The sequence below is a fragment of the Eutrigla gurnardus genome, assembly GCF_963514095.1.
Source record: "Eutrigla gurnardus genome assembly, chromosome: 21".
Taxonomy (NCBI): Eukaryota; Metazoa; Chordata; class Actinopteri; order Perciformes; family Triglidae; genus Eutrigla; species Eutrigla gurnardus.
The window spans coordinates 20180470-20252558 of NC_139932.1; the positions used below are offsets into that span (position 1 = coordinate 20180470).

General features: G+C 44.1%; 2 protein-coding genes across 2 annotated transcripts; one reads left to right on the forward strand and one right to left on the reverse strand.

Annotated features, from left to right (window-relative positions):
* Nucleotides 1-3785: 3785 nt before the first annotated feature.
* LOC311031885 (monocarboxylate transporter 2) lies at nt 3786-23159 on the reverse strand. The gene is made up of 5 exons (XM_084038439.1): nt 22862-23159; nt 15092-15327; nt 9735-9878; nt 8267-9070; nt 3786-8024 (listed from the first exon to the last, which is right to left on the reverse strand). Exons 2-5 carry the CDS (start codon nt 15300-15302, stop codon nt 7744-7746), a joined length of 1440 nt encoding a protein of 479 aa, XP_083894565.1. The 5' UTR covers nt 15303-15327; nt 22862-23159; the 3' UTR covers nt 3786-7743.
* A 14187-nt stretch (nt 23160-37346) lies between these two features.
* lrig3 (leucine-rich repeats and immunoglobulin-like domains 3) lies at nt 37347-55642 on the forward strand. Its single transcript, XM_084038930.1, has 19 exons — nt 37347-37805; nt 41332-41403; nt 41523-41597; nt 46558-46692; nt 47046-47189; nt 47369-47512; nt 48084-48227; nt 49076-49219; nt 51140-51220; nt 51328-51399; nt 51909-51980; nt 52378-52541; nt 52874-53209; nt 53294-53575; nt 53658-54134; nt 54213-54371; nt 54460-54600; nt 54690-54944; nt 55034-55642. The coding sequence occupies exons 1-19, from the start codon at nt 37609-37611 to the stop codon at nt 55276-55278; spliced, it is 3339 nt and encodes a 1112-aa protein (XP_083895056.1). The 5' UTR covers nt 37347-37608; the 3' UTR covers nt 55279-55642.
* The last annotated feature ends 16447 nt before the right edge of the window (nt 55643-72089 follow it).

The window sequence follows — 72089 nt, forward strand, 5'->3', positions numbered from 1 at the left end:
GTAACCCCGAAACAAAGCGCTCCATTTGAAGACTTGTTTGGTTAATAAGTCCATTACTGAGCTATAAAAACTGCAATTAGACGGGAAAGCTAGAGTCGCTGATTTTCTCCAGAAGTATGAATTAACAGTCATAACAGGCTTCATGGCCACATTAACACTCAGGCATGTATATGAATGCACGTGAAGTAGCTTGCATGTTTAAGCTTAAAGCAGTTTGTTATATTTGTACAACAAGAAAATTAATAATTTAAAGCAGAAATGCAGCAAAAAAACAACAAAAAAACAGCATTATTTTTAAAAACACAGTGAAGCAAACGGAGGTCAAATTCTTCCAAAGCTATAAAACATGAATTATCTTGGGCATTTTCTGAAATTGTCACTTAAAAAAATGACATCGCTGACTTTTCTTGATGTCTTGTAAAGCTAAATAACCGGATAAAAGCACTGTTTCGCTGCTAGCTCCTCAGGCTTGAAATGGAAACAGTGCAGCTGTCTAAAATATATAAATATTTAATAAACAAGCAACAATCGAAGTTAAAACAAAAAGATATTCTTAGAGTTTGACATCCACAAACCCAGATTTGAATGACAATCCCGATTGGTTGACAAGTCCAACGAAGCTTCACCCTACTACAGAAATATCATAAAAAAATAAAATGAAATACAAAACTTTTATTTTGGAAAATAACAACAATTTTCTGATTTTAGCAACAAAAAAGTGTGTTCGTGCAGCAAATTACTTTGTTTGGCAAAGGAAGCTTTCGGGAGCATTTTAATGTCTTTCAGCCCATGATTTTGGTTTTATGGCCATTCCTGATTTGAAATAGTTTAATCAGAAACACTTCCTGTCCAGCACTAAAAGGCAGATAGACAAAGTTAACGACTAGCTGGTGAGCAAAGTGAGGCATTTACCAGCTAAAGACCGCCTTAATACATTTCCCTGAGGAGTTGGTGGAGACCAAAAAAGAGCTCAAACTAACCTGCTGGATGTAGAAATAAACTACTGATTGCTAACATGCCTCACTGAGTGTTTACAGCTTGTTGCGCTGCCTCCAAGTGGCAAAAAAATAAATAAATAAATGCACGTTTAAATTACTTTAATTGTCACGCCAATGCAGATAGATTTTGAGAGTGAAGCGTACGCCTCTGCTCTGAATAATTCCCGGTATAAACGATCGTGATTCTGTCGTTTCAAAGGGTCTGAGCTGAGATCCAGTCAGCGAGTGGCAGAAGACTCGCAGGAGAACGCACAGCCAGTTCTTCCCTCCGCAACCTGGAGCCGGAGCAGACAGATGTGCTGATATGCCATCTATAGCCGCGGGCCGTTTCTGACTTCTAAAGGCTTCCGCTGTCAAAGTGGGGCGCCGGGGAGCGCATGACACAAAAGTTAAATGAAGGTTAAATGGAAGCACTTCAAAGTGGGAGATCTCCACAGAAAAAAAAGGAAAAATATATAACGCAGGAAAGGTTAATGTGTGTCTTGTTGAGACACCAGAGCAGCTTGTAGCTTTTGGGCATCGCAGTTTGAGGTCCAGTTTGGGGGTCAGAACGCCTCGGGGGCCGCCGCTTATTGGTTTCAACACACACACACACACACACACACACACACACACACACACACTCGACGTACACGGTGTGATAACGGCGGGTTTAACTTATGCTTTGAGAGCAATTTCTCTTCCAGGACAGAGGGACGACATCGGCTTTGGATATCAGCCAGTTGGAATCGTCAACCTTTGACTTCATGCTGAAGATACAAAATGCTGCAGAAAAGCTTCATTTTTAACACGTTAAGTGACCGAATCAAAGGGAGGGTTTGAAACTAGCGTGACGTGTCGGCAGCAACATCGTCCTGAGAGAGAGAGCAGGCAGGCCAAAGCAGGATACATTCGCAGGTTCGTGAGGAATGAGGATCTCTCGATCTCTTTGCTCCTGCAGCCAGGGAGGAGGAGGGGAGGCATCCGAATGCTGTTTCCAAACAACAACCGACACGTGAAAACACGTTCGTAGACTGCAGTTAGTAGAAAAGCAGCTGCCCGTCCTCTCAGGGTCACACGTCACCCGCCCTCGCTGACTTCCTGTCCGTTTCAGGATTGATTTAAAGACTTGGTTGCTTCTTGGAACTATTGCACCTCTGTTCTCCAGTTAAAGCACTGGGGTCGACCAATCCGACGCCCCCATTCTCTGTTACTATTAGTTTGCATTTAAAATGTGAAAAGTCTGACTTTATTTGACGTACTTTGACTTTAATGACTGGATGTTACAAGTCAGCTGATATCCTCACAGCTGTGAATTGTGAAGCTATGAATTCATAAATATACCAATTTTCAAGGGGAATCCTTGAAAAACACTGTAGTCATTGTATTCATGTAAGTAAGTGCATTTACATGGAGTACCACAGGAAATAGGTTTTTGCTGCTGCTTCTCCCCAGATAGCAAAGACATATCTTAAGCAGCTAAAGCCCATATATATATATATATATATATATATATATATAGTGCTGTTTCATGTCTTAAAAAGAGCGAGCAGAGGGAATCAGAGGAGCGAGAGCTGTTGAGAGCAGGTAGATATGAAGCGTTGAACGCCTCCACTGGGCCGCCTGCGTCCCTTCAGCGTTTAACCCACAATCACAACACGTTAGCGGGGCGCGATCGGCTTGTACGCCGATGTGACGGCTAATTGGCCAAACGCCACAAAAAAAACCCACGTAGTGTTTATACAGGGAAGAGAGCTCGACACCATTTTATTTTTTTGAAGGTCAACTTCTCCCGCAGTCGAAAGCCAGCCGGAAGAACCGGAGAGTCTTATTGTTCTCTCATCTCCTGTTGACCCTCAACGCCCCATTAAAATCTAGCCCCAAACCCTGCCTGAGGGTTTCCAGCCATCGTCGGCACCAAAGCATGGCATACTAATGAGACAGATGATGGGGTGGGGGTGGGGGGGGGGGGGGCTGCTGTGATGGGATTGGTTACCAGGCAGGATTAATGACAGGCTGCTGCTCCGTTATTAGCCGGTTTGAAGCGGGAAGAGAGCAGGAGGAGTTTCACTTTGAGAGCCGCCGGTCCCCTCCAGGTGATGTCGTGTGCCGACTGTTAAGCGTGCACACACACACACACACACACGTTATTATTCGGCCCAACATATTTAAGGATTATTAGACCTCGACCACGCACGTTCTGGCTTCACCTGCTGCTTCATTTGCTTGTCAGCAGGCGTGTAGCATTAAAGAAAAGAGGACTTGAAATGTGGTGGGCAGGTCTGCTGCTACCTACGATATCCTATATCAAACCCATATTAGTCCAGAACATATAATTATGACTAATTATTTGGTTGTTTGGCTCTCTGCCCTCCGGGATTTTAAAAATCATATCTTTTTAAGCTTCATCTGAAGATGCATCAGGCATGCTTCACCCTTGTGGTTTGGTTGTTGCATTGCCAGTTTCGAGACCGTCTACAGGCTCTATATATAGACAGTTGGGCCAATCACGTCCAACCAATGTGCTCTACCACAGGTGCACTCCAATCAAACCCCATCAACAGAGATGGGAAGCAGCTGAGCTGAATCTCATAGCAGAGAAACGGGTCTGGATTTCAAGGTTTCCCTTGATTTTGCTTTGTCATTATCAGGTGTTGCTGTTTTAGTATAACGCTGCAAAAAAACAGTGTAATAAAATCTAATTTTCCACAATTTTGATAAAGCCATGTGATCAGAAACAAGAATCATGTGCTCATTAGGCTCATTTATGATATACTTTATTTATTCAGCTACAGTGATAGGCGATACAATTCTATTAGAATTACAAAAGAAACCCCAACATAAATCAGTTTTCTATACCCGTGTGGGTTTTTTTCTCACTCTGACAGTAGAGGTAGTGGAAAAACGGCGTTTTAACGGAGGAAAAGCACACGGCGGGTCTGCTACTGGAAGGACGGACTGAGCTCGCTGCTGGAGACTAAACTACTAGTTACATAGCAAATACTAGTCGAAGAAAACCACCTGGAAATATTTGGACCACATCTGGCGTCCCAGCGTATTCGCTCACAAGGAAGGAAGGACTTTCTTTCACCTAAACGTCGTAGTGAGCAACAACTTTTAAAATGGCCGGTGCAGCACAATAAGGCACAGAGATGTTATCGACGGTCCTTCGGCCTCCCAGTAACAAACCACCTTGTGTACAAATCGACACCACGTCGCCAGATTTTTTTTGTTCTGCAGATTTGGGATTTTGTCAAGCAAATAAAACCGCTTCATGGAGGCAGAAATTATCCCACTGGCTCAGCAGGGCAGAGGGGGGGATATGCAGGTCCAGAACACCTACGTCTAAATAAAACAGAAATTCAGAATACATAAGATTTGGTCACACATCAATGAGATCATTTCTGCCTCCCGACTAGAATGTCTGATGTCATTTCTATCAGATAAACACTGTGATAGCATGTGATCCAACAGGAAACTAGGACAGCTCTTCCATTCTCTTACAATATTGAGAAAAACAAACAAACTATATCGCATTTAATAACACAGTTTTCAGCCGGAGCGTTTCCTAAAGGGAACACATCGTTTCCACACTATGTGCGTGTACAGAAATAAACCCAAGAGGGTGGAAAGTATTTAACCTATTTTTTTTTTGCTAAATTTGGTCAAAATAAACCTCTGTTCCTAAATATATTTGTACATAAAAAGAAGGAAACAAAAAGATATATACACGAGATGCCATGCAATAGAATTGATAAGGCTATCGGTGTGTGTCAAATGAAATCAAGTATCGCAAAAAAAAATCCCTTTTGTTCTTAGAATATAAACCAAAACGCATAGAAATGTATTGCTTAAGTTTGGACAAATAAACACCAGGTACAATAAGGAGAATACCATGACGTGTGTGTTATTTACTGTGACCAGCCTCCCTATCAGCAGAGAACAGGGTCGCACAAAAAAACAGCAATTATAGAAAAGAAAACACAACCTTGGGTCACAGATTTTTGATTCCTTCCCGTCGCATTAATCGCCATGGAAACCGCTGCTCTGCTGGTGTTGCTGTTTTGACTAAGTGCTTATTAATAACAGTGAAAGTCAATGGTATTCCCCTTAGTTCCACCAAACCATTAGAAGATTCCGAGTTTCACCCCCATATTTGTATACTTGAACATATAAATACCAATAAATTATATTCATACTGAGAATACCCCCAAATAAAACAAAGAACTAGTACTGATGTACCTCCATTACCCGTGAAAGTGAGCCATTATAAAAAGTAATTGATGAAAAGGTTTCTTTATCAGCTTGGTCGAGGGGGTTTGAAACCAGCAGGGGGCAGTGTTATTTGGTAGAAAGTGATTGTACAGCAGTCTAATCTGCCTCATGAGAGTCTTCATGCAACAATCTGACTACAGTGAATGAAAACCGTCCCTCTCTTTTGTTTTCCACGAGCAAGCAGGATAAGTTCACATTCATAAGAAGGTTTTCACGTCATTCATTAAGCTGCGAGGAAGCGGCAATATAAAAATACTGTGCGTGAAATGCTGGTGGACCGAGTGCATGATGGGAAAATTAATCCGATTAGCTCAGACAAACTGCATGTTGCTGTGGTCGAAAGGAAGACTTAGTTCATCTCAGAATGAGAATGAAAGCAAAAGTGTGCAAATCGTTCAATGTTATCAAACAATAAATGCAGATTTCACAGTAACATAACATAACCTCAGGTAGAAGACGTTTGAAACTACAGTTTCATGATCCCGAATACAAAGCATGAAATAAATAAACATTTCTTTATCTTCATGATCGTTTTGAAAGATGATTTCTTATTAAAAATGTGTTTGGCTTTGTTAGTTCGGCGGAGACGTGTTTTTCATGTACACACAGAATGGACAATATATTGAACAATAGCGACATTCATAGCAACATGTAAATCATTTTGGTGATATGTTCTTCCAGTTGCACACACACACACAATATGATTTGGAAATGCTAGAATACTTCATTGGCATTCAGTAATTAGTAGGATCAGTAGTATTCCTTCATAGTCTTAACATGTGGATGCTGTTAGTGAATTAGACATTACAGAATCTTTAACACCGACACGTTAGGAGACAAACACGTTACTTGATTTTCTCGTGAGTTTTAAAGTTAATCAGCACAGGAAAAAACGCGAGTCACATTTAAAATCAGCTTCATGTACCAAGTACTCGTTGTACTCCCCCTGCGTTCTTTACATTACATTTAAGGCAATGTATCGCAGAATGGAACTGCCCGTATACCTGCATTCATATATGATAAATTATATTGCTCACGGCTCCATGTGGAGAAACACCACTATTATGCAGATGCTTTTTTTTTTTTTTTTTGGTCATTAATACCTTGTTAAGGCCCACAGAGGAAATTACATTCAACCGTAATTAAACTCATATAATTGCAGCGCTTTTCTATAAAAAAATAAGATGTCTGGGGCCATTTCTCCCACACGGACCACTAGATGACTTACAGGAAGCTTATTTTACGACTTGATCGAAAAGTATTAAAGTGGGAAATGTGTGCAGGTTTTACCGCACGGTGTTACGGCGCTCAGGCGGGCGGCGTAATACACGCTCGTCCAGCTGTGAACACATCTGCTCTTTATTTATGGAAGTGGAGATTTTACGGCACCCAAACGCCATTTTAAAACAGTGCAATTAGGACTTCCAGGTTCCCGCTTGACACATATCGCGGATGCATCGAGCATTTTCTCGAGTGCACTCCGGCGTTCACACTGTGAGCAACACGATCAAGTCATCAGGAGTTTTTCATTCCTACGCAGCTAATTAAGTTAAACGTTTAAGATTTCAGCCCATCTGTTGTTCCATGTTGATACGATGTCATGATCGTGAAATTGGAATATTTGATTCAAGCCTTTGGAAGCTGCGACTTCAGTGTGAAAGACCACGGGAAGAAGCATCTTAAAGTGTTATGATTAACGGTTTTCTGCGCTAGAAAAATTAGCACTTCCGATCACCAAGAACGGACGACGGCTGTCGTTAGCATCAAACCTCCGACTCACAGAAAGGTCCTTCTAACCACTGAGTAATCCGTCGCTTCCTCTTGTTAATTGAACATTCCCTTTGTGTCATATCGGAAGACACCTGCGGAAGATCGGAAAAGACGCTTATTGCTGCAGCTGGGAATATTTGTACAGCTGGGAACTAAATCAGCTGCGAACAAACTGTAGCAACATAATACTTTTCTTTGGCAGAGTTGAACGTCTCACTGTGATTCATTAATTTCCTAAATTAACTGCCGACATCTGTGGATTTGCTGCCATGTTAACTCTCATTTAACACAATTTTGGGAGTTCATACAGGAACTATAATCCCACATCCTGATTGTAACTGAAACTCGGCGTCTGTCCTGACAACCCAGTTACAGCAAATCCGATATGAGATGAATGTAGCACAAAAGAAAATACAATTACACTTCCCCCCCCCCCCCCCCCACCCCCCATTACATTCTCCTCACATGCATGTAGAGTATCTTACACTTTTCTCTGTCGTTAGTATTTGTTATAGTCACAGCTGAGGCTCTTTGACAAGCAGCAGACTCCTCCAGTTGTTGCTTTGGCAGTTTGTTTTTAGAGAAGTGCAGAGGACCCCGAATAGAGCCTGGTGGAACACCGAGACGCACCTCTTGGCTTGGAACTCGGTGCGATCGTCGTGGAGGGGTGTGGCGAGGTTGTCGCGGCGGTGAGGGTGAGCTGTTGGCAGAGCAGAAAGGTCTAGATGTTGGTTTCCCGCTGCATTGGTTCGTCGCCCTTTTCGCCTTTGTCGACCAGCTCCTCCGACGCCTGGGCCTCCCCGTCGGCCTCCTTTTGATCCTGATCTTTGTCGGGATCTTCCGTCTCAGTCCGTTTGTACATCTCTGCATGCTTGCGCTCACGCTCCAAGAGTCTGTAGTTTATGAAGTTTCCGATGAAGAGCCAAATACTGGCCAGAATCACGATGCATCCGCAGCAAAAATACATGTACTTGTAGTTTTTTGTGACGTCGACCAGTTTCCCTGAAAGACGGAACAAGGTTTTAAAAGGTTGAATTATCTGCAAAGCATCTACCACATAATACTGAGATGTAAAAGTACAGAAACAAATTATTAATTCATCACAATCATCATTCAATCAATTTGCTCACAAACAAGTTAATCCATGGAAGCCTTGTTAATATTGTTAACTAACTCCAGAGGGATAAGAACACAGAACGTAAATGTGATTGAATTAAAGATGCTCTCAGACAGACGGATCGTACCTGCTAGAGGTGGACCCAAGAGGACCGGGCAGCACTCCACGATGGTGGTGAGTCCCACGGCACTGGAGAACCTCTGAGGCCCAACCAGGTCCATCAGCGTTTCGAACAACACTGAGCTGACCATGCCAAAGGCGAAGCCGAAGAACATCGCATACACCACCAGACCGGTGTAGGTTTCCACCAGCGGGCAGAGGATGTGGCACACCCCGTTGTACAACACAGCAAAGCTGAAGAAGTACTGGATCTTGGGCCGGACCCACCGCGAGTTGGCCAGCAGCCCCATGGAGGGCCTGGCGAACATGTCGACAAAAGCCAGGATTGAGAGCAGGAAAGCAGCGGAGTACTCGTCCACGCCCATGTCCTTAGCGTAGGCCGCGAGGAAGACGATGGGTGCAAAGAAGCCCAGGAACATGATCACGTTGCCGGACAGGTAAATGAGGAAGCCGCGATGCTTGAAGAGCGACAAATCCAGGTACTTGTTGAATATTTGCCAGGCGGTGTTCTTCTCTTTTGTGGTGGTGCTGATGGCGGCCAGCTCTTCGTCCTTCTTGAGCTTGCCGGGCGGTGGCCCCAGAGGCCTCATGAGGGCCCCGGCCACACAGCAGTTCAGCAGCAGGCCGCCCAGGATGAGGAAGCTGCCCTTCCAGCCGAACTGGTTGAAGAGGTACTGGTTGAGGGGAGCCAGGGTGCTGAGGAACACCGGACTGCCGGCCATCGCCAGCCCGTTAGCGATGGGACGCTTCTTATTGAAGTATTTGCCGACCATAGTCAGCGCTGGCTGCAGGTTGAAGGCCAGTCCAAGTCCTGTGGGGGAAGACAACATTAGATGTTTTTTTGTCCGTGGCTCTACGGATTGTCCAATGTTTTGGTTTATGACCATCCATCCATCGTCTACTGCTTATCCTGTATTCAGGGTGGAGGGGGGCTGGAGCCGATCCCAGCTGACATTGGGCGAAGGCGGGGTTCACCCTGGACAGGAATCTGTAGTAAATCATTATCTTTCTTTTATGTATTGATGCTATACATTTCCCAGTAATACAGTTGGTGTCACCCAAAGGCTTTTGCCTTTTTGCACACATTCCTCCTTTGAAATTAAAATGTCAATAAATATTAGTATATTACTGAATTAATTGAGTTGGCCTATTTAAGAGCCTTGGCGCGGGATGAGACACGGTTGTCGTTATGCTCTCTACGTGGTGGTATTGATTTTTAGATGGTGAGATTAAAGTAATTTCATTTGGGATTTAAATGGGCTATGGATTGATGGTTGTGCTGCATCTACAGTAGGTATCTGAAATGTGCTGAAAAAGATTGGATGAAGGGAATAAGGGACGGGAACATTTCAGCTTTCATGGGGGAACACAATTATGGAGGTAGCCTGCTATCTGTAAGTAGTAGTTAACCTGCTACTTAGAAGTAGAGGCTTATCAAATTAACTGAAAATGGACTTAAGGGGATTTAGACTCACCACCAATAACTCCTATGCAGATGTAAAGCTGCACCACAGTGTTGCAGAAGGAAGCTAAGATCATGCCGGTGGAGCAGAGGCAGCCCCCCATCATGACGATGGGCCTGCAGCCAAAGGTGTTGACCAGTATGCTGCTGATGGGACCTGGAACAAAACAAAGGGAAAGCATGAAGCCGGTACACGTGGGATGTTTACAGTAGTCAGGGTAACTGAAAGCGAGTGCGTAATGATTTAATCTGGTTAGCGCTGCACGCCAGCGGGAGCCCCGCTCCTATTAATAGCAGCAACTAAGCCGTTTCCAATTGTTAAACACGACGCTGCCATCGCCTCGTGCCAAATCAATTCAGGAGGAGTAACTGACAGTGGGAAGAACGGGAAAAGTTTTGAGTATTTATACTGTGTCTATGTTGGAAAGAAAGTTCAGGTGGGTAAGATTTATTAGTAATATGTTAATTTTCAGCCTGCATGATGTTTTAAACACAATATAATTCACTCACAAGCAAATGACAAAGCACTTTCGTTGTTTCTGCAACTTGCCGAGTCATGTTTATGTTCAGCAGGGATCTACTTGGCAAAAAAAAAAAAGGCTTATAATCACTTTTTTGTGTGCTTTGATATATATATATATATATATATATATATATCCAGCAGACACAGAGCAACATTGGCAGTCATTTACAGTCAAAGTCCTAATTTCACTCCTTTTAGCTCCGGTTTGGTCTCCACCAACACTCAGGGGGTAATATCTGGCTCTTGAGCAGCTAAATGCACTAATACTCAAATACATATCCCCATGAGGATTCACCACATTTCCTAACTCAGTCATCTAATGAGGTGATTCAGAAATATACCTAAAAACTACCAAGCCGACTGGTTTCCGTGGTGAGGAAGGTTGTTTTCCTTTCCTCTAATGCTCGATGTGTTGAATTCTTGAGTTGGTGACTCGGTTCACTGAATGTTCGAGAGAAGAGGTCGACACTAAATTTTACATTTTATCCGTGCCGTGTTCCTCTGTGTTCTATTGTTTGTATTTTTCCTCTTGAGAACATTTTATCAGTTTTCTGTATCTCGGCACATTGCATCCTATGAATAACGTGGCGGCTCAAAGCACTTATCTGCATCTTATAATTGACAACGTCTGCTCGCCCCCTTCCGCTGAATTTTAAACACAGGAGGCGTTAAAAAACGAATAGGGAGAGAGAGAGAGAAAAGTAATGAAAGATGTATTTTTTTGTGAAATAATACTCTCATTACCAGCCAGAAGATGTATCATATTTCTGCTGTGCCCAGTGCAATTTAAAAAAAAAAAAAAAAACGCCACAACGGGCGAGGAGTCATCCGACTTAATTTGCTCTGCATGAATCTTTTTTCGACCTTGAGGAAAAGTTCCCCTCATTTGCATCCGCAGCAGTGATCAGTATTCTCGGGGGCTCGGCGGGACCCGACTCGGCCGAGATGAGGAAGCCCCTGAGCCTGCACATTACCTCCCTTGGAAAAAGGGCTTATCTCCTGGCCAGACGCGGCGTGGACTTCATTACACGGTGGACAAAACCCCAAACTAAATATAACCACCTAGATCCCAAAGGGGGAAGGACACGTATAGAAAATGTGTCTAACCAGTTTTTTCCACAACACTTTAATGTGAGTGGCGGCGGCGGCCTCGCGATCCATCACACTTCAAAAACGGGATGAAAGTCAACAGAAATGGAAGCAAACAACTTTTAAAAGACGTTCAGCAGCAGGAGGACACAGACGTGGATGTTTACAGGCGAATAACGGAGGGATAAAAGTTTACCCACGTTTCTCATGTCGACGTGAGGCTCTGAGGTAAAAGTTTAAAGCTGTGTGACGATGGAAGGAAGCCAGCCGGTCCAGCGGCTCAGACTGACATGAGAGCAGCAGGGGGGGAATAAAAACAGCAAAAGCCATTTAATCACTTGTTCATATTGAAATATTGACTTTAAATAGTTTCCTCTCCGTTACTTTTGACGACTCAGGTGCAACATTTGAATAACTTTCGGTTTCCTATATGTTCACCGCTTCCTCCGTGGATCATCTACTAGACAAAAAGTAAAAAGACTGCAGAGGCTAAGTGCTCAATCAATTTCACCCACAGTTAATCCGGGGAACCTCAAGGTGCTCTTGATGAGTAAAAGACTTTCTACTTTTCGAGAAAACGACTCTCAGGCGGAGCGAAGGGAAAATAATGTGAAACGCCTTTATGTACTGGAGCATAATCGTCTTCATCAAGGTGGGAATGAAAACAGATTAATGACACCTGGAGCTCTCTATGGACGTGTTCTTATTATATTTTAGAAAAGAGGAATTCACGTTTGCTCCACCGCCACCGTTTCCACGGCGCCCTGTCATCCTCCCACGTTTATGACCGACAGCGAACGCCACGCACTGTTCTCACGCCGCCTCGCCCCAAGGTCAAGTCTCTGCCAGGATTAGCGCCCGCTGATCCACCGCGGACACGCGGCCTGCAGCTTAGACGCGTCATTGCTCCGCGGCGCTCTGATGTAATGCTGCGACGGGTTCGGAGAGCTGAATGAGAAGCCCAACCCTGTTCACAAGAAGACAGATAGTGATGTTTAATTAGTGGCGTCATCACGTGGAGTTTACAGCTTTGAACCACGCCTGCCTCCACCTACACGCTTGTAAACAATTCAGAACAAAAGGGCACTTGTTTTCCCTTCTTTGACACATTTTTACGTCATATTAGAGAGGTAATATACCTTTAATGGATTGGGTCTTCTCTTTATCCATAAAACAAACAGATGTCTGGTTGTTGAGAAAAGCTGTTGCCCAATTGATTTGCATGGTCGCTCAAGCAACTTGTATGCAATCCTCTTATCCTGGCAACGTTTCTTATCACGGTGACATGCAACACTGTATGGGGGGGGGGGGCACGAAGTCAGCAGGAGGAGCAGTACAGGAGTTCATCATTGATTCATTTATCTATATTCTTACTGAGTAAGAGCTGCTGTAAATAGTAGTCAAAGTCATTTAGCGAAGCAGCTCTTTCTAGCCCAAAGTACAGCCGAGGATTATGGGATTCATTCATTCATTCAATACGAAAGTATTTGGACACATTGATTGTTGATATGCAGGTTGTATTAAGTCAAACACACACACACAATAAAGCAGGGGTCTCTACTGAGACTCTACCGAGTGCATTTTATCGTAAAATCTGGAATTTCATTGCTTACTCGACTGATTGTTGTCTCGAGTGAAAGAGTCTTTATATTTGCATAGAGATAGTGATACCTTTCATTTGTCATCGTTAACATTTCAAGGATTACATTCCCCTTTAGGGATTTCACTTCTTTAGTTTATGAATCTCTGCCCGTCAAACTAACTTGATTCTGTAAAAAGGTTGGCAGGTTGAAGCCACGAGGCTCCGATGGCAGAGAGAAGGAAAAGGTCCTTTTCTGCAAAAGTGGAGTGATTGGATTAATATCACTGTGTGTCTGCGGGTCATTATCAGGCAGATACACAGTAATGACTGAGCTGTGTAAACACCAACACACACACACACACACACGGCAGTGGGGAAATTAGAGAGGTGTTAAACATTCAAACAGTGATTGCTTCATCGGCGGAGGAGGCAGAACAAGAGAGCAGATGTTTAATGAATAGCTGATGAGTTCAATCAATATGAATGAATGAGCAACGAGAGCCGCCCGCTTAGCAACGGCACATATTGACTCCGTCGCATGAGAATGACACGCGAGTCGCTGTGAAGCTGCAGCAGCACTTCGATACGAAGCCGGGACACTTCAAGGAGTTGCTCTCTCGTGAGGTCAGAGGTCAGCCAAGAGGCTTTTCCTCCAGAAACAGATATATTTTGTTCCAATGATATTGTTTTTGTTCAAATATAATGCAGGAAAGTGCTGTTTTAAGAATTGATACCCAATAGTGAGCTGGTCAGTGCTCTCTGGTGGACAAACATCTTCTTTTTCCGTTTTTGTGAGGTGTACAAGTGAACAAATTTGCTCTAAAATCCCTCGTTTCGCCCCTTGATGCATGCCATCTGTTCCACTAGAAGGTGCTAGCTTGTAAGATCTCATCATTAGCATAACGTATGCCAGTAATCCTCAACAGTTTGTAATTGCAGCGCTGCATAAAAAGGCCCAAAATGTCTGTAAATGACCTCAAACGTACTGGAAATATTTCACACTTAATGAGATTTCTTGTTATTTAGAATCAGATATGCCGAGAACAATAGATTTTAAACAAGCCGATATTGATTTTATAGATTTTTCAGTTTTAGCACTTGTCCCTCAGCACTTGATTTAATGGGTTTCCAGACAGTGACTCGTCAGCATGGCAGTAACTGATTAACCTTATTTACCACCATTGGCCGTTTGCTATTTCTGACGGATCGTGTCCAGAGTGTGAATGAAAGCATTTACTTTACTGCTTTTGGTGGAAGCCGTGCAGCGCAGCACAGGAAATGAGCTTTCCAGTACTGCTGTTGACCGTGTACAGATGGCGACAACGGCAGTAGATCGAGTGACAGGAGGATTACGGCGTGGACAGATGGCCGCCGTGGCACTGCCAAGCAGGAAAACCACGGGGACGGAGCCAAAAGTGGGAAATACGGCAGGTGATCGGAGCAATATGGTGGAGAAAATGACCCACGGAAAAACATATTCTCCTTCAAAAAGGTTCCTTATTCAAGAAAACAATGCAAGACCAGCTGTAGTGTTGTAATTTGCAATAACATTTAAATTCCCTTTGGAATTCACACAAAGTACTGATTTATTTGTTGTTGCATGCTTTCATAATAAAATGCCAGATTTCCATTTTATCTACAACCTTCTCTCTCCGAGCAAATTATTTCCCCCCCAAAAAATCAACACGTGCATTTTACACCTCACTTAAATTAATTATCACTTGTTGCTTCAGCTTGGCAGAACATGCTGGGTTTTTTTCAGCGTGTGACGGCGCGCTCGCAATCCTGTGATTCCGAATCGAGGTCACGATGTAATGACACCAACCTACTTCTGTCTCGATCCCGTTAACAACACACAACGCTGACCGAGAGTATAGATCAAGGACAATCCCTGAAAACAACACGTGTAACAAAAAAAATCTGAAAAAAGGAGCTTAGGATGATTTGAAGGATGAGGACCTAGATTCTTCCTCTGCACTACTGTGGTAAAAACACCATAATAATTATCAATATCATGAAGATTTTCTCATAACTGATTAGGTTACTGTATATTGTACTGTAGTGCATACTGCATGTTATAGGATCTGCTTTGCATGACCTGTATGTGAACTGTAGAGAGAGAACTAAAGTGTGAGTGACTTTAAAAAGGCATTAAAGAAAACACCCGGTGACTCACCTGCGGCGTACATGACCGCCAGCATGATGGAGGAGATCCACGCGACCTGACTGTAGGTGGCATCGAAGATGATCTGGATGTCTTTGAAGTAGACGGTGATGGCCTTGGGGAAGGCGTACGAGAAGCCGATGGAGATGAAAGACGCCAACACCACAGCCCACCCCCATCCTCCGTCTGGTGGGGGCGTGGCGGGGGGACTGGTGGCCGGCATCGCTGACCCACCTCTTGACTGTTCACTGCAACAAGACAGGAAGGGAGAGAGGAAATTAAAAAACCATCATTCGCCTCCCGTGTGTTTCTGATTATTGATTAGGGCTCCTTTAGAGAGTCCTTCAGGAGTTCAGGGTTAGAAATACATTAACCTGAATCTTGTTTATAGGAAAACGTCAGAGATCATTACAGACTGACCCTCCACAGCTCATATTGACAGTACACAGTGGGATTGTGAAGGAGGCTACGCCAGCAGTAATACGACACAAGGACAATACCAGAGGTCCGTATCCTGGAGAAGACGTGCAAACACACGGGTTAATAATCATCCCTTCCAGAGAGCATGCGCCTCATTCCACCTGAGAGGCTCGACCTGCCCCACCCAGACTCACCTTGAACCCACGGCCCGGCCCTCACATAGTAGTGGAAAGAGGGCGGGGCCATTTCTAACCCGGCGCTGCTGTGTACAAAGCAAACACGCCCCAATTACACGTCAAATTACACTCTCCTTTTTTTTTTTTTACAGCACACACATCATAGTGCAGAATGGGCCACAGTTATGTTTGAGCTCAGGCTAACGTCATTAGCGTCACCTCTCTCATCAGCCAGGAATAACTCACAGCTGTATAATTAGCTCTCGGCCCACGCTGAGGCTGTGTGTGTGTGTGTGTGTCCACTTAAGTGCATCCCGTAGTGATGGGATGCAGTTCGTTGTTTAAACGAGCGGCTGTAAAAAAAAAAAACAACAAAAAAAACGGTGGATAAACACGTTTCATTTCCTATAAATTCTTCCCGATAAAAATTCCCCTTGTTACTTCGTCCTACCTGCTCTGCTAGTAGACTCGTTTTATTGAAGATAAGCTGCTAATTGGCCCCTTTCACAGCAGCCACTTTGACATGAAATTGCAGGGTAAAGACAGGTGTAATTGACGTCCTACTTTCACTTGTCATGACCATTCCAGCACAATACCAGGGCCCACCTGAATGGAACAGGGCCATAAGTAATGTAATTAACTACACATGTGTTTACCCAGCATTTACCCTGTCAAACTGGCTGCTGTTGAGTGGATACGATACGATTAACGATAAAAAGGGATTTCAGAAAACGCTTATGCCATGTCATTTATTGCCTAAAAAGGTGGCCGACACATGCTTTTTCATTACGGCTGCAACTAAAGATTTGTTTTTTTCTGCAAAATGTCAGAAAAATACAGATTACGTTATAATTTCCAACAGCCCAAAGGGATGTTTTCAAATTGCTCGTTAGTCCACCAACATTCCAGTACAGCAAACTTCTAACTAATATCACGCATTAAAATCCTCACATCTCAGAAGCTGGAAACAGCAATTCTTATATTGCCGGCTGAATACTGAACAAAGGTGTCGGTGGAAGTCCACATCTGAGAGCGGCACGCTTTATTTAAGCACATCTAAGCCGTGCGAGGGAAACGGACACCTCAGTGTGTAAACGACCCGTGACCATCAGCTCCCAATATCAATAAATCATGTCGGTGGATCGGGTTGCGGCGTTGCAGAGACCCACATTGATCTTCTACTGAAGGTCAACAGCTGACCATGATTTAGCAAGTTTTTCAAAATCTAACTAAAGTTGCATTCATGGTAATGATGCTTGGTGCTCAAACATAGAGTTAATGGACAATGTTTTTTTGTGTTACATTGACATAAATGATCCTTGAATGTCCGAATCCTTGAAGATGAGCTGGAACATTTGTCGTGGGAATTATTTTATTGTTTTAACTGCGTCTATGACCAACAAAACATCACTAAAAACCGGCCTGCGGAGTGGAAATATAATCCTCTGTGTATTGCCCCTTTAATCAAAGTTGGAGATTATGCCTTTCCATACAGTGGGTCTTAATCCACGCTAATCAGATTACAGGCTGTCCGCGGCAGCGCTCAGTGTAGATACTGGTTTTGATTGATCGACAACGCACGGAAGAGGCCTCAGAAACTCATAAGCAGCTTAAGTTGACGGTCTTGAATATGAAGCTCCAAACACACGGACCATAAAAGAGCAGCCGAGGAGAGGGGACAAGCTCGTTTTATGATCGACTATATGAGGAAATAAGAAGTGAAACAAAGCAAAGTCACCGCTCCCGTCATTGCAAGGTCACTACTTCCTCATGATGCGGCGTCTCTGATGTGTCCTTCACCCGACTCCTCTGACTGAAAGCTATATTAAAACACAGGTGAGGACCGAGTCAGATGGAAATATCCATCATCTGCAGTCTGTGCACATCCAACAGAAAAAGAGTTCAGTATCGCTTCAGAGACGATTTCGGGTTCCACATCTGCAGTTCGTCGAGATGTCTGGTGAAGATAAAACTTTGTTCCCCTCCACGCGCTCAAACCATAAATAATAGTTGCAATCTGACCGTTTTCATCGTAAAATGTGACATATTTTTACAGCGTCATGAAATAAGCTGCAGGTAAGCAGAGCAGCAGCTTCGGCCCCTGACTCGGGCTGCACCATTTATTGAATCAGCATCCACACTGCGATGTGCAATATAGTCACATCCCACCATGAACATGCTCCAAATATTTATGCTGCTTGATAGAAAAGGAAAACTCTAAAAAAAAAAGGAAAAATCCAGTATTTCCGGTATTAGGTAGGTCTGGTATTTTGCTCTCAATGACTCATGTCATGAGAATAGGTTTTCAGAGGCCGGCAAGAGTCGCCAGGTACAAAGACCTACAGACATGTGAAGGCTCGTCCTTGTGTGTTGTTTGTTTTAGTCCCCGGCATGTACTTGACAGGTTTGCCTTCACATCGGCGAAACAACAGAGCTGAGTAAGTAAGTGAGCAGCAAGGAGAGGGCGGGAGTCCAGGAACCAAAATAGTGGCAAAAGCTAATCAGGCCGGGCTGCACAGTGCTACTATTATAAGAGCACAACTCTGACTCAACTCTGAGACATCCAAGAACATCACTTAGTGCCTTGGCAGGAAGCCCAAAAAAAAGAGAGTGCATTCTTTGTAGCATGGACAGACACAGGGTCTCAGGTTGAATTCACAACAAAAAGGACCAAGCTGAGAACCGAGGGTTGTATTTCAGGTGAGTATCGGTAAAGGAGGCACGTCGGAGTGCGGCGCTCAAGGTGAGAGGACAGCGGTGACCACAGCTCACCCACTTAGAGACTTCACTGAAAACACACATCCAATTTTAGTCAAATAGGGACCACTTTTTCTGTTTCTGTAGCATAGATTGGGTTCAAATGGAAAAGAGTTCCCTGTGGTGATGATGTGGGTCGCAAAATGAAAAAAAGTTAGCTGAAAGGTGCTAAAACGCCCCACAAAGCTGAGAGAACTGCAGATTATCCGTGGGTCATCAGCTCACGTGTAGTCATCTGCAGGTCTCGATTTATGGTGTGTTCAAGATCCAAACAGTAAAAGTGAGTTTTGGGAGCAAAAGGGAATTACAACATTATATTTAAGAGAAATTGCGACATTTACACAGACAATAAAGTTAGAGTTTTTATAGTCAGACTCTGGTGGCAATTAAAGCAGGAATAAAAGACCTGTAAAAAGGACAAAGAACTCCTCCTCTCCATTCTCCTCGCTGATGAAAGCTTCCCTTTGACTTCTTAGTTGCTAAGTGGACTTACTTTTTTCTACTTTCACTGATAGTCGGCCAGTGACGACCTAATCAAAGTTGGGCTTTATGCGAAGCTCTGTGAGACCTGAACTGTAATGAAGGACAACAGAAGGTCAGATGATTGACAGGTGCTGAGTTGGGAAGAAGACTGAATAACCTGTGCACGTTTTACGAGACACATCTTTGAAATTACAGGCTCGACCCCTAAAGCGTAACATTTTGTTGAGACCTTGAAACAGCAGAAGTGTCCAACAGTTCCCGTTAACTGTTGTTCCGGGTGCTTAAACCCATATCAGTCTCTACATAAACGAAACCTGACCTCTACAGTCACCAGCATGACCCTCACCCCCCCACCGCCACCAACAACAAGCCTTTAAGTTATGGCAACGCAACATTACCTCTAAGCTAACCTTGGAGAAACACAGCTCACTTTGTTGCAGGAACAGTTCATCATTAACCCAATAAGCAGCACTCTGAATGTCAACGGAACTTATCAGCATCTAATCTCACAACAGTGACCCCTGTGAACACACTCAGCCTTGATCTTGAGCACCAACAAACAAGAGAAGTGGTCTATGAAGGCCACCAGACAGGGGGGGTCCATCCCATACAGTATAGTTAGACCAGAATCCAGAATACAATGTCAGCCAGGAATCGTCTGACACATTTCCACCAACACACCTTTATTCCCCCCATTCTGTGATTTACTGACAAGAACAGAACATTAATGCAGCGCTCCTTGGCTGAAACCAGAACAAACCTGCACACAACTACACCTCTGTGGCTGCAACGGCACGCTGAGATTCAGTCCATCCATTTCACTTTTTCCATGTGGGCCTACATCAACACCCACATTCAACATCCAATCCTGAGCTCCCGCTGCGCTCCACACCTCTGAACGCGCCATGAAGGTCAGAGACCAGACGCATGGATATCTGTTTATATAGGACTGTCTTCACATTACGGAGATTAAACGGAAAAATGTAAGACACACATGCCGCTGCAGCACACGCACTACATGATGAGCGAGATTTATTAAATTAAAATTAAGGTTAGGAACTGTATTTTCAGCTTCTGCCATTTACCTGCACCATATACCAGACAGGCGATCCCTGGGTCGTTAACTGTTTAATTAATCCCTGTCAGTTACCAATCAGCCACCTAAAGTGGGATGTGACTATAAAACCTAGACTTCTACTTATATATTTTCATTTAGTTATCAATATTCTACTGCTCTCGATCGGAGAACATATTTAAAAACAATACTTATCTTAATAACTTTCACTGACATATTGGCCAGTTTATCAGTGTAGCACTTCTTCTAATACGGCCTAAAATTTCCATATTAAAAAGGTGTAGATGACCTTTGTTGCATGTCAGACCTCTCTCGCCTTGTTCCCTGCCTAAAAAGCAAAGTGTTGTCAGCTTCTATCAGTCTTGGTATTTGTTCATTTAAGTCTTGAACAACTAATTTGGATGTGTTTTTTGTGTTAGTTTCCAGGTAACTCGGTGTATGTAGCGCTCAACGTGGAGGACGTCTTATTCTGTGTGAGAGTTGCTGGCACGTATCAGCACGTTTGTGTCAATGACAAACTCCCCCCGGACAAAATGGAAAGAGGTCCTGTGCTTGAAACCTGATCCAAACGTACATTTAAAAAGAAGTATTCCTACCCCCCAGGGCTCACAGGAGCACAACCCTGTCAGTCAACCATCAGTGAAATGCTGTTCAACCTCACTGAAAAAATATGCAAAAAAAAAAAAGAACAACCTCTAACACCGGAGCGTGAAACGGAGAGGGCACTGCAACCAATAAAAGCGTGGCGCTTACGTTCCTGCCCACATGATCAAGGAGGCCACTGCTTTTGAGGGAAACAAACCGTGTGGACAATGACAACCAGAGCATGTTTATGTTAACTACAGTCTGAAACTACGGCCACGACAAGGTTAAATACCGAGGAAAAACAAGGCCAGAAGCAGGAAAACCTGCAAAGCTCCTTGGGCCAAAGGAAAGCTGCAACCTCGACTTGAAAAGAATCAGTGACACGCCATCGATAAATATTGACGGCCACCAAACCTCTGTAGTTTCAGAGGCCCCTCTCTGATGGGTCCTAAAACCCAGAAATTAGTAATTCTGCACTTCCTGTTGCCTCGACTCAAAGTCAGTGTGGTTGTTTTTTTCACAGAGTTTAGTTTTAGATGGCATGAAATAAGGTCTGTGGTTAACACGAGCAGAAGACATTTCAATGTGTTGTTCTAAGATAGAAAATGTGTCTGCAAACACGCCTCTCGTGAATTTCAAAGCATTTACGGGTCTTAAAAAAAAGGTGGTTAAATGCTGCGAAACGTCAACACATCAACTAATCTGCCTTCTTTTACTGTACTTAATTTACAGCCTTGAAGTTAAATTAGCGCTTTACTTCTGGAGGATGCATTCACGCTTCAAAAGTCACAATCACATTTGTGAAGATTATCTATTATCTTGCTGGACTAAAACCACCAATTGGAAAAATCGAATTGGCCTTTGTTTAGGGGATCAGCACGATGCTAACTTCCTAAAAAATATGCCACATATCTTCCAAAAATGTCGTCAGCTACAATGCTGATATAAAAGCTGATGCAAACATGCTAATTCACTTTTTGGTGAGAGATAGAAGATAGATATCACTCCTCTGTGTGTGTGTGTGTGTGTGTGTGTGTGTGTGTACAGTAAATATGAAGCTACCGCCAGCAGCTGGTTAGCTTAGCTCTGAAATAGCCCCGCATATAGCCCCGTAAAACCACTAAAGTGTCATTTTTTTTTACATTTTCAGTTTTGTGTACAGATTAAACAGATGTTGATATAATGCGTTAGTGAGGTCGGGTGCTGGGAGTCGCATCGTGTTATAAATGCACACAGGGCCAAGCTAGCTGCCCCCCCTTCCAGTCCAAGCTAATCTAGCTGCTAGTTGTAGCTTAAACATTTTTGCAAACAGACATTAGAGTGGTATCAATATTATATATAAAAAAAAAAAGTGTCTTGGCTACTTTTAAAACAAACTTTTGAGGGAGAAAATAAAACAAAAAAGGCCATGACTCATTTCAATATAACCTAATTCAGGCATTTTGTTGATACAGCCTTAACCGTTAGTTTATGTAAGCTAATGTTGGCTCAGATTACGTCGCTAATAGTGAGTTCTATTGACTTTATGACTCTTTTTTTACAGAGCTTGAACATGTAAACGACTCTTACATCCTGCAGTGGTTAGTTTTGGCCACAGTGGCTGCTGTTCAGTAAACAAAACAACAACAACAAGAAACACATTAGCCCTCTTTAAAATGACGATGCTGTCCCATAGCAACACACAAGGCCTGCTCTGTGCAGCCTACATTTTCCACTTCCACTTCCCTGACATGTGAAGTTATTTTTTTTACGAGTCCTGGCTGACCTGGAGGGGAAACTGACTCAGGATTCCAAGAAAAAAAAAACTCGTTGGACCATAAGGGGGGTGGAACTAGACAGCTAAACCGGGATGCAAACAAGAGTGATTCCTCAGCACTGCAACCTAATCATATGATGCTGCCGATGAAAGGATAAGGACCGGATGAAACCAGTCTAAATGCCCGAGGCCTACGTGGACTCAGCCGGGCGCTCACAGTCAAAGTATCTCTTAAATATATAGAGATTTATTCTAGAGTTGACGATACGGCAACGTGGTGAAGGGGGGTTTACACCTTTCTCCAACGGCTCCTGAACGCATCACACAAACGCATTCGAACATCCTCCTCGCGCAGCCGTTTTCTCTCGATACATTTCTCATTCGTTTGCAGCGCGTGCTCATCTCCGCGTTCCGGAAAATGCCGAAAGCTGCCGGTTGATCCGGAGGATTAACCGGCAGCTTTCGGCGTTCTTCTTCTTCTTTTTTTTAGTGTCGTCAGCGATAAACGTGCATTTAAAATGTTTCTTTACCTTCTTTTAATGGTTTGGAGAGAGGAGGAGGAGGAGGAGGAGGAGGAGGAAGGGGGAGGACGAAGGAGCGCGTGTGTCCCCGTGAAGGCAGCCGGCTCGGCGTGACCTTGGAGCCGGAGAAGAGATGCGTGTCTGTTAATGGACGAACTCCTTGTTCAAATTTCCTGAGTGCGCCGCTTTCTGACGTGTAGCTGCGCCGCGGGGCTGGAGAGAGAGAGAGACAGAGAGAGACAGAGAGGGAGAGAGAGACAGAGAGGGAGAGGGCGGCGCCGCCTGCCTCCACCCGCGTCTTATTTTAGAGCCGAGCAGCTACTCGTTACATCCAACACACAGTTCCTCAAAAACCCTCCTCCTCCTGGTCCTGGTTCGTCCTGGTCCCCTGCTGCGGACTTCCTGCTCCCACGTGCGCGTGTCTCGTGCCGGCGATGGGAGAACAGTGGCCGTTATCTGATAGACGGAGCTGTCACCTGATGAGCGCGCGTGGGGGGACACGAGGGGGGCTGCGACGAGCCATTGTTTTCATACATCTGGCCTGTAAAATGGTAAAACAATAAATAAAAATAGAACCTAAAGACAATCTAATTGATTAAGACAAAGAGTACAACATCCTTACAATTGAGAAGCTGAAGTGTTGCTTTAAAAATATAAAATAGTACTGAATTATTCCACTATTAGTTATTAAAAAAGTCTCTGATTCAGTTGACATGTAGGCTGCCACTGAAGATGGCTCTAGTTGAGAGATGAGCACTGTTACAATCGACTATATGATTAATTTACTCATTATTTCAACTAAAACACAAAATGTGATTCTCAATAACATGTTTAAAGAGTGTAAAAAGGGTCTTGAATAATATATTTGTGTGTAATTGTATTATTCTGAATACTGGGGCCTACCCTGATATAGCTGAAAGTTTAATTTTCAGTTCAACATTACTGAAATATCAGTTCAGTTGAATTCCACTCAGTTGAAGTGCAGGTTGATTTTCTGTACATTGACATTTACGTACGTCAGATGTATTTTTTTCCCCTCCCTTGCGTGCATAAAGCCGCTGGCCTCACCAGCGGGAAATAACTCAATCTGGGTCATTTGAAGCTCAAATCCCGTTGGATTAATGTGAAAGGGTCACAGTGAAGCTTGTGCATATGGTGAGAGTGACTTTAAGAAGACATTTCAGAACAACCGAGCTTCCAATGTTGAAAATGCAATGCCTTTGGGGCAGAAAACATTCAAAATACACATTCAGTTGTTTATTTTACTACACCTTGTCTATTTGCATCTATACAACTTCCCCCAAACCCGTATCTCATTTGTATATTTAAATAGAAAGCATGTGATACAACACCCTGCAGTACTTCACTATTCACCTGAAGTGTCTGTATGGAGTTTTATGAAAGAGTATTTTCTCAGAGTGAGTTGTTCTTCTCCGACTCTGAGCCAGAAATCTCCTCTTCAGCATCACTTACATCCACCAAACTTTCCTTCTTATCTCCACTCTGAAGGTTTTGACGGAGGGGTTCCTTCATATATCATTCATTGCCTGATTTGCAGCACATTTATTATTTATTTATTCCTAAAACTCTTCACGACAGTATTTTCTGATTTATGCAGTGACAAAAAAAAAAAAAGAGATATCCAAATTTCCCTCAGTAGAAACCTTTAAGTCTGAATATGTCAACAAAGTGAAACACGGTTTTTGAAAGCTGACTTCCATCCGATGTTTACATTCGGTTGTAAATGCTAATTAGTAATATAATGCCTCATTAGCGTGCATGTAAACACAACATTTCAGGAATATGTTTCTTCCTGCAGCTAAAAGTCCCCTTTACCCATAACACCTTGCGATGAACCGGCCCCGAACCTGCCCTGAGACGTCTGTCATTAAATTTTAATTTCCTGAAAAGCATCGAAGTTGCTAAATATAACCGAAGAGAGACTCTTCCTGAATATTTGCTGTGACACTTGGACGAGGCCGACCTGAAGTGCGAGTACACGCTGTGTGCATGGAATTGTGGCCCCTGGCCAAAAATGACACAATGGATCACCTGCAACGGGAAATACATCCCGGTCCAATCAAAGGGGGAGGTTTGGAAAAAATCTCTGTGCACGTTTAGATGCACCAGCAAAGATTGAGTAATAAAGTCCAGATGAAATGGAAGTTAGAGCGTCTTCTGTACCGCGTGCAGTTACAAGAGGGATTTAAATCAGATTATGGTTCAAATGCATTTGATTGGAGCTACATGTGATGTCACTAAAAGTTGCGGATTGATCCATGGATGTCCCGATATTATTGATTGGTGCTAGTTTACGTTAGCACACTTCATATTTTGTTTTACAGGAAGAAAAGATTGGAGAAAAGAGTGGATTTTTATATAATATGCAAACATTTGATTTATATATTATATATTGATAAATGAAGTGCAGCCTATGACCACTAAAAGTGATTTGTTAAAATGGCATTCATCATTTCATCTTGACTTTAAGAGCACCGTAATCAATAATAATCTGAAAAAAATCTCCTTTTATATATTTGTTCAGCCTTTTATCTGCAATCTGAAGGTTTCCTTCCTGCTGAGGTTTTAAATGCATCAACAAACAACAGGTCACATGTTCACCTCTCACTGTGGAATTCTGCAGTGACGTTTGGATTTCTTTGTACAGTGTTGCTTCGTGATCCTTTAACTTGATATATTGCCATATTGATGACAATATATTTTAGTTTTTTAATAATTTAATAGGCCAGTATATAAAGGGACATCTGCTTGGTCTCTTCTGTATATTGTAGGAAAAAAACATGCATCGCTTTAACATGAAACCTTTTGCCCATCGATCACATTACATGCGGAGCCTACAGCCTCTCCACAGCTCCACAGCACTCGGGTCATCTCAACAAAACCAGGCACCGCCACCGCTGAGGATTCACACGACCCTCACCGCTGGAAACCGCCAACAATATAAGCTTTCGGGCCGTGGATAAAAACACAAACAGTGGAGCTCAGATGATGGAAAACAGAAACCTCAGACGAGCTCACACTGTGGAGGTTTAGATGTTGTTTTGTCTCACAGCAGAGTGCCGTCGAAGCCGGAGGGATATTCCTGGTGAACGTGATGCACCAGATAACGCTTTGGGAAAATGACAGTTTCTTCTGATGAAGGATTTACTATTGTGTGTACACTCATTTACTTTAGTTTTGAATATCCAAACACACACACACCACCTCCACAATCCTGTTTACAGCCTTCCATTCCCCCCTCAACTGTCAGCGGCGACTGGTTTCACCGGTCAACACACTATTTGGCTGATTTAACATTTACATTACATTTAGGTCATTTAGCAGACGCTTTTGTCCAAAGCGACTTACGATAAGTACATTTGTGAAAAGAAGGAAACAAAGAAACCACAACGTATCATTGCCAATAAAGTAAGAGCTAAAAATAGAACAAGTGTTAGGTTCTTTAAGGCAAAGAGGACAAAGATTTTCAGGTTTCATATTTTCCCATTTGCATGCGGGTGTGTGTGTGTTAACTCTGCTGATCAGCTCCAGCCTCCCCCTCATGTGTTGATATAACTGAGAGTAATGTTCCCGTATGTGTTTGTTAAGGGAGGATCAGCTCTCTGAGCAGGATCCTCCACTCGGACTCAAATCTAAGCCTTACAACTCTGACTTTATTTGTAAGGGCAGCAAGGTGGAGTGATGTCTACCTGTTTGCACTGTCAGAGCGGTTAGCACCGTTAGCTGCTACCCGCCGGATCAGCCGTTTCCATGATGGTAGCCGTGTGGAGGAAACCTTTAATCTCTTGGACGGAGTAAAGTCCTTATTCTCTAATAGTGATTTTAGTTTACAGTCCTATAAAACGGACAAATTTGCAAATTTGTTTCTGCTGCTCTCTGCAGTGAACTGCTTCACGTCACTGGATTAGGGTTAGGATTACTATTACAATGGTTTACATTAATCAAAAAACATAGATGTGAGTGATGCGTAGATTTTTTCCTAGAATAGTGAAGAATAACTTAACTATAAAAGTCACTGGAAAGAATGAGGTCTCCTGTTATACTTTAGAGGCTGAGCACAATAAAATCTATATAAAACTCAGATATAATGTTCATACATGTACAATACACCTGGAGGTCCACTGACTGCAAAAATGTGCTCACATAAATTAGACGAGGGTGGATGAGGAGTCACTACTGGTCATGATATATCCCACCAGCAGGGGGCGGTGTGGTAAGTGAATCCATAGGTTCACAAAAGAGCTTTGTTGCCCTTGAATGCATTCCTTTATGGAGCTCCAGCTTTCCCATCCTGCATCTATCATTTAAAGACTATATCATTTATAAACATCTAACTTTTAACTCACTCTTTAGTGAAATTTGCAAAGGAGACTCAAGCAAATTTGAATGCATACTTGCTTTACTGTAAATGTAAATGCTCAGCAGGCAGCGCAGCTTTGTTTGAGTCCAATTAAACACCACAGCAGCCAGCCATTAATATTCATACGGGACATTTACCGGAGGGACTCCCTGCCTAGAACCCGGGGCAGATCTGTTTCCTCTCTTGTTGTAGGATGAGGTTTCTTAAGGATAGCTCATATTAAATAACAAGAATGAGCAGATTTGAAAGAAAGAAAAGACACATGAATGTAGTTACCATTAATTCAATTATGTAATTTATTTCAATAGACAAGAGGAGGTAATCTGCAAAATAAACATTCACAAAAGTAAATCGGATTTACCAGCACACCTGCACACCAGCTGAATGATCTGAAAAGAAGAAGAAAATTAAATTAAAAGTGAGAAAATATATGTTATAGTGACAATTTATTTTATGTATTCCTTTCTATTGTTATAAGAATTTAGGACATTATTTATTTTGATTCTGTTCATGGATTGAACTTCAGAAACATCTGCAGACTATGAATATAAGTCATGAAGACGACCTCTGACCTGTGAAAATGAGAAGAACAGGGACACTCCATGTTTCCATGACAACGGGAATGTAGCTAAATCAAAGGAGGACATTTAGATAAAGAAAAGCTCACAGGTGTTGGAGGGATTCTGAAGCTCTGGGTCAATACAGACAGGGGCCGACATGCTCTGATAAAAGTTCAGAGTGAGCAAACTAACTCCCCCCCGCCACCTCCACCTCTAGAGGTCACTATGCACCAGAGATCACGCTTCCCACTGGTGGGAAGAGCAGCTCTGAGCTCTCACATCGTCACATCACCTCTCACATCATGATTTCTTACACCCCTCGCTGGTGTTTACAGCCCTGCGTGCCTGATTTAAGGTGGGCGTTTAAACCACGCCACGGACAGTGTGACTGATGAGACCACCGAAGGAAGAGGCGCTCTCTCTCTCTCTCTCTCTCCACACCTTGATGTTTACCTTTCCTGTCAGCTTGTTTCCACGAAAGCCGGCGAAGACCCCCGACTGTTTGGGTGAGAGGCGCTGCAGCTGGGGAGCACTGCATTCTCACCTCAACGCCTCCCTCTGGTGCAGGGGGGGAGGGAGGGGGAGACATCCAACAGCTGTATTCATGCCCTCCACCTGTCTCACTTTTCACTGCTTTTACATCCAAACACTGCTCGCCTATCTCGCTGTTTCCCCCCGTGTCCAGCCTTTATGCTAAGCTAAGCTAAACTAAGCTGTTTTGCAACCTGTCAATCACATGGTAGCCACGTCCTAAAGCAGAATCTGCTCTAAAGGCCACCATATTTCACTAAATGAACATTATGCTGTATTAAAGGAGATACCATTTGCATTTCCATGCAATCAGGGATGAGTCGCCCCCTGATGGCCAGCAGAGAGAATGCAAGTTTAAGGCCTTAATATAATTCTCTAAACACTTTTCACTTCTATTCTAATAAATAAAACTGCCTTTTGATTATTGACAAGGTCAATATTTATATATATAAAAAAAGAAGCTTATAGTTTTCAGCATCACAAAGAGTAAACCAGAATGTCAAAGAGAGATATCCCCCCCACATCACTTTGTTTTTCAGGTGGTCCACCAGGTATCTCCTGCCACTCCGTAAACAAAGAGGTCAAGCCGGGCCTGAATGCATCATTGGCTGCCAGACAATAGGAGAAAGAAAGGAGACGACCAGCGGGAGGTTTGTGGGTTTGGAGGCTGGGTTGAGTCATCAGAGTCCCTGGGGTGCTGTGTAGGTGCTCTGCCACCCCCCCAGATTACCTCAATGCTCACCACACACCACAAACAATCAAGCTGATTCTCCTGTCCTCACAATTAGAGGGGTGTTACCCAATCACGAGTCATTTCAACTCACTTGCTGCTTGTCTAAAAGTCTAAATTATACTCAGAATCCTATTCAGGAGGCATTTTTTCAAGCGGATTTAAGCTTCATATAAGTGGAGATGTGGGTCAACGTGACCTCCTTGAATTAAAAATAATAGGCGGTCTGGTGTTGCTCGGTCCAAACGGTCCCACTGTAACTGAAAGCACATTTCACCCCCGCAGGCTCCTGGTTATCTCCCATCAGCCATGTTTCTCTTCCTCCACTCTATTCAAAATGAGTCACCCATTAACGGCACATTGTTTTGAGCAATGACCCCTTTAACCCATCACTGACCTGACAGCTTTGTGGTATAATCTACTAAGTGTTCTTTGAAATGCAAATGTGACGAACATCACAGGCCGGAGAGGGGGTTCAGACCTCCGTTGCCTTCTCCAGCTCCGGCCGGCAGGTGAGGAGGATCAGATGTTGCGGATATTGTGTTGACTTTTTGCTAACGGGATTCATTTAACCGCTTTGCCCCCGAGGCTGTTGATGAACAAGTCACGGAGATCAAATGTCTCACTTGTGCACTCTCATCTTGAATATCTCACATGGTGGTTCCTTCCTCAGCCAGAGGCAAGTTGTGCAACACGTGTGCATTATCTATTAAACAAAAACCTCTTTTTAAATGTCCTTTAATTCTTTCTTCACTATAGGATTGTAGATAGCATTGTAGATCCGATCAATATTTATAAAATCTGATAGTTCCTTGGCCTTGAAAAGGAACATTTTAGCTAACATTCAACTGCAGTTTTATTTATTAGGATATGTCTTTGGAGTCCTGTAGATCCGTGTTTTGGGGATGACATCAAGGCCAGGAAATGGTTAACACTAATGTAGCCTGAGTTTTAATTTCAACATTTGGTTTTTGCTGTGGTTATTTGGTGGTCGGTTGAGTTTGATTTTTATCATCTAGATACGCTGATGAATCCATCCGAGCACCCCCGCTGTGTTCCTTCCAACTGTTTGAACAGCTGGGCTTTCTTTATCAGCCCCGTGGACCCACCGCTGATTTCTCCCCGGTGGGAGGGGGGCCCGAGGTGAGTAAAGTGAAGGTGGGGGGTCCCGCGAGGGGTTGGAGGCTCTCAGCAGGAAGGAGGTCTGGTTTGACTACCGCCTTGTTTGGCTGAACACAGCCGGAGTCAGGATGGAAGAGACACACACCATCACTGGCAGACTTCCAGTACTGAAAGAGTCTGATTAAAGAAGCATTATAAGTCTCTATTTCTCTAAGAGATCAGGGCCACGGGAGAGTTGGATGTCCGTGATGCTAAAAGAGCAGAATAAATTAGATATAATTAGTAAAAATACAAGAAATGTGTAACGAGGTGGGAAAAAATCTAAAGGTTTCAAGGATACCTGTTCAACCAGAGGATCTGCTGACATAGGGCTGAGGGAACATAGGGTTGAGGGAACATAGGGTTTAGGGAACATAGGGTTGAGGGAACATAGGGTTTAGGGAACATAGAGCTAAGGGAACAGATCTGAGGGAACATAGGGTTTAGGGAATATTGGGCTGAGGCAACATAGGGTTGAGGGAACACAGAGCCGAGGGAACATAGGGTTGAGGGAACATAGGGTTTAGGGAACATAGGGTTGAGGGAACATAGGGTTTAGGGAACATAGAGCTGAGGGAACATAGATCTGAGGGAACATAGGGTTTAGGGAATATTGGGTTGAGGCAACATAGGGTTGAGGGAACACAGAGCCGAGGGAACATAGGGTTGAGGGAACAAAGGGTTTAGGGAACATAGAGCTGAGGGAACATAGGGTTGAAGGAACACAGAGCTGAGGGAACTTAGGGCTGAGGGAACATTTAGGGAACACGCTCCCGATACAGCATGTGTTAGCTTGGGCATTCGTTTTTACCATGGCAACACACTTGTACCTAATCAGGAAGTCTCTTTAATTCTGCTCCCACTTTGTATTCAACACTTGGATGGTTTAATTTGTAGTTCATTTGACGCATTCTGCACCCTTTAATGTGTCTGTTTCCAATTTCCACTCCCTTTGGTAAAAAGGAAGCAGATGGGGATGCTCACTATCAGCAGCACTTTTAGAGAATGTGTAAATGTTTCTCTAACAAGGGCTATTTAATATACAGCATAAGCATGTGTGTTTGCTGGTCTTCCCTTACCTTTGCACCATGTTCTTGTCGTCTGCTAAACTGTGCCAGCGCCTGATTAGTACGTCTATCCAAGTGTATTAACATGGGAAACACGCACACACACACTAATTAAGTGTGAGTATGTTGTGAAGTAAATTTCAGTGAAGCGGGAAAAGGTTGGTGGGGGACGTTAAATTGGATATTGAACTGATTTATCTGCATTTTGGTCGGCGTGTCTCTGTGCCAGAAGGTTTATTATTGGATTAAAAAAGCAAACGAAGGAAAATTGCACTACAAACGAGGGGCAATTTCACCTCTGGGTGAAAGATAATTACAATCAATACTAACCTCAGGCAAATTGCCCCGTATACTCTGACCTTGAACCCAAGGTGAATGCATGTGGGCTTTGTTTGCTGCTGTTTTTCCACATTTAGAGAACTCATGTTGATAATTATTCCAAGGTATTCATGTTTAGGATTGAACTTCTGCTTGGTTTCCAGGCAATGTGTATGTTTTTTAAAATCTTTTTTGGGGTTGGGGGGGGGGGGGGGGTTATGAGGTGAAAGGACACATGTTGACAAATCATACGGCCATCAGTCTGCGCCACCACACGCCATACCAGAGTGAGCCATACCATTAATTATAAGAGGCTGGCATCCTAAGCGAGCACCACACACTGCTTCATTTATCCCCTCATAACCAGTTCACACAGCAGACATTTTGTTTTCGGGCTCTGGGAGTTGTAATTGGTGGCGGCCACACAATGCAGACCTTAACACGGGCCACTTTGGAGCCTCTCAGCCACCCGTCAACATCAACTTCACACAGGCTCGGCCTTGACAACACATACACTGTTCTGACGTTTAAAAGCTCCTGTGTTGGGCAGCGAGGACATGAATATGGCAAGACACCTGGAGCGCGCCTGAAGGCAGCGCGGCCCAAACTTCCTCTCCTCCGCAGACATGATGCACATGTACTTAAAGTAACAACATGCAACTGCTTTCTGTTTCGGGTTTGTTTTGAATTAAGAGCCAAACCTCCATCCCATTATAAACTCATGGAGCTTGGGAGAAGTTCAAGTTCAACAGTCAGCAAGAAAAATAAGCAGCAGATTGTTACAATAATAAAAAAATATGCAACAGTTCAGTCAACCACCGAAAAGAAAACTAGCGTTGCTACTCTCTACATGAGATTAGTCTGGAATTAACTTAAGAACAACTGGGATGTTACCTACAAGCTGTCTGTTTTTTTGACCACTTGGGGGCAGCGGTACTGTCTGTAAGCACAACACTGACAAATGATCATAAAAGTTGATATTTTTGGAGTCGTGTTTTAGGTCACCCAGCTAAAACAAGTCCAATATTCACTCAATCGTTGTCTCTGTTTTGGGAATGTTCCAATATGTTCACCAAAAAGTTGCTAACTTTGGCTAAGTTTACAGGACAATCGTCTCGTGAAAACCAGGAAAGTTTTTCCTTTGCGTTTTAACATTGTTTTGAAAGAGAGAGACTGTGAGAATGAACTGGGGCGTGAAACCAAAACAATGAGCTTAAAGATGCTAAAACGCTCCATAAATCTAAGGGGAACTGCAGAGTCTGGTGATAATATTTTTTTTACACATCGTATTTTCATCCAATGTGAACATGAAAATATTTATTGAAGCAGCTTTAACATGATGGCTCAACCAACAAAGAAAAGATCGGCACCGACAGATACTCAAAAAAATCTTGCAGAAATCACAAGTTAATGTCACATTCAGTGTTCATGAAGGATGCAACTAAAATTGAAAAACCATAGTACCAAAGTAGTCATAGTATTTTTCTTTTCTGCCCTTTTACACAAGCAAAAAAGCACACACGGACATACCTTCCATGCCACTCTGCCCCTTCACTGTATGTTGTTACTTGCAGAGAGGCATGATGGGTAAGCATTTTTCAGCTCCGTTACTATTCTGAGCATAATGTCTGGCGGCCAGCCACGCGCAGCATTAGCAGCCCGGCAAGCTCACTGCCAACATCTGCATGCGCCTCACACAGAGTGCAGAGGTTCTGGCAGCGTTGCTTGACTGACGGACCGACTTTCAGCTTCACATACCTCTAAACAATCCTCCAAACTGTCCGAGGGTGGGGGGGTGCAGCGAGGGGTACGGGAGGTGTTTCACAGCCAGAAAAACATCTATCATGCAGGCGCCGCTGTGACCAAACAAATCAGCGGCGGCTAGAAAATATGATTTCACCAGGAGAGGAATGTGAGAGCTGCAGCACACTGTAAACGCTGAGAGTGGGCACGGTGGGATCTGTGCCGTCGTTGGCGGGGACGGTTCTAGGGGCCCCGTGGTGGGTGAGAGCTGATGTGAAAGGCCCCTCGAGGTGCTTGGGAGACATTTCAAGTAGTTTTGAAACTTTAAAAGGAAGAAAAGAAAAAAGCGATGACGACGGTGAAATGATTCGAAACTGCCAGACTTCTTGCCACATACTTCAAGAAGAAGTATGATTTTGTCCTTGGTCTGTAGATTAAACAACTTGTCAAGCTCGAGGGAGGAGTTGTTGCTGTCTGGAGTTGGTTTCCAGCGTGAGGCCTCAGCAGAGGAGACCATGAGGAAGCAATCAGCCCATCGATGAGTGGGCCAGTTGGGACGGTGTGATCCCCCCCTCCGCTCTCCCCAAATCCTGCGGGAGTCTGCAGGGATCTAATCAATCACAAGCCGGCGAAATTCCCCCGACATGCCATTCCTACCCCAGATTCCTGCTAAGTTTGTGTTTTTGTTGTTTTTTTCCCCGCTGAGAAGTCAGCACATGCAAAAAAAACCACCAGATTCCTCAAGGAAAAAGTAAATTATTCTCCGTAGTGTTGATCAGCTGAGTCTAGCTGGACGTTTTTTTCCTCCACGGTTATTCAGTTGCAGACTGACAGAGAATTTGATTTAATTTTGTTTCTGCCAGCTTATAGTAGATTGGCCAACTGGAATCACGCCACGTGGCTGTTATGTTAAAACATTTGTTCAAATTAAATTAAACTACTCAGCACACAAAAACGGTTATATTAATGATGTAACAACCCGTAACAGCAGCAAGTGGGAATTAAGTTTTTATTATTTTTAGGGGGATAGCGTTAAATCCTCCTGATGTGCGTTCTGTCCCATCAGTACAGAATCAATGCAATATTCAACAGCCCAGTTGCTTTCTGGCACAATCCAATTTATTGACTTCTTTTAATGACTGAGGATAGGAGGAAATGGAGCAGCAGGAAAATGTTGCATGCTGTGTTTTTTGCCATTAGCCACCGCTTAATAGCTGTGGGAAACAAGCATAAATAAAACAATACAGTAAATCTAAGTCAAATTTATATATTAAATGCGAGAAAATACCATTTGTGCAGCAGTGAATAGATATATCTCACGTCAAGGCAGATTGCAGGGGTATCTCCTTTTTGTAACTGCCCCCATTTGCCCCTTTTTTTGAATAAACAAATGAGACGACAACTTGACCAAAGGATGAGTCTCGCGCCTTTGAGCAGCTGTTAGCGAGGCAATAAAACATTAACAAGACAATGTTCCAAAAAGACAAAAGAATTGCTTATCAAAGAGCAAAAAAATAGGTTCGCACCAGAACCATTCAGTCTACTGATGCGTATTTACTTAAAGTGACGTCTGGTACTGATGGATGGTGCGTTATAGAGGTGTTTATTGTCAACACAACAACCGACCTTAGCAGTAAATGGTTCAACGTGATCAGAGTGGCTGGGAAAATACCCCAAAACAATGCTTCACCTGTTCAATGTAAAAATGTCAAACATGTTGTCGAGTGCTGCAGAGGTTTGATGAAAAACATCATGCAAAAAAAATATTTCTAACCACAGCTGTCGGATGTAGTGGAGTGAATGAAAAGTGTCATAACAAGTAGCGCTAGCACTCTGAAGGTGTAACTAACGATATATAAGTTGTTGCACCAAGCTTAAATTCATAAATTCAACTTTAGTTATAAAGCTAAGTGTAAGTTAAGATTTATTGATGTAAGAGAATCAATAAAAGGTTGAAATTCTTACTCAGAGATGAGTTTTTACCAAACTGTTTACTCCCAGTAACTGCCGAGTGTAGCTTTGCTGTTCCGTAGCTAACTCAACAAACCACCTTACATTAGCTTGATAGTATACTTTAAGTAAGGTATTTGAATAAAGTAGAAACATCTGACATGACACAGGATTGAACTGCCCTTAATAAGGATGTAAACTAGGAAGTTTTTAAATTCACATTTCACACAAAAAAATCCACAAAATACCTCAAATTACAGAGCACACTAATACGTTAGCCTAAGTACGTTAGCCTAAATACGTTGTATGCGTTATTAGGCATGCCCCACTCACTCTACAGTGTATGAATATTAACACTGATACACATCCTTCATGTAGCTTACACATAAACAGATAAAACCAAGTGACACTGACATTTTAAAAAGATTGGCAGTTAAGTTTAGCCCCCCTATAACTGAGCATTTTCTACTTTAGCTTGTGATGCTATGTGGCTCCCGTGACTTCCTGTTGATTGTGAGGAAGTGGAGAGTGCTATGGATGTTTTTTTCGATTTGCATTGCTAATGTAGAGTAAATCACTCAACGTTTTAGAAAATAGCTGGTACAAAGAACTTAGCAGGGAATAAAATACCTAGGGCACTGAAATTGTTGATTATAATTCATTTAAAAGTTTGAAAATGTCATCTTGTATATTTCAAGTCTGCTGCACACACAGAGTGACTCATCGCCATTTGTTTTTCATTCAATTAGCATCGAGGTCAGTCTGACTTCTTCTGTGTGTCAACAGATTAATGAGCTTGTGTCTTCACTGAGAAGAGGAAGTGCCAGCGGACAAGGAAAGTATGACCTTGGTCAACAGGAAATTGTTGAACATTTTGACTCGGGGGGACGGGGGAGACCAGGCACATCTGCTTGAGCATGAATATCCCATGAAGGGCCTTTTAATGTCGAAATGGGGGGAAAAAAAGACCTTTTAAATTGCAAATGAGAAAATATCAATTGGCTTTCAAGTGTGGAACGTCAATTAAAGCCTCTGTTAGTGACTTTGCCTTTGAGGTGAATGAGGCTGTTTTGTTTCCTACATCAAGGTGGAATTTGGCCTTCTGTCCAATTAACACTATTCATGAATTGTGTTTCACACATTCCTGTGAGGAAACTACTTTGAAAAAACGATTATCCTGTTAGGAAATGTTAATATAAGCTCCTTGTTTTAGGAAACTTGTCTCGAAGACACAAGGCTCAGGTAGTTCTCTGTACTTAACTTGAGTATTTTTTTTTTTGTACTTTTCCTCCCTACATTTTAAAGCTAATGTCTGTACCAGGTTTCTGACTTTAGTTTGAATGCATTTGAGGGGAATTATTGTACTTTTTTTTCTCATATGACGCCTGAACGTTTTCATTTTTGCTTGAGTAAAGAAGTTGAATCAGTACTTATATATATTATACTGATACCAGAGTATTTTGAACACCAGCATATGTACTTGTACTTGGGTACAGAATGTCTCTTTTGTTGACACTGATGGATTTATATCATAGTAGTAGTAGCAGTAGAAGTAGTAAGAACAGCGGTAGTAGTTGTAGTAGCAGTAGTAGTAGTAGTAGTAGTAGCACTAGTAGCAGTAGGAGTATAGTGGTAGTAATAGTAGCAGTAGTAGTTGTAGTAGCAGTAGTAGTAGTAGTAGTAGCACTAGTAGTAGTAGCAGTAGGAGTATAGTGGTAGTAATAGTAGCAGTAGTAGTATTAGTAGCAGTAGAAGTAGTAGTGGTAGTAGTAGGAGGGGTTGTAGTAGCAGTAGTAGTACTAGTAATAGTAGCACTAGTAGTAGTAGCAGCAGGAGTAGTAGTGGTAGTAATAGTAGCAGGAGTAGAAGTAGTAGTAGTAGCAGCAGTAGTAGTTTTAGTTTTAGTCCTTCCTGGCACACATCTGCAGGATTCATAGCGGGCGGACTACATGTCCCAGGTGCCCCCGTGGCCCCTCCCCCCGCATACCTCTGGTGTGCGCTCACGCTGCGCCGTGCGGGGATCCTCGCGCAGCAGCACAAGTTGCCCCAACAGCAGCAGCAGCAGCAGCATCGAGGCGCACCGCACCAAAGTTTCTCCAGAGGAATGGGCAAGTTTGAGAAGAACTCCACACCGACGGCCCTCAGAGCCACGACGGATTGGATATAAGGACCACACTTGGGATTTGTTTGGGTGTTTTCTCACCTTTTTTTGTTGTTTTTGTTGGATTGGTTGCGACTCATCTGAAAACTAAAAAAAGCTGGGTGTTCTCTTGTGTGGCCCAGAAAAGAAAGTAAGGGAAGAAGGGGGGAAAAAGATGTGTTCCTCTACGCAGGCTCGCGGTTTAGCGAGGTTTGCCGTGGTTTTTCTGCTGGTTTTGAGGCTCCAGCGTGGATCCGGGACGAACACGGGGACGTGTCCCCCTCCCTGCGTGTGTATCGGGGAGCTGGTGGACTGCAGTCGGCTGAAAAGGGGCCAAATTCCAGACGAGATCCCGGAATGGACCGTTCAACTGTGAGTCCAGTTAATAGTCGCTCTCATGGATGATTGTTGTGTTTCTGATTAATTGGTTAATTATTGTCTATATATATATTGTGTGTTTACACCTCTGCACTTTGGTTTACTGGCTTCTCTCAGCACATAACAGGCTTCTCTTATTTCACTGATTCACTTTCAATTTCTGCACACTTCTCTGAAGTTACAGGCTGTTATGAATCTATCTCTGTATCTTTAATATGCTTTATTTACTGTCTTAGTCCTTGCAGCAGCATGCCAGACTTCATGAAGTCAGCAGGGAAGCACAAGCAGCCTTTCAGGTGTTTTTTACACATCAATGTGCTTTTGTCCCCCCCCCCTACAAAAAAAAAAAAAAAAACCTCTTCATGAAAGTGCAAATGCTTCTGAATAAATCTCCCCAGTGCCTGCAGGTAGAGTGTGTGGAAATCAGGCATCATTGTTGTGTATAAGTAGTAGTAGTAGGGTGGTTTACAAAACTCCCCTATACACAATTGCACCGAGAAGACACCCATGTTTATATTGGTTTGGGTGCATGTTTGCAGTGATTTTGGCACACCTCGAGGCCTTCAAAGCAGTAAATCAGATGCAGTCCGTGTGCAGCCTTTGGACTGCTTCCTAAAGTAACGTCTCCATTACTCTCCTGTTTGCCTCCTGGCTCCACGAGATGAGACGAGGCTGAGCAGAAAACACAACATGTTCCTCAAGTGTGTTCTCCTTTACAGATAATTATGCTTTCTGCACTTGTATTGCCCCCCAGGTTAAGCTTGCAGTACTTTAAAAAAAAAAAAAACATTTTTATTGTGCTGTTGAGGTGCTTGATTCACTGGTCAGAGCCGTGGCCCTGCTGTTGAATTTAGTTTTTCTCTTTTCATAAATGTGCTGCTCTGGAAACTTGACGTTGCCAGAGAAAACAGGCCCAGCCTGAGCCTCATAACCGAAGCTGGTCTTCCAAAGAAAATGAAGAAGAAGAAGAGAAAAAAAAAGAAGTTCCACATGGGGGGAAAAATTCTTTTCACTCTGGCATGCTAATTTATGAGTGGCTCTCCAGCACATCTTAAACCCCTTAAACCGCCCGACCCTTTGTTTTCCAGCACCCCATTATTTCTGCTGAATTAGCAACTCCAGAGCCAGCGATGGTACTGATTTAAGGAGGAGCGTGGAGGATTAGTTTGAAACAAACTCTCTCAGAAAGAGGGAAAAAAAGGAGGGGAGGGAGGAGAAGAGCTTGAATATTGTGGGATTAAGTCATAAATATCTGGGAGGTGGTTGGGGATAGGCTGTAGATCAATGCCCACATTTGCGCCCCTTAGCTTTTTAGGGTTTAAGACTTTGGCACGACTGTAGTTTTAATTAGAAAAGTGCAGTCATTTTGAAGAAGAAAACTTGACATAATAAAGACATGATGACACGAAACACTAATTTTGTCTCTGGAGGGGTTCCCAGAACCCCTTGGGACTTTTACAAACATTTATCAGAGGTTTGCAATGTTTTTTAATCTCTAAAGAACTACATTTATTTTGGTCAGGCAAGAAGACAAAGGTGGTAGACAATCAGCTAGGTAGCTAATGCTAACGTATGTTAGCTTACCTTACACTCCCTGGTTGGAGCTACCTAGCAACCCCGTGTATTAAGGCCAGTAGTTTGCATCACAGCTAATGCTAATTTTTGTTAGCCACATACCTGACTAACTAGCTGTAGCTAATGGCTAATAAGCTAGCAAGCTGCAGCTTCCAACATCACAACATCGCTAATCAAAACAACACAACGACCACTACTATTTATATTTTTGCTGACATGTGCTCGTTGGCATTCTCTTAAAAAAGTTTATGTCTTTGGCTTCGTCCACAAACGCAGAGCAGAAACATCTATGGAGCTTAATTTGGAGTCTGCCGCGCTGATGTCCCGTAATCTAAATCATTACCCACAGCTGTAGTGGGCCAAAGAGCAGCTCATTTATTCACTTTTCAGCCGTTGATAAGGAAGTGGTGCGGTGCAGATACAGGCTGGAGCCTGTACGCAGCGTCGTGTGTTATCTCGCGCCGCTCAGAGCCTGCTTTGTGAGGGAAGTGGAAGTGTCAGAGCTACTTAGGGTTTATCTAGGGAGTATGATAGGACACCTTTCCCATATGGCCCCCGGTGCTGGAGGTACAACAACAAAAAAACAACAACGCACAGCCCCATGCCTGGAAATAAAAAGAGAAAGACGGTGGGAGGAGGGGGTTAGCGTTAGCGAGGCTCAGAAGTAAAACTCTGGTTGAGCGCTTTATGAAACTTTCCACCAAAGGACAAAAACAGGCCCCAGAAAATTTCGACAGGGGTGTTTCAGACGTATGAAAGGCGTCCCTCTCGCTTTTCCCGGCATTGTGAATACATTAGCAGTTGATAGGTTCTTCCCCTCCTCCCAGAGCTCCTTGATGGATTCCAGATGAGGGAGGTAAGGAGGAGGAGGAGGGGTAGAGGGTGAGGGGGTGTAAAAAAAAAAAAAGTGTCTGGCACCGCAGCGTTGATCATGCGCAGCAGCGTCAATAACTCCACCACTTTTATGGCGCTCAAGGCTCCGCTTGTCAGGATCCTTGAGCTGGTTTTCAGGCTCCTTTTTCAAAACAGGCAGCGAAAACCAAAAACAAGAGTCTCACCCCCCATGTGTGAGCTGCAGCCAAGACCGCTTCAGTCCAAGACCAGACTTAATTCAGGCTCGGATCCAAAGGTTCAGACAAAATCAGGACATAGTCCAGACCTGCTGCTCAAGAATACAATAGGCAATAAGCAACCTGTGCACAACCTTCTGGATGTACATACTGATTTAAAAAAGTTCCAAAATGTGTGAAATGCAAGATGGAATCTAATGTCAATGCAAATGATTTACATCTGTTGGAAATGGTTTGAAGGTTGTTAAATATTAAAGTGAGAATATGGAGCAGTGGCACCAGAAATGAGATCCGGTCCAAACCTGGGCCAGCAGCACTAAAACCTGGACTCCCCTCGCCAGGTGTCGGCCTCCTTTCAGCAACAAAGAGAACCTTGCTGTAACTTATCAGCTCCTCAGAGGAGGCCTGGACGTGAAGCGAGCTGCTTTGGCATCCTCCACGCTCTCTTCTCTGTTTTCAGGAAGGGATGAGAAGCCAGTTGGACTTGTAAGCCCTTTTTTGGGCTTGAATGTGAAGCAGTTGTTTTTTTTTTTTTTTTTGGATGGAATTTTTTCATTTGCAAGAAAATGACTTGAAGCAGTCTGGTACAATTTCAGCAGCTTATCCTAAAAATAAATGTCTTTTAGTGTCTCAATCAATCTCTTTGGAACGACTAATTTGTTTGAAAACAAAGATGGTTGACGGTTCATTCATGGTGACTCCAGGTGATTGTTGCTTTGATTTTCACTGACTCTCAAGGCAACAATAGTGGAGAGAATTGGTGTGTAATTATGTTTACCGTGTCGATCCAAATTGGAAAAACTGCTGCAGCTGAGAAACACCGTCTACACTTTGCCCCCTTCATTTTTTGCCTTTTCTTTTTCTTTTCTTCGCAGGGACCTGAGCCATAACAAATTGCAGGTGCTCAACGGCACTTTGTTTTCCAAACTACAACATCTGAGTGAAATGTGAGTACTGCCTTGTGTTCCCAGGCGTCTCCAGAGAAAACACAGGATTATTCCAAACAGCCTCCATCGCTGCCCCGAATGCGACAAAAACTTAATCTCCCTCTTTGTTTTCCTCACAGAAAGCTGAACCACAACGAGCTGGAGGCGATACCTGATTTGGGCCTGTACGCTTCCAACATCACAACACTCGTTCTGTAAGTGATGCTTTTATTCTGTTTCTTGAACACCTCTCACTTGTAGCGCGGCCTGGAGGATAATCATCTGCTAGAGTTGTCCTCGCTGGTTAAAGCAGTGAGCTGGGGAAATGCCCCCCCCCCCTACTTTTCCCTCTAGAGAGCAAACCCTTTTTGGCTGATCTGGTTCCCAGACAGGCCAGTCTGAGACATGGCAGCCAGCCCCAGACAGGTCACATGGTCAAAGACAAATGCCATCAACAGAAATGGAAATGTTTTGTTCGGTGGCTGCTGCCGTGTATTTTTAAACCTGGAGGCGGTGACGTGACGCTGGAAAGAGAGAAAATCTGTCATGTGAAAATCCAAATTTGGTGATTCAATGTGGACGGTTTCTGTGTGGGCCCTTTTTTTTTAATGAGACTGAGAAACGAACGGTGGTTAAACGGGGAAACGGGGCTCAGACTCTTTACCGAAAATGTAGAAGAAGCCAATCAATCACAAATTTTGTGTAGAAACATAACCGTCGGTGTCTTGAAGCGCTCGGCTTATACTGCGAGTTAAACTGCCTTTTCAAATCTCATCACGCTCAGACTCCGACCAGAAGATCCTTCAGCGTTGTTACGCAATCCGTGCTTTCCGTAGTACGGCGGATATTAGTGTGTGAAACCTCAGAGGTTTTCTTTGCTTTCTGTGGCGCCTCTCTCTCTCTCTCTCTCTCTTAGTTGTTGTGGAAGAATGTATCCGTCTCCCAGCTTGATGAGGCGTATTCCTCATCAAGCCCCGACACGACGCTCCAGCAGCAGCCACAGGGCACGCGGCCATCATCGCACAATTTGTTTGCACGTTTAGCGGCGGAGCGTCACCTCCAGCTATGAGTTTCAGCGCAGGACGATGGGCGTGAGGGTTTAACACCTTACAGATCATATTTCCTCTCGCAATGAGAAAGAATTATTTGTTCCACATAGAAAACAACACCTGGTGTTTTGTTCTCTTAGTGATTCCGAAGAGGTCACGGGTTCAACACTCACAACTGCTCTGCGTGACGTCCAAGTGCCCTTGAGCAACTCCAGTGCAGAGTTGCCGTGCAGATTCACGCCATACTTTCTCCAAAACCATAATGTCTTTATTTGATTTGTTGTTTGGTTTTGGTTCACCCGGAGCAACGCGGCCTTAACACACTCCAGATAAATACTGCACCGATTGTTTTTCTGTAAATACAGAACATTAAGTTACAGAATAACACAAAACACATGCACTTATATATCTGGAGGTAATAAATAATAAATAACATATCTTATTGCACGATAGTTACAAATATTAGAAATATAATGTTTGTTTTTTAGGTAATTAACTGCATTTGCGCCTTTTTTTTTGTTGAAGCACGGTTACTGTGACGCCAATTTATAATCTGGGATCATGATGGATATTAAAAAGTATTGTAATATAAGCACAAGTTTCTGTTACACAGAAATATGGACCTGAACTTTAGCTAGCATTAGCCACTATTGGCTACTGCTCATACTAGTAGCAGCAACACCTGTATAACTAAATAAAAATGTGCTTAGCCACACAGAGGAGAAAAGTAGGAATCCTAATGGTTTACGTCATTACAGCTAATGCTAATTTACTTAGCCTCCTTGGTTTTAAATGGCTTTTCTGGCTAATAGCTACAAGCTAGCAATACCTTGCTATCCCCCAGAATTGCTAATTCATGGTCATTTAATAAAAACAAGGTATGCTGATACTCCTTTTTTGTGTTTTAAAGGATTTGAATATACACAGCGATGATTATTCGCTGATTTGGTTTTAAAAACATCTGTCTTTAACAAAAAAAAAAAACCAAAAGGAGACACCACATTGTGAATCCATTAAGTGGAGTCGGGAGCACAATCCATTTCAAATTAGTCGAAGCGACTTGAAGAAACTGAAATTCACACTCGCTCTCTCGCTGCGTATGTTGGCTGCCGCCCTCCTCCTTCACATTATGTGGCCCAGTGTGATTTTTCCAGAATTTCTCTCCCTCCTTGGGTTTCTCCGAGCTGGGAGGGTAGTAAAGGGAAGAAGAAGGGGAAAAAAAGGGCCTCGGGGTATCGAATACCACTTATTCAAACAGCCAGTCAGACATAGCGGCAGCTCTCGCCGACTTCTTTGACCTCGCAGCTCCGAGTAAAAACAAACGGCAATAACCCTGCAGCTGGTAGTAATTGAGTCGTGATCATCTTAATTAATTGAACAATTTCCCAGGAATTTATGGAAGGGGGTAAACCCCACCGCGGATAAGTCCCCCTGCTTGTGTTGATGGGGGGTCAACAAATGACCTGGAGATTCCAGGTCTGATTAGGTGTATGAGGAGGCGAACCTCTTGGTATGTCTGCGGAAATGGGAACCTTGTTGAAGATGAGCGGAACAGACCGGAAACCCGAGGCCATTTAGAACAATAACCTGTGGCATTTTTGCAGCAGTCGTGTGTGCGATGGGGAATGTTTTCATAATATGTTTGCGATTAATCAATTTATTGTTTCGTGTATTAAAACTTTTCACATTTTGAAAATCTGATTTTTTTTTCAGTATTGCAGAATTTTACGGCTCCCCTGTCATTTTATGTGAAGGACCTTCAGCCCCCCCCCCTACTCTGACACGTTAAGACGATCGGCCCGTCTGAGCGAGATATATGTGCAGCGTTTAATATGGCGTCTCAACAGCGAACGCAGCCCTGGTTTTCATTACAGGCGCCACTGCAGTGAGAGGGAGTCATCAGATGGCTTCTCAAAACTCTGTTCCTTTTCCAATAGGAAATACCACACACACATATACACACACACACACACACACACACACACACACACACACACACACACACTCACACTATCACACACTACGAGCGAGACGGTTTGAGAAAAAGCGACTTTCCACTTGAAGAGCTTCCCCCATTAAAAACATTAGTTGCCGCTCAGTGGACAAAGTTTTGCTGAAAACACAAATCAACACAAACAACTTCATCACGGATCTTGGCGTCCCAACAGAACTACGTAACTCTTCCAGTGGGTTGGAGAGGCCAAAAATACTGGTTTGGTATGTGCTTGTGTGAAAACACAAATCACATTGTTGCAAATGTATTAGTTATTTAAAAAACTGCAGCACAATAGCATGGATTTTGGTGTCTATAAGTTTTATAATGAGGACACATTCTATCGATACGTATTGACACACAGCCGGTCCTCTGTTGACTTCCACTAAGTCAATCTTGGGGCCAGATTTCTGATGCCCCCCCCAAACTTCAGGGTCCACGTCCTCCCAACAGAAAGCCCCTCTCTCTCTCAACGTGGATCGACCCGCCCCCCTTAGAGAGAACTGGAAAGACTGGTTCCCTCTTACCAGGCGGCCTTCCCTCTCTCAGCGAGCAGTCGGGGGAACATGAAAACTGAGATACAGGTGGTGTGCGGGGCTTTTGTTTGGGGGCTGCGGTGCGTGGAAAGCTTTCTGCAAATCTCCAAACAAAAGAGCTGCCTGTGCCGTTTTTATTGAAGACGATATGTGTTTTACTGTCGCCCTTGTAGTTACTGCACACCAAACATCTGTCGATTGTTTTGTAGTATCAGGGGAAGGGCATGCACTGAATTCCATCTAACAATATAACAATTAAATCCGGCATTCGATTTTAAATTCTTTTCAGCGGTTTCAGTGCATATTTGTGTATTTTGGTCAAGTCTGCCCCTCAGCCATCCAGCCGGCTCTCTATTCCCCTGCCACGGGTTTAACTCGAGCATTAAAGCTCAGAAACACGCTCCGGTGATCTCCCAATGCAGTGCCGCCAAAAAACTCTCATTGGCTCCGCGTTGGCTGGTGTATCTCCCCTTCCGTGTGTTCGAATCAGAAGAGTTTCCAAAAAAAAAAGGTGTTGCACTTTCCAGATGGAGAGAAACCCCCGTCTCCATGGAAAGATGTGCTCTGAAAGCGGTCGAGGCACGTGTGGGGGGAAACGGGGTCAGAGTTCTCTCTGTGTTTACCGAACGGTGCTGTGAAAAGGTGAGACGTCAAGAGCAAGACCAAGCAGCAGAGTTGCCCGGTGTGAATAGGCAGGTCATTCTACATGATGGGCTTCCTGAACTTCGGCATTTTTAACGCATGAAACTATCCATCAGTTCTCAAAGTAAATCGATGAACATTCTGAACCTTTCAGCTGATTCCAACAATGAAATATTACGACACCACACATCCCAAAATTAAACCATTCAGAAACCGTCCTTGGTGTTGTTTTTCAAGGGCTGCTGGAAAAATGAATCAAAAAACACTCCCAGCTCTCTGGTCAGTAAGGTGTAGCTGGAGGGGGCGACTGTAACCATCCCAATGAATACTGAAAACGAGGCCTGTAGTCTGGTGGATTGGAGGGAATTCCTGCACCCCCTCACCCCCCTCACCCTCCCTCACTCACTCTCTCTCTACTGCCGAGGCCCGTACACAAAGAGGGCACTGTACAGGCTCTGTTTATAACTAAGCAGCCCCTGCACTGCAATTTAGGAGGCGTGCAGCTCAGGAAATTGCTGGCCTCTGCCGAGGCATGCTTTCACTGAGGGAATGGTATTCATCAGCCAAGTAATTGGCAGGTTACTTTTTTAAATACCTTGTTGGTAATTACCTTATAAACAAAATCACACATCACTAAACCGAAAGGTTGTTTGGACTCTGGTTTGAGGACCATCAACATTGATCATACCAAGTAATTTGTTTTGCATCCTCCAAAATATGCATGCAGCATCAGCCAAAAATAACGGAACGAAAAAAAAACATACGCCAGCGCTTCACGTTGGGTGGTAAGTTATAGCTTTACATACGCGTGAGAGTTATTATTTTTTTATAATACCACACGCTAATTGAGGGATGTGACTGTTTGTATCTGGAAACATGAAGCTGATGTGCACCGCTAGTCAAACACACAGTATTTCTTTGTCATTTATTGGAGCGATGGTGTCTGTATTTTCAGAGCAAACAACAGGATCACCAGGATCTCTGTGGAGCAGCTCGGGCCCTTCCTCGCGCTGGAAACGCTCGACCTCAGCAACAACAACATCGTGGATATAAAGGCCAGCTCCTTCCCCGCTCTGCCTCTCAAGAACCTGTGAGTGTTTCCACTTCTCTTCATGCCTGGTGGACATTTAATCGAAGTCATAACATCATCCAGAGGTGCTTCGGTGAAGTTCACTGAGCTGTATTCACTGAGTATTGCAAGACACACATTGGCTGGTTTACTACAGCAGTACGAACCCAAAACCAACAATTTTAATACACGGATAAAAAGGATGCAGAATAAACGACATAATGATGGTGATTTGTAAAAAGTCAGTAGCCATGGTTTGTTAGACGACAAGCAAATAACTTTTAAAATGCTTGTTTTTTGAATGGAGTTGTTTGTATTTGTGCTGCGTTTGGTGTGAACACACCTTTTTAATTCATTAAATCTTTCTCTCTCAGGTTCCTCAACAACAATCGTATCTCATCTCTGGAGACGGGCTGCTTCACCAACCTGTCGAGTAGTCTGCAGGTTCTTCGGCTCAACCGCAACCGCCTCTCCACCATCCCAGCCAAGATCTTCCAGCTGCCCAACCTCCAGCACCTGTAAGCTTTTTTACCGTTTTAGAGAAATATCTCTATATCGCCTTTGAATCCGCTCATATTTTGGCATTTTTGCATCAGTCCAGTTCTATGGAAACACCTTATACTTAGAGATATTGCAACATACCTGCATGTTTCCCCCCTTGTGCACTAACGCATCCCGCTGTGTGTGTGTGTTACAGGGAGCTAAGCAGGAACCGGGTCCGCAGGGTCGAGGGCCTGACGTTCCACGGTCTGCACGGCCTTCGCTCCTTGAAGATGCAGAGAAACGGCCTCAACCGCCTGATGGACGGAGCCTTCTGGGGCCTCAGCAACATGGAAGTCCTGTAAGCAAACTTTCAAGTTCTCTTCTTGTATAGTATAAAGCTAAAGGGCTAATAAACGATATTGTTCAGGGGGCATTTTCAGAAAGCTCACAAGGCCAGATAATCCCTTTCTGGCCTCGTGAATGAATTTTGTGTTTATTGGGTACAATTTCTGACATACACTCCAGAAATTCTACAACAAGATAATAAAGCTCTATACTCCTTACTCCGGGTGAACAAATGTCCTGCCATTCTACACCACCTACACTTTTGGATGAAGTCAAGAAACATCCACCTGCACTAGTCTTGATCAGTTAGTGTAATAGATATGTGTATATTTCTCACTTTCGCCCTGATGGCCTAACATATTATTGCTCAGACTCGTCTGTCTCACCGGAAAGTTATCAGTTTATTTTATATATTTTATTGATATGTTAACAGAACTGATGGGCGTTGATGGGCCCAGTATAAAGTCTCATTATGTGTGTGTGTGTGTGTGTGTGTGTGTGTGTCTGTGTCTGTGTCTGTGTCTGTGTCTGTGTGTGTGTGTGTGTGTGTGTGTGTGTGTGTGTGGGGGGGGGGGGGCCTGCAGGCAGCTGGACTACAACAACCTGACGGAGGTGAGTAAAGGCTGGCTGTACGGCCTGCTGACTCTGCAGCAGCTCCACCTCAGCCACAACGCCATCAGCAGGATCCGACCTGACGCCTGGGAGTTCTGCCAGAAACTCAGTGAGCTGTGAGTCCACCTTCTTTTTTTTCTCTCCCCCCTTCTCCCTCCCCCTCCCTCCCTCTCATTATTCCCTCCTCACTTTCCATTCACACTTTGAACTCCCAACACTTCTCTGTGTCGCCCTCTCCTCCCCTCTGGCACTCCCGCCTGCCCTTCCTCACACTCCAGTTCCTCTTGTCGCCATCGCCCCCTACACACACACACACACACACACACACACACACACACACACAGACAAAGCAGCGTCTCTTGTGCTCTGCCAGTGAGGGCCAACATGAAAGCACTGCCAACATATTACAACACCTCTGTGCCTCTTCTCCCTTCTGTTATCACTTGAGCCAAAACATCGGCCTCCAGAAGTCCCACTTACCTTTCCTATTGGAAATGACCTTGGTAGTTTCTTTCCTTGTCAAACCACTATGCCTCCTCCTCCTCCTCCTCCTCCTCCTCTGCCTCATCAACACACATTCCTGGAAACAGATTGAGTTTCCTTTGTTGTGGCCGTTGTTTATGGCGGCGGTCAGTTTGGTGTTTTGCAGCGTCCAGAGTGTTTTTTAACAGATAGGTTGTTGTTCTTGTCCCCCCGTTGTTTCTATCGCTCATTTCCTCTTCATCTTATCGCATGGAAGCCGAGAGTAAACAAGCCGCCTGTCGGCTTGGAGCGCGCTCGGCTATCTTGATTTGCTCTCATCTGAGTTTGCTGAAAAAAAAAATACATCCTTCACGGTGTAATTTGTTTTATCCAGTTCTGTTTTTGATCTCCTCACACTCCAACAAAATAAACCCAATAGTGAAAAACAGATTTTTTGGAATGTCACTTGTTTACTGTTCTGATGTTGTTTTCTGTCCTACAGCAACCTCTCCTCCAACCATCTGTCCAGACTGGAGGAATCCAGCTTCGTGGGCCTCAGTCTGCTGGACGAGCTCCACATCGGAAACAACCGCGTGAGCTTTATTGCAGACGGGGCTTTTCGCGGCCTCTCCAACCTGCAGATGCTGTGAGTCGAAAGTCTTATACAAAACAACGTTCAAAAGCTTTTCGTCATCTGACTCGTTTAATCAATATGAAATGAAATGTACCTAAACATCTATGGAACAGACACGGAACCAAAAGAATCAAACATGTTGTTTTTACTCGTAAACAAAGGAGATTTAACGCGTAAATTAACTTTAGAGGCTATCGTTAGCATATCTAGGCTAGCTTTTGTGCTAAAATAAGCTTATCCTGTCTCATGTGCACCTCCAATAAAAGGGGAATAAGTGCTATTTCTTAAATGTCAAAAGTATTACGAGTCAGTTAGTCAGTTTACAATAACATTAAATCACAGTACAACTCCCAGAAAACATTAAAGTCGCCCTATTTGCACCTCCCACCATCTTTAAAGCCACCTCCAGCATCAATCCTCTGCCTGAGTGGAAATATCCTGCCTGATTTGTTTTGGGAATTTGAAGTAGATTACTGTGTTGAGGTCTCTCCACACACATAAAACAAAAAAAAAAAACCTCCGAGAGGCACAACCCCGACCTCAACAACCTCCCCCCGACTTCTCCCCTTCCTCCGCCTGACCCCACCCCCACATTTACCCATCCCCCCCCTTTCCCACAGAGAGGCTCCGTAACGCCCCCCCCCCTGGTTGGGATTTTTTTTTAACTGGAACCAAATGTGGGCTGTGCTGCTGAGGTCACCGTAGGGCAGGTGTGCAGCTAGGTGGACATGGATAGCTTCAGGGCTTCAAATCCACCACACATGCAACACACCCTTCCTCGTTCTCAATCAGCCAGAACCGGGCACGTCGAAGGAGGAAAATAACAGTCTGAAAGCATTAGAGCAGCTGAGGGATCAAAGGAGGCCATTTCTCTGGGAAATTTGTGGCTTTTGGTGATTTCATACTGGAATGGGGGGTGTATTTAGTCGTTTGGTGTGTTTTCTGTATCTGTAGACAGAAGGTGTGGTGTGTTATTTTTTTTTTAAGCTGTCACAGATAGCAGAAAATGTTTCAGGCAACATCGTTTATTGTCAGTCATTCCCTCAAAATCAAAGAGCAAGAGCTTTTCTTTTTTTTTTATAGTCCCCGCTACTTTGCCCTGATGTTCAAAGATCATACACAGAGAAATCCATTAAAGTAAAGGCAGAGACCAATTTCTGTACCCACAGAAGTGGGAACACGGATGCAACAGCAAGTTTATACTTAGAAAAAGCTTACATTTTCTTTATAAGATTGTAGAGAAAAGAAATAATGCAATATGGTTGTCATATCTGTACATTTGAAAATATGTTTTATAGTGATGGAAAGTGGGATTCAGTTCCCTAAAAATAATGTGAGACCAAATATGCATAATGCTCTAAACTGAATGCATTAGCAAGCTAACGTTAGCTTTGTTAATTGGTTCAGTTAGCTACATAGCAGTTGTACCTACCAGTTACTGGGTGTAAATATTTAGTAACCGAGAATCTCCATTTTAAAACTAGTTTGTGAGCTGCAAACTGCAATTTAGTGACATAGAATATGTAAAAATTGTCATAAATTCATTATATATTTAATGTAGCTTGAGGATCTGAGACACATTATTTGAGGTTAACTCATACATATTTGAATTGCATTCCAAGTATTTTATCCCCTCAAAAAAATGCAGCACATGCTGTTATATCGCAGCATTTACTTGTAAACTTTTCTCTTTTTTTTATTCTATACAATGCAGAAAAGCTATTGCAGACTTTTAAAAGTGCCACAAAGGCCAGGAAGGAACTTCCTGCTTTCAATATAATTTTAAAATCCCAAACATTTTTCTGCCCCGTCACACGAACTGTAGAGCCGCATGAAGTTTTATTAACATCGCAAGTGCGGCTGTTTTCTGGGTGCAGATTTTTATTTTTTTTTAACAACGTGGTCTGTCTTTGTTTTTTGTTACGGATAAAGGGATCTTCAAAATAATGAAATCTCCTGGACCATCGAAGACATGAACGGCCCTTTCTCTGCTTTGGACAAGCTGAAAAAACTGTGAGTTAATGATTAACGTTCACGTGACTTTTCACCCCTGGACCGGGGGAACGAAACGAGTCAAAACGAGGTATGAAATTGATTTAGATTCTTGACGTTTTCCCCAGATTTCTGCAGGGGAACCAGATCCGCTCGGTGACCAAGAAGTCTTTCTCAGGCCTGGACGCGCTGCGGCACCTGTGAGTCGGCCTCATGTTTCACCCGATTTGTTTCCCGAAACGTCCAAGCTGTAAACTGTAGACACAGATTCTGTTTGTTAGAGCCGTACACCCAAACTGTCTTCTCCCATTGCTCCTCTTTGATGTGGAAATCAAGGAAAAAACTCAGCTGTTAGTATCTTTACATGTGTGCCAGACTATATCGATCACCAAAGCAAGTGGAGAGAACAGTGTGTGTGTGTGTGTGTGTGTGTGTGTATACAACAGCTGCATTTGATTCTAATTAGAGTTTTTTCCCAGCCGTTGCCAGAGCTCAAAGCAGCCCAGAGTTGGGCCTCTTGATTAACACAGCAAACTGCTGCCCAGAGTTTTATTGTTCTGGAGCCCAGACCTTCTTTTTTTTTCCTTCCCCCCTCTCCATTGAAGTTTTTTTTGTAGCCTTCCACTCTATACGGCTGATGTTGGCAGAAAACTACGCTCCCCATCTTTTTGGGAAGATCTTAACGGTCTTTTTTTCCCTCCTTCTGCAGAGATTTGAGCAACAACGCCATCATGTCCATCCAAGCGAACGCCTTCTCTCAGATGAAGAACCTGCAGGAGCTGTGAGTACGGCCATGTTTGGAGGACGGGGGGGAGTTTGAGAGTGTTTTGAGTGTTGATGTGGGACGGAGCACCAGGTGAAACTCATTACGAGCTGCTGGGAAAAACAGCGCTTGCTTCAACGTTATAAAGTATTCACAGGTTCCTTTGTCTCCTTCCACGTTAGGGAAAGTTTATAGTCAAAAACTATGCAATAGAATTTTTTAATTTTCAAATTATTGGGACTTATATGTAAAAAAAAAAAAAAAAAATCACACTGAAAAATTAAAATCACAATCTCCACACTGGACAAAAACGTGAGGCTGCACCTTCCTCTCTAGTTTCCACACTTGTCACAAACGACTCCATTAAAAGGCACGCCGTTGCATTGTGAATGTCGTTTTTTTGTGTTTTCTTCAGGCGTCTGAACACCTCCAGCCTGCTGTGCGACTGCCAGCTGAAGTGGCTTCCCGTCTGGGTGGCAGAGCAAACCTTCCTGCCCTGCGTCAACGCCAGCTGCGCCCACCCGCAGATGCTGAAGGGCAGGAGCGTGTTCGCCGTCAGCCAGGAGGAGTTTGTGTGTGGTAAGTGATGTGATTCACTCGGTGTAACACCTTCACACACACAGACACACACAGGTTTTTTCCATTTATGAGCTGCCCCGGATTGTTCAGTATTTTCCTCCACCGACTCCTGGACAAGCTAATGAGCCTCATGAAGAGAACATTATGGAAATGTACTAGGTTAGGTTTTCAGCTTTTCCTCGTTCCCGTCATGAGTAAATATTTCACGTCAGTTTTTCCCTTTTCAGATCTGCCGACAAAATGCCCAAACCCAAACGGCCGACCCCAGACCTGACCACACAAACTGTTACTCAGACATTATTAAATTGTCTCTTTTTGTCGTCTTCCCTTAGATGACTTCCCGAAGCCTCAGATCACCGTGCAGCCGGAGACCCAGTCGGCGCTCAAGGGCACCAACGTGACCTTCGTCTGCTCGGCGGCGAGCTCCAGCGACTCGCCGATGACTTTCGCCTGGAAGAAAGACAACGAGGTCCTGAACGAGGCGGAAATCCACAACCAGGCCCACTTGCGGGTGCAGGGGGGCACGGCGGGCGAGACGGAGGTGACGGAGTACACGACCACCCTGCAGCTACGCAATGTGGAGTTCTCCAGCGAGGGGAAGTACCAGTGCGTCATCTCCAACCACTTCGGCTCGTCCTACTCCACCAAAGCCAGACTCACCGTCAACAGTAGGTTTGGGAATGGGAGAAACCAATTGGTCGGCAATGATCTCATATATGATCTATAATGAATGAATCTGTCTCTCCTTCCAGTGCTCCCTTCCTTCACCAAGATGCCCATGGACCTGAGTATCCGTGCCGGAGCGACGGCCAGGCTGGAGTGCGCCGCCGTCGGTCACCCTTCCCCTCAGATCGCCTGGCAGAAAGACGGAGGCACCGACTTCCCGGCCGCCCGAGAACGCCGTATGCACGTCATGCCGGAGGACGACGTCTTTTTCATCGTGGACGTCAAGACAGAGGACATCGGCGTCTACAGCTGCACGGCTCAGAACACAGCCGGAGCTATTTCTGCAAATGCTACGCTAACGGTTCTAGGTGAGAAACGTTCAGAGCTTCTTGATCAGATGATGTAGCTGTTTCCTGCTCGTGCTAACCTGTTTTACTCTCTTCCTTTCAGAAACGCCGTCTTTCCTTCGACCCCTCATGGATCGCACCGTGGCCAAGGGGGAAACCGCCGTCCTCCAGTGCATAGCCGGCGGCAGCCCTCCCCCGAGGCTCAACTGGACCAAAGACGACAGCCCGCTGGTGGTGACCGAGCGCCACTTCTTCGCCGCCGCCAACCAGCTCCTCATCATCGTCGACGCCGCGGAGGCGGACGCGGGGAAGTACACCTGCGAGATGTCCAACGCGCTCGGCACGGAGAGGGGGAACGTCCGCCTGGCGGTCATACCCAATCCCAACTGCGACTCAGGGGTGCAGGGAGGCGTGGGCGGCGGCATCATGGGCGTGGCGGGATCGGACGACGACGGGTGGACCACGGTGGGGATCGTCATCATCGCCGTGGTGTGCTGCGTGGTGGGCACGTCGTTGGTGTGGGTGGTCATCATCTACCACACCCGGCGACGCAACGAGGACTGCAGCGTCACCAACACAGGTCGGTTCGTTGAGGATTGCCACAGATCAATAAAACTGAGAGGGTATTGTGATCTAACGCCATGTCCTCGTGCTCCAGATGAGACCAACCTCCCGGCCGACATCCCCAGCTACCTGTCCTCCCAGGGGACGCTCGCCGACCGGCAGGACGGATACATCCCATCGGAGAGCGGCAGCAGCCACCAGTACATGTCTTCGTCGATTAGCGGCTTCTACCTGCAGCCCAAAGACATGAACGGTGAAACACCTGCCCTTCCTCCTTCGTCCTTAAATCCCTCTGCAGCATTGCATTTCTCTGATACAACGCTGTTCCTTCACACAAACAGGTTTTTGTCAGCTGGACACAGGAAGCGAGGCGGACATGGAGGCAGCCATCGACCCTCTGCTCTGCCATTATCAAGGTCCAATCAGCTCGCTGCTTCGCCGAGACAACGTCTACTCCGCGGACCCGTCAGAAGTCTTCACAGGTTTGTTTGATCAGACTTGAACATTATGTCCAAGGATTTCAATTATCTATCTAATGGAATAATAATTTCCCTCTTTTTGTTACCTTCAGGCTGTTCCATCGACCAAAAGCCCGCCTGCATCGACTCCTACAGCGGCAGCCCGACCAGCTCTAAAATGAGGGACTACTTCCTGTCTGAACATTTCGACCTCTGCTCCTCCTCCGTTCTGATGCAGCTCCCCAACGCCAGTCTCCATCACAACCCCTCCCCCCCGCAGAGCGACCGCCGCCCGTCCACGGAGGAGGGGGAAGCCAACGACTACCGGAGACCTCACGAGTGTCTCTCGCCCTCAAACACCTTCATGGGTACGTCTTTTAAAATTATCCCCCAACAACCTTCCCGGGTGTCGTCTGTACGTTGGTCTGACTTCTTCTCGCACCTTCTCCTCGCTCAGGAACATTTGGGAAAGCTCCCTGGAGGCCTCGTACGGACCTGTACACAGGATTCGCCCCTCCGTTGGCGACGCATAATGGAATAACCCTGCACGAGAATCCTTACGCCGCTCCGGACGCGGACTCAGACCTCGAGGAGAACGGTCTCAGCAAGGACTCGTCGTCGGAGCAGAGCAGCACCGTTTATGAACAGCCGTTTGACAGCAGCAGGACGGATCCCGTCCTCCAGCGCAGAACGAGCACTTAGCTGAGTGACTCTGAGTTTTTCATGAATTGGACGACCAAAAAGAAAGGAAAAATCTCTACCTCACTGAATGGACACTTTTGCAATAAAGGACTCCTCAAATGTGCAACGAGTGAATGTAACTGACAATTTGATGTTCCTAGAATTTAGTAAAAGGAGCATTTTAGCAGCTGTTCTTATTAAAGAACAGCCTCAATTAAATAACATAGATGAATATATACATTTTTTATATAAATTTTTATTATATTTTGTAAATTGTATATAAACAGATTCCATTATTTTTGCTTACGTTTTGTGTACGAGTATTTTGCAGCGCTGCCTTTTCAGTTATTCCAGCTTTGAATGAAGCGAATGTTTTGCACATATGTAAACAATTAAAAAAACAAAAAAAACAACTTAATGTGTGCTGCTGCATTCACTTCAGTGGCCCAAGTCTTCAATGATGTTACTGTCTTCATCGTGCAGGAGAGGTGATTTGGGATTTAGAGGTCGTGCTGCTGTTGGGGGGTTGAAGGCCGGCCTTCTAGATCCGAAACCACAGACCTCCAAGGACGCCTCTGGTCTGTCATCAGTCAGCCCCCCACGAGAGAGAGGCAACGCAGACAAGTGAGGACGTTTCACGTGTTTGGTATCACAATCTGGTTCCACGTAGGCCTGGGAAATAATTACAAATAATAGTTTATCCACTCCACGGGAGAATCATGTGGTACAAATTTACTGTTGTCAAAACTAATGATTCAGGGCTGGCTGAAGCCTCAGATCTCTCAACTTGTTTTGCATTTTCCAAATTGTGATTTATCCTTTTTTTTTGTTTGTTTTACTGGAAAATATCCATAATAATATCAACCATATGGCCTCACACTGGTACTGGTACTCCGTATTCTAATTACAATTCTTCTACGACTACTGATTGAGTTCCTCTTATTAACACACAGGATATCAGTACTTCTTACACTTTACGTCTATTATTATTAATACTACGACTTTACTACTAGTTGAGATCTGCTGTTACTGCTGGGATTCATAGCATAGCAGCAGTAATAGCAGGTGCTTTGGCAATAGCAAATACAATATAATATAATACTCCTGCAGTCAGCCGTGATTCACCGACGTTGTCGTATTGCGTCTGATAATGACTACTAATATGGATGCTCATAATTAAATACAACTTAAAATAATTGCATGTAATTCAGGTTTAAACACACACATTTCTGTTAGAACGGTGTGGCACGGTGAAGTTTAGTCCAAACTAAACCCTCTCTGTTTGCTGGATGACTCACCCCCCCTCCACCTCCCCCTCCCTCCCTCAGCCCTGGCGGTTTGTTGTTTCAGGCCTCTCCTCTCCAACATCAGGGAAAAAGATGTGCTTGTGCACCAGGTCTAGCTGTTGAAACTTGCACTTGGAAAGCGTCTTGCGGCTCCCTGGCCCCGCCACAGTGGATGTGTGTTTACGCGAAAGGCTGATTCCCGATGGCGGTGCCAGCAGTTTGGGATCGGGGATTTAGAGTCAGATCCCCTATTCAAGGGCGGTTGTTTCAGTCTTGCGTATAAATCTGGCAGCGTGACGAGAACCGGAGTGAAACGTAGTGAAATGGACTTTGTTATAATCATTTGTACCCTAACAAGTCTGGGTTTGGGTTCCAGTTTGTGTTTTGGGGTAAAAAATGCTGATGATGAGATTTTCTTTCACGGGACGACTTTATTCCGCTCCCATCCTTCTGGCTGACTAATGTTTAAGTGCACCTGGCTGTTGGCTACGCCGCGCCGGTTTCTATGCCTTTACCCCACTGTAGAGGAATGAGGAGCTTCGTTGGAAGTCTTGCCAGTTCTTTGAGGAGGCTGCGATTAAGACAAGATGGTGGAGCCACACACGTCCAAACACCTGGGAAACAGCTGCTGCTGCTAATGCTGAGGCAACATTCAAGGACCAGTTCACTTCTGTCTAATAACCTTATCTCAGTGCAGAGTCACGTCTGCTTAGAGTAGAAATCAGGTCTCTCGAACCTGATCCTGCAGCATGGATACGCCTGGGAGTGATTCATGGTAAACTCTTTGGGTTTTGATGGCACTGCTTGTTTAGCCCAATGTGGTGGTATTTATGGTACTGGCACGTTGTATTGTTTGGAAGTACATTTTACAAACCTTTATGTGGGCAAAATGATGTATGGCGACCTGGTGATGCATGTAAGACGTGTATAAACAACCGTCAGACCGGAACAGAAAGGGGTTTTATCTGCTCCACTGCAGCACTTGGAGGAAAAAGTCCCTGTAGGAAGTTCAGTTTGGGTAGGAGCTCCATGAGTTTGAATGTTTATCAGTTTCTTTGAGGAGGGCTGAAGTTTGTCTGAACGCGGCCCTGAAGCCAGGACTTGTTCGGGTAACGTTTAAACCAGCAATAGTTGCTTTGTTGGACATTTTATGAAAGTTATATGACCAAAACGTTAGCAAAAAGTGGCTTATTGCACACAAAGTAGACATAGAGAAACATTGGCATTCATTTGAAGATGTGTTTCTGGCCGTTTTTCTCCTTTTAGCTCCAGATTTGGTCTCCACCAGCAATAAAATATTAATTATAGCATACCTAAGCATTTCTAAAAATATGTGAGGTAAAATATTGTGTTAGGACCAGAATACATTTTGACTCAGGACTAAAAACACCCTATTACACAGTATTACTCTCATCCATATACATGCTGAATACATTAAGCTAACGCATGTTAATGACACGCTAACGCATGTTAATGACACGCATAAAAACAGATGCGTTTTAGTACAAATGACTCACCGATTCTGTCGAAAAGCTCATTTTGGTAATTGTTAACCATGTAAGAGGAGGTCACTTAATTGCAACTGTGGGAAGAAGGTTTCTTCCCCTCAGCAGCTGGTGTGGTGGAATCAAACACTCTTCTCAACAATATGTGATTCCCCTTTTGTGTTTTTTTTATAGGCAAGGTTTTACACTTCACTAAACCAGGCGTGTTACAATTAAGCGGGTGGATGTAATGGTTTATTTACTCCTTAAGGAAAGTCTCTGAAATTGCTGCAAAAAAAAATGGTAGCCTTACAAGAGACTGAGGCGTAAAACAAAGAAAAGGTTTCGACTTTTTAAAAGGCGCTGTGGAATCCAGGAGTCTGTAGCCGGCGACAACCTTCACATTTCCAGCCGGGGGGGAGAAAACAGCGTCCAGATTGCAGAATAATTCCCCCTCTTTGATTCTGCATCCAGAGAAATGAGACAGGAAGTTGACAATTCCTCCAGACCACCAATGACTGGCAGACGTCTGAGTGAGTCCGCTATCCCCCCCCCCCGGTCTCGGATCAGCGTCTGAGGGACATCTCCTGACCCTGGCGTGTTCATGTTCGCAGTCAGACACTGATCTGGGGTCAGCTCCTCGGGGCCATCTCTGCTCTCGGCACCCCCAGGGACCGAGCCAAGAAAATGAATTTAGCATGCCGCGGCCTTATCTCATTGCCAGACACTCTGAAATTGTGTTGCTAATTTGCCTTCATTATTGCCAGATGTGGTGACAGATGTTTATTGTATTAAATAGCTAAAGGCGACTCGCAGAAATTATTGTTCCTCTGTTATGAAGCTCTGGAAATCTGCTGGAGGACTTTTACGACCACCAAGCGCCTTTTTACATTAGAGATGCTTTGTCAGTGCTAAAATATACACATTTAAAATCGAGGTGACCCCGACAAATCCAGCAAGATGTGTGTTGTGTTGTTTCACAGATTGTTTCCGCTGTCCCCTTGCTGATCCTCTGGGTTTTTCTCTTGTATGACAAAACATTTCGATCACTCGCAGATTATCTTCAAGCTCGGTGAGAATCTCTTTGACCATATCGAATCACAGAAGCGGCGTTCGCTCGGTGCAGAAGACGAGCCCCAGACGAGGTCAACCTCTGCTTGGAAAACACAGCAGAAATCCCACGGTCATATAATATGTTCACACGAGTCGCCATCAGTGTGAATCCCAGCACGGACTCCATAAAACCCCATCAGACCATCTCTTTTAAATCTCCCATCCAGCCAGGGCTCTTTGTATGATTAAAAGCATTTACAAGGGCTTTGCATCTTGCAGATGTTGCCATAAATCACCGGTTGGCCCTGCCTCTGCAACTGGCTGCCTGACAAATGTTCCACAATAACCGAGGCCCCCACCCCACCCTTCCAGTAAAAGAGAGGAAAAAAAGAAAAAAGGGGGTAAAAGAGAAGAAGAAAAAAAAAAGCCTGGAATTTCTACCCGGCTGCTTGTAACTCTTTCAGGACTATTGTAAAGTCTCAGCCGTGTCAGCACAGGTGGAAACCTGAGGGGTCGTTAAAATCCAGAAAGAAGAAAAAAAAAGCCCGCCCACTCCGGGGCTTTCTCTTTCCCCAACAATGTCTTAAACTCCCCGCTGTCCCGGGCCCAGCCCTCCACTGTGACTAATTCCACACAAATCCAAAGAGCTAAATCAGTCGGGCTGCTTGTGTGTCTGTGGTTCGGCAGTAACCGACACCCCCACGCCTGTAAAAGACACAACCATAATGCAAAGAGATACTGCCTGTAGACACGTCCAAACCTCAGATCTTCGCACTATGCTGATACAGAGGGAAAGCCAATGAGGTAGATACCGGTAGTCCAACATCTTTTCTCCAGGTCATGTCAGTCTGTAGGGACTGATTTGAGGGATGGTTGACGGTAAAAGAGAACAGATCAAACCACTTGACACATATCTGTCCTTCGGTATGAAGCTAGACGACAAGCGGAAATCAAGAGGGAGCTGCTAGCTTAGCCCCGTCCCAAGTTGTATTAGAAAACCAGCTTCCAGGACTTCTAAAATGCACATCACTCCAACATTTCACTTGTAGTCAAATTAAACAAATGATATATAGCATGCTAATTAGCAATTCTTTTTATTTTTTAACCAGCCATTTTCCGGTTTCCAGTCTTTATGCTAGGCTAAGCTAAGCTAAGCTATATCTGCGACACCAGGCACCCCGACACGCTGAACATGATCCTGTTTACACATTCAGCAGTTACGGAGCATCGTTAGCGTTAATTTGGAGTCATGTTTCAGATAAATGTACAGTAAGTTAGACATTCGCTCCACCAACTCCCAAGGGAAACACGAGTGCTAAAATGCTCCGCCGTGTTGATGATTTTCATTGAAAACCAGCTGCTGGGAATGAGACCAAAGGGTTTAAAACCAAAACAATGAGCTGAAAGATGCTAAAATGCTCCGTAGAGCTGAGGGGGGAGGGGACGCTTTGTCACATTACACAGTCATTTGATCTATTGATGCAGAAAAGTTATTGGTGCAGCTTTAATAATCTTTGTTGTTCGTGCGTAGAGGCTGCAGGCAGTCTGAGAAAGTCAGGGGTTCAGACTACATCTGCATTTCCAGGCAGCTTTTTGAGGTTTGGGCTGTTTAGTAATGTGTGTTTTGATGGGAAGGTTTGGTGTGAGGGCTTGTAGTGATGAGAGTTTAAGATTTATGAGCTCAGACACTGACAACAAACCGCCAGCGGCTAAGTTGTTTCCCTGCACCTGGGACACTTAGGCATTCTTTGTTTTACGTTCACGGCGTCGCTTATTATCTCTCGAATGCTTATTGTGAGGAATGCATACTAATCAGAAAGGGTAGCAGCACATTAGCCACATGTAGCGAACCTATGGTTTAGCGTCAAACACCTTCGGAGTAATCCCAAACAAATTGCCAATAAGCAGAAGATTGTTGCCTGTCTGCGGTGAAAAGGCTCGGCCCCGGATGAGTCCAGGCTGGTGGGGAGTTGACCCCCGGGGATTTTTACGAGCCGCTGGAGGTGAAAAATGAGGAAAGGTGACCTTGGGAGTTTAGTTTTTAAACTCCAGGTGGTTTCCGCTCATCCTGTCAACACTATCCAACGCTGTGGCCTCGTTTGCATTCCTTCGCCCGTATGCAGAGAGAGCCGTGACATGGTGGCTGATGTCGCTGGCAGCTTGCAATTATCTTTTCAATTTACTTAAGCCCACTTGACAGTGTCTGGGAAGCCCTGCCAGAGCGGATGGGAATAAAGACAAGCACGGATAGCAACATGGGTGTAAACAGACTACGTGAGAACAGAAAGGTTCACAGAAATGATATTTAGAGCTTTAAGTAAAACACAAATGAAGATCCAGCTGAGTTCATTCCATCTCCCGGAGGTTCTCTGTGAATTTCACTGAGCTGTACTCTCTGAATAGAGAGATACACATCGGCTGGTTTACTAAAGCTGCAATGTTGTTGTGATTTGATAAAAATGAAGCTGAAATATCTACATAATGATGATGATTTGTAAAAAGTCAGAAGTCATGGTTTGTTAGGTCTGTCTGCAAGACGACAAGCAAACTACTTTTAAAATGCTCGTTTTCTGAATGGAGTTGGGATCGATCGGAGCTAGGCTATGCTAACACTGTAGCTGCTCCAGCAATACTTAAAATAACATCATCTAGACATAAATACGACCTCATTGTTTGCACCACAGATGGGAGTGACCGACAGGCGGAGAATCTCAATGCTGGCAATTTTGCATCTTTGCATTGATTTTGTATGCAATAGCTCATATTTCTGACAACTGAATGCAACAAGCAGACATTTCGATGCTGCTGACGGTTTAAATTAGAAACTCCTCTGGATGGCTGAGGTATTCCTGATATATCAGTCGGCACTCCACACTTCTGGTGACGGCTGGTGAAAGCTGGATTCAAGTGATTGCACAAACCTGTATTGATCCTTGAAGGGGAAACTGCAGAAGCAAATAGTGACAGCAAACAGAAAGAGTGAGCATAAATGTCACCGACATTATTAAGATATGACGTAGATACATATGAACGAAGAAAATATGGTAAAATGAATACATTGCAGTAACTTTCACAGCTGCCAGATGTGCGTGAAGAGAGATTTTTTAAATAAAGCTAGTCAGTCATCAGTCTCCACGTGACCTTTGACCCCCCCGGTGAAACAACACTTCAGATACTCAAGGGTCAAACACGCTGGCACTAATGTGTCATTGACCCTTGACGATGACGCTCTGTTTGACACCTTCAACGACGATAGTTTATCTTTTTTAAATGTCAAACTAGTGGAAATAAAACCTTTGAAATGTATATAAACATGATGGGAGTTTAGCAGGACAATTAAAATACATCACCTGTTCGTTTTCAGACACAATCCTCTATTTATTCCTATTTAAACGCATCAATCATCACCTTTGACCAGGTGCAATGATTACATTATGTGTCCAGGTGAAATTAATTCATGCATCACATTTGTTTGGTGCTATAAAAGACTGGGCATTATTCCAACTTTATGGGCGACCCTGGATTTTTTTTTTTCTCCACCAGCCACTCAACTCTCAAAAGGCACGAGCAACGCCGTCCCTAGGCATGATGGGAAAAGCCTCTCGATGACAACGAGCAAACAAACACTAAAGGTTTTTAATTTCAGGCCAAGCCTGCTGTCGACAGCTCGAACAAATGAAAGCAAAGGAAGGAATGAGGACAGATGGGGGGGGGAGGACCAACATGACATCCCGCTAATCGAGCCCTCTTTCTTTAAAAGAGAAGGAATATCTCCCCGCCCTTGTGTTGATGCTGAGAGCTCTTTGTAGAGGCCTAATCTGATAACAGGGTGTGAGTGTTTTCATAAGCTAACCTCGCCACTATTCGCTGAGACCCGGAGCCGCCAAATGGCGTTTCGTGAGATCTCCTGTGCTGCACACCATGTGCTGATTATCACGTCTCAGTTGGACTTTCAGTAGCTTCTCCTGGGAAGGAACCTTTGGAAATCATAGCAATTAACTCATAATTCCTCATTAATAAGTACATCATGGTGCGATGAACATGAGGGTCCAGCATTTAAACTTAACTAAATGGTCATGCACAAACGTTAAAATGCCTTTTTGTGTGTCTTTGCATCTCTTTAAGTAAAAATGAAATGCATTTCCACGCCGCTGCCTGACAACCAAGCGGCACCGTCACACACGGTGAAGCCTGCGAGCGTGTTCTGGCAGGCAGTGTTGTGCAAACAGCGCTGCTTTTTTAGAACAACTGAGCTGTCGAATATTTATTGTTTGATTAAGGTTTCAGTGAGAAATTACGACATCAGTAGGCGGCATTGGAGCAGCTCAGCGAGAAGTAAGGGGGGGATTTCCCACTTTTTCCCACCCAGACCAGCAGCAGTCTGAGTCTGATCAACGCACTGAAAGACTGATTCTCTTTGAAACCCAACAGCCGTTAAAAACAAAGGAAAAGAAGTTTGCTTTTGAAAGCTCTACTGCTGATAGGTGATATTTGGTGCGTTATGAGTGTCTGACAGACGGCATGTTGATTTAAATCCAAACATTACCGGGTGGATCCATCGGTTGGATCATCCGAATCTGGGGAAAAGAGGAAGGCCGCACTTCTGGCTGCATTTGAAGGAGTCGGTTGCTTGAAAGAAAAACATTTTTTTGTATCCAAAAGCATAAAGAATATGATTCTTATACAAAACCAGAATATTAGTGAGATGATGGCCACACACACAAACACCTGATCGTGATCTCTGTGAGTCCACTTTATTGAAAGTGATTTAAACTGCACAAAAAAATACTAAATCTCAGACAGAGTGAAACATCAGAAAATCACGATATTTAATGGCTTCATATATCAGTCATAAAAAAAAACACAAAAATAATCCCTCCCGGGCTTTAACATGTCATGCGCTCGCAGGCCCACCCAGAAGAGTGGCTGCAGCTCATTTGTCATTTTTTTTTTCCATAAGCTATTTTATCATCTGCTCTGTTGTGCTGAAAACGTACACACATCATTCCCACACTGACTCAGCGGCGTCCAGATGGAAAACAGCCACCAGGACGGCCATCTTTACGCTCTCTTTTCATAACAAAGATTCTCAAATGTTTTCCAGACTGGATGGCAGCAGCAGCCGCCGACTGCATCAGCCTCTTGGATCATGTCTTGGCACCGTTGGATCCGTTTCTCAAACATAAACGAGGCTGTTATAAAGTTCTGGAGGCTCCTCCCCCTTTGGGACATTCACATGCTCTCGTTTGCTGAAAATAGCCGGATGTTTTGACGGCTTCATTTCGAGTTTTCAAGCTGCTAATATTCCTATAATGTCCCCGTCCAGACTTAAAGAGTGTCTCCTGGGTAATACATGTGATTTATGGGCTGTAAACTCCAAGTATAAAAACAGACACTCAAAGCAAATAATAATGATTTTAAAGGAGGAAGAGATTTGTATTAAAAAAAAGGGGAAGATTGAAAGTGAAGGTATGGCTGGGAGAGTAAAAAGGGGGACACAAAGAGAAGGAGGGGAGAGAAGGCCCGGAGAGGCTACGTCTATCCCGGCCTCTGAATTACTATCATTATTGTAATGACTCTGTAATGTTTTCTTTCCTGGACCAGTAATTGTTACCAAGCCCGCCGCTCAGAGGTGCAGGTGGACAAATTGCTGCAGAGAATTACTTTCCATCATGGCGAAGGGGGAAGCATAATCGTTTCCACCATCCAGGCCTCTGACGGGACTTTTCTCCTTCTCACTCCATCGAACCAGCATTTCTCAACATTTTAACAAAGAGATGTGTTGGATTTAATCCTCCTTTGGAACTACAGTAAAGTATTTGACTCAAATCAGTTGTGAAGTTGGGAAAAAAATGTCTAAATCCCTCCCGCCTCCCTCCAGCTCTCCACACGAGCCCTGGTCGTGTTGTATCTGAATGTATTGACCCTTTTAAACTTCCACGGCCCATATAACCCACATGAACCCCCCCGCCCACCACCACCTGCGGCAAACTGTCCATGACTCTTAAAACCGGGCCAGATGTTGCTTCTCAAGCCCGGGATCCCGAAAAAGCGGTTTCACGACAAGGAATCGTAGGATTGAAGCAAATTGGTTCGCTGGTGCGGGAAGTAAGAAGTCGAACTGCTTTTAATTATTTAATCCAAATAAATAATACGTCATCAAACGGACCTAATTAGTGAAACAGCGGGAAGAGGAAGAAACTGTTGGATTTGCTGGATGCAGTAAAAGGAGCTGAACACTTTGAAAGAAAATGTGTCTAACAGAAGTTATTTTATTGTCCTCAACTTGTCTACTTCCATTTTGCTCAGGCTGCTCCTACATTTCCCAGAATGCCTCTTAACTAACCCCCCCGAGAACATGTCTGAACTTGTTGCTTGCAGCATTTTTAGGAGTAGGAGGAGAAGACGATGGCAAGAGCACCGCACACGGGTAGATAAATATCTTTGAGTTATCACTTGTGCTTGCGTTGCATTTTGCTTTTTCTTCATGCAACATAAAATGTCTCTCTTCTGCGTTGGATTTGACCCTGTGATAGCTTCGCTCTGCGCAAAAACGGTGGGTTTAGAAAGAAGCTTTCTATTAATAAACATGTTGATGTTTCAGATTTAGCCATAGAAATGTTCAACACAGGGCTGAATATAGTGGACGCATAACGTAGTCTCATCCAAGGCCTCGCTGCATTCCAATTCCAGACATTAATGTGACTCCCCCCTTTTTTTCCTCCCGCCAGCGACTTTCTTTTCAGCCCCAGATGGTTCCTCCGTCGAGTTCTTTAAAGTCCTCGCAGGCGAACATACATCAAACGGGCGAATTCCACATCTTTTGAAAGTGTTGTAATTACCAGTGTGAAAGCAGCACATGTGTGCAGCACACTGCATCAATCATGGAGCAACACCTGATTTTAATCACCTCGCCATGGCTGCAGCGATCGTCTTGACACCCACAAAACTGCCTGAAAGAGGGAAAAGTGGGACGTATTAAAAAAGTCTAATTTTGAGACCAAGAAGCACGACGGGCCACCAGCTCTCCTTGCACTCGTGAAACGGCAAAACACCTTCACACGAGTGCTTTGTTGTAATTCTCTTTCCTGCAGCGAGTAAAAAAAAAATCACGTGAAAACTTTCTTCGACACCGCAAATAAAAACACAAAAAATGCAATTCAGGGGACTTCTGCATTCTCAGACTTTACCACAATGAAATGTTTTTCAACCACTAAAAACACAAAAATGTTTCTCTGCACTACACTTCCCAGAAGTCACTTGTCAAAGTCATGTTTCTAGAATGAATGTAAATACACGATAGAGAGGCGAAGCCCCGCCCCTTTTGTTGCCCCTTATAAAAATAAGAACGATGCAACAAAAATAATTTTTGGATCCCGTTTGAATTGTGCCATAAATTTTAAATAAGTTTGTCGTAGTATAAATTAGCGAACTACATCTTTCATGCCACATATCGTACATCACTAGCTAGCTAACTTCGCTACGATTCATGCACAAATATAATGTTATAAGAAAGAAATGTGTTTATGTAATTTCAACAGTTTTATGATGAATGTATTCATCTCTCGCTTATGCTACATATTTTTTAAGTTAGGTCGTCCTTTAAAAGGGGTGGGGCTTCGCCTTAGGGGCGGGACTTCTGCGACTGCCAATCCAACACAGTTTCAGGGCTAACAATCCAGATCAGCATTTTGCTGTCACTGTAACTTTCACTATCCGGGGTTCTCATCCCCTTATGAGATTTTTTTAAAGGGCTTCTCCTGGTATTCATGAGCATTTCTCTCTTTTTTTTGCCGGGCATCGTTCACACATGTTATTATGCAGGGCCCCTGGCTTATTGTCTTTGGCCCTCGCCCACCATAGTGTAAGTCGCTGAGCCTCACCGTGCTGTACGGGACATGTTTCTGGTCAGTGACTCATGCAGCATGTTGAACCATGTGAAACCGCAGCTCTGTGCCCTTGTGTGAGTCTGCCAGGAGGCCGACGACGGGACTGTCGGAGCATGCCTTACAAGCCGTTTCCATGCCCTCTCTCAGCGAGAAAACTTGCAAACAGCTGCGTTTTCCATCAGAAGTGGTTTCTGGAGATTTTCTTTTTCTTACTCTTCCTGACGGGGGGCTGTTTGACAGGATCTGGGGGATTGGGAGTCAGGGCTGCAGATAAAAAGTGAGATGTGCCTCGCACTCGGCGGTACGGTCCGTGCACACGTTTATTAGCAACAAAAGTCTTGAATCATGCAGACGGAAGATTTACTGCCGTAGAGGTGAAAAAAATTCCCAATCACAGTGTTTATTTATCTAATTAAATATAAGATGAGTCACTTTAACTCACGTTAAAAGCAAAAAGTGAGAAATGTTTCATCTTGTTCTGACTTCGGGTTCATTAGCTTCATTAGACTGTACTGCCACACCTCCGATGTGTGTGTGTGTGTGTGTGTGTGTTGTTACATGTTGATAAATTGGATTGAGGCCAGTGTGAAGTGAAGGCTTACCCAGAGGTGTGGAACAGGAAGCAGCATCAGAGTGACCTCTAGTGGTGGCATGTATGCATGTGGATTCAGGGAGGCAGATGCTGACAATTTCTCCAATGTACCCAAGCACCCAAGTGTGGTGACCGAAGTGCATTTAACCACGTTTAGTTATCGTCACGGCAACAGAAACATCCTTGAACATATTTCCCGTTGGCGAATTTGAAGATTTTGAACAGGAAGCCGATTGTTTTTGCATTCGCTTCACTTTGATTCCTCTCTTTGGTTTCGAAGTCACCGAGGTTCCCTTGAAGATCAATGTGTTTTTCTCCCACTCGACTATGTGAGGCACCTGGAGTGTGTTGTTCGGGGGTGTATATATGTGTGTGTTTTCTTTAAGTTTACTCTTTAATTGCCTGCTGCTGGCTCCGGTGGCTGATCAATAGCGTCGGTTAAAAGCTGGATTGCGTCTGATCCCGGCGTCGCCTGCCTGTGACTAATGAGCGTGATGTGGCGCTGAAGATACGAAGGTCAGAGCCGTCCTCGACCCTCCCGAGTAACGAAGCTCGTGCGGAGGCAACAGGTGAACTCATGGAAAGAAAGATAATTAGACAGATTGCTGCAAAAGGTTTAGATTTAAAGTTCTGCTCCGATGATCAACGGCTGTTTTCTTGCTTGGTCGGGAATCGGATAGGCCTATTATCTTGATCCACGAACTTAAAAACGAACAGTTTGAACCTCAAAGAACCAGAAATAAACTCAACTTAGCCGTTACCAGATCCACGTTGCTCAAAGTCACCCCGGCAGTTGAAGGGGATCAAACCGTCAACCTTCCACTTACAGGACAGAAGGGCTATTTCTACCTCTGCAGCCCACTCTACTGTCCCAATTCTTATCTACTGTGTCAGAGACCGGCATCAAATCCTGGTCCTGGGCGAAGACGCGGTAATCCCTCCGGTTGTGGGGTGTTCAGGTTCAGCTAGCTCCAGCGCTGCCACAACTCAACCGTGACAAAGCCGCCAGATTGGAGGACAGTTATCTGGACTCGCGACGCAGGAGACGGGACGAGAGGTCAAACTAAATTGGCTCACCAGAGAGGGGGGGAGTCCGACCCTTCAGGCAATCTCCCGCTCCTCCTCCTCCCTTCGATGGGTTGGGAGTCCCACCGGCCGGCCCGCTCGGCTCGGAGAAGTGCGAGAACGTGGCGATCCTCCGATTTGTCCTTGGAGTTTCAAATGATAAAGTATTCAAAGGCGGTCGGGATAGCGGTCTTAGATGACTCCAAGGGGCTACAGGACTCGAGTCCGGTCTCCAGGCCTCTTCTCCTGCGGCTTGGACTGTTAAGAACAGGTTCATCCAAAATTACTGGTTGATAAAATATCTCCTCTGGACCTCGAGACTCTTTCATCTTGAATATAACTATCGTTGTTCAGTGTGACCTCGTTGACCACATAATTTTCTTATGAGGAACCCACAGAAAATGATCCCCTAACTGTAGTTTCTAGAGGACGTTTTAGCCTCTTTCAGCTCATTGTTTTGCTGTTACGCCCCCAGCTTTTCTGTTTTATTTCAGGTCTAGTTCACATGCAGGTATTTTTGTCAACAATGTATAAATAAGTTCAAATAAAAAAGAAGCCCATACAGATGAAAATGCAAAAACACAATTAGTAATTAGCTGGTCGAGCAAATTGCAGGTGAAGAGATAAATGTTTCCAGCAGGAGCTGGAAGGAGGAGACCAAAACAAAGCCTAAAGGATACATTTCTCCTCCTCCGTTTGGTTCTATTCTACCTCTCCTGTTTCCTTTCATGCACTTCACAGTTTCCTGTTGTGTATTTTATATCTTGGCACAATACCCAGCTTCCAATTCCGTCTACGAAGTTTTACTTAATTACTGTCAACAGTACTTGTCAAGGTTAGCAGAGCCGGCTTGTTAATGAGGCTGCACCTTAAGAGGGAGCTAATAAAAAAAAAAAAAAAAAGCTCCTCCACCCCGGGACATTGTCCAGTGGTTGTTATGTTAATCATTCTGGCCTAATTAATACCACGCATATCATTAGCAAAAAAATGGAGACTCAAATGCCAGCATGAGTTAATTACCGTAGAAAGTCATCTGCGTTTCTGCAGTGAATGAAAAACCGTCGGCCGGAGCTAATTTACTTGAACTGCTCTCGTCTGTGCAACAAAATTATGTTGTAGAAGAAAATACACAACAGGTACAGCAGCTTTGGAGTGACTTTATTAAACAGAGTTTCAGAGATTTTACGGACATTTCTGTGTTTTTGCTGCTCGACTGTGCAGCAAAAACCTGCACTCAACTCCTCTACAGAATCAAGGTGATCTACTGTGTGTGTGTGTGTGTGTGTGTGTGTGTGTGTGTGTGTGTGTGTGTGTGTGTGTGTGTGTGTGTGTCAGGGGGATTTCCCAGTATAATCTCCAGTCCTTTTATTCCTAATAAACTTCGTTGCTGCAAACACAAATCCTCAAAATGGTGTAAATTTGAATGGGACAGCACAAAAGTACATTTTTTTACTACCTTAACATCTTCCAGACTCTTGCTGTACCAGAGGGGAATAATCTATTTAGTTGTTTTTGTCTAAGCTAAATTAAAAGGGTTGCAGAATAAACCAGGTGTGTAATGTAGCCTCGGCCTGCATTCCTCTGATTTTATGTTCCACCTTAAATGCTTCATGTTTCCGTGTAAATGTACCATCCTCTTTTGTTTTAACCTTTTTATATATATATATCTCCGGGCTTCCCCTGGTAAGCCCATATTTAACATTGCAACGCTGTGATTTATGGGTAATTCCCTCGGGCAAAGTCTGCAGAATGCGGACTTAAGGAAAGTGAATGTAAAGGAATTAAAATAGGAGTCCTCAGGTGTGGACTTGGGGATTGGGCCCACCCAACCTCGTTCCTCAGGTGCATCTCATTGCCTCGTTAGTCCCTCAGTACTTCACTCTTCCTCCGCCAGGTTGTTTTTTCCTGTTGATTACCTTTTTGTTTAAATTCTGTGAGACTTGGGAATCATCAGATACTTCATTTCCAAGACTTGTATCTTGTAAAAGGTCCTTTTCCCATCTCTGGAGGGGAATAAATGTGGCCCATTTCCACTCCAGAACCCTGTTACTCAAGAAGACCATTATATTTCTCACAGGATCTCTCTCTTTGTAGTTCTAAGGTAAAAGTGTTAATGTGTTTTAAGTGAGAACATGTCTCGTGTGTGTGATTTTTGGTCATTAATCCAGGTTATAGATGGGCCTCGCTATTGTCTTCTACAATTCTGATGATCTCTGCCAAATTTAAACAACTCAAACTTAATTAATCCTCAACTTGTGCCGCATAATTAATTGATATACAGGCGGTCTCAAACAGCGCCTCCCTGCTGGGGGAGTTAATTGTCAGGTTGGAAGGTTTCGCCTCCAGAGGATTTGTGCTGTGAATTATAATGATTTAAACTTTTTTCCCCCTCTCCTTCCAGTCAGTGTCGCCTGCTAAATGTCTAATTAATTATATATCACTTCTCAAGGTATCACACGCAGATGGTTAAGTGTAATAGATGCTATCTGGCAGTAGTAAAAGTAGTAATAATACTCGGCAATCAATGATGGTGCTTCAGCTCCATCACAAGGCTTTTTCCCCTCTCCTCATATTTATCCTCATCCATCTGTGTTCAGATTTGAGGTCAGCTGATGAAACAAGGTTCACATCCGTCTTTGGATATGCACTCTTGTCCTCAATCAGCTGAATGTGATTGTTCTCCTCGGGCTAAAGATGGCCGACTGGACTCCATATATATATATATATATATATATATATATATATATTCTTTGTTCCTGCGTTCCTCCCCGAGTGCCGGAGACGACCACCTAAATGATGCCACGTCCACCAGCTTTTTTCCCCCCGAGGTCGGCCATCTTCCTTCCAAAGTCATCCAAGACCTTGACAAGTGTGTGTCGAGCATATTTCCCACCGAAGCTCATCGCTTACTCTCTCCTCAAAATATGCATTCTGCAGAAACATTCATGGCCCTTCTTCCTTAAAATAAGGAACTCTCTGTACGGCTAAATAATTCAGCAGGCTCTCATCAGTCCTCCTCCCCCGTGAAGAGCAGACACCTTAAAACTTCACAAAGGCAAAGTGGGTGTCCTCGCTCTTCACCGCCTCGCAACTAAATCTGGCATTGTTCTAATTAATGAGATGAGTTCATTAAGTGCTCTCGGGGGTTAATGTGTTGTCCTACAGCAGATTAGCGAAGGGATTTCGGTGTTGCCGGAGCATCCAAATTAGATCACAGTGGGCGCCGCCTGCTTAAATAGATGGAATAATGAAAGTCGTCGCTCTGCGCAGCGGCAACTTCATTACGGCAACCTTTCTCTGCTCGTAAAAGGCCCCACTTTCACCTGGAAATGGATTCAATTATATATTTATATATATATTTATCTCAGTAAAACATTAAAAGCTCTTGTTTGGATTGGGTGGTGAGGATGAGCGGCCTTAACTGCCATCTAAAGGACTGAGATGGTACTACAGTCCTGAATAA

Coding starts and splice junctions, on each gene's coding strand:
- LOC311031885 (XM_084038439.1), bottom strand. CDS start 15,302: ATGCCGGCCACCAGTCCCCCCGCCACGCCCCCACCAGACGGAGGATGG. Junction 9,879..15,091: donor GGCGGTCATGTACGCCGCAG/GTGAGTCACCGG, acceptor GTTTTGTTCCAG/GTCCCATCAGCAGCATACTG. Junction 8,025..8,266: donor CTTGGGTCCACCTCTAGCAG/GTACGATCCGTC, acceptor TCCGTCTTTCAG/GGAAACTGGTCGACGTCACA.
- lrig3 (XM_084038930.1), top strand. CDS start 37,609: ATGTGTTCCTCTACGCAGGCTCGCGGTTTAGCGAGGTTTGCCGTGGTT. Junction 52,542..52,873: donor CCAGGAGGAGTTTGTGTGTG/GTAAGTGATGTG, acceptor GTCTTCCCTTAG/ATGACTTCCCGAAGCCTCAG. Junction 54,372..54,459: donor GCAGCCCAAAGACATGAACG/GTGAAACACCTG, acceptor TCACACAAACAG/GTTTTTGTCAGCTGGACACA.